This window comes from Anopheles merus, chromosome 2L (genome assembly GCF_017562075.2).
Source record: "Anopheles merus strain MAF chromosome 2L, AmerM5.1, whole genome shotgun sequence".
NCBI classification, from domain to species: domain Eukaryota; kingdom Metazoa; phylum Arthropoda; class Insecta; order Diptera; family Culicidae; genus Anopheles; species Anopheles merus.
Window position 1 is genome coordinate 1,457,136 of NC_054083.1, and position 72,089 is coordinate 1,529,224.

The 72,089-nt window shown below is 43.5% G+C and overlaps 2 long non-coding RNA genes across 2 annotated transcripts; one reads left to right on the forward strand and one right to left on the reverse strand.

Annotated features, from left to right (window-relative positions):
- The first annotated feature begins 22,720 nt into the window (after positions 1–22,720).
- On the forward strand, positions 22,721–23,354 carry LOC121593664. The gene is made up of 3 exons (XR_006004814.1): positions 22,721–22,849; positions 22,915–23,018; positions 23,105–23,354. It is a non-coding gene; the product is annotated as an uncharacterized LOC121593664 (long non-coding RNA).
- A 1,520-nt stretch (positions 23,355–24,874) lies between these two features.
- Positions 24,875–25,751, reverse strand: LOC121593545. Its single transcript, XR_006004800.1, has 3 exons — positions 25,637–25,751; positions 25,468–25,571; positions 24,875–25,381 (listed from the first exon to the last, which is right to left on the reverse strand). It is a non-coding gene; the product is annotated as an uncharacterized LOC121593545 (long non-coding RNA).
- Between the last annotated feature and the right edge of the window lie 46,338 nt (positions 25,752–72,089).

Genomic DNA, 72,089 nt, shown 5'->3' on the forward strand with positions numbered 1-72,089 from the left:
TAGCTATTCTAGCAAAATCTTTGATAAATCTCCTATAATATCCCATCATTCCTAAAAACCCACGCAATTCTTTTATGTTGGAAGGTTCTGGGTATCTGCTTATTGCTTCTATTTTTTGTATAATTCGGTTTAATGCCTTCTGAAGTTATAATATAACCTAAAAATTCGATTTTATCGTGTAGAAATTCTGATTTATCGATCTGTACTTTTAAATTAGCGTTGCTTAATAATTGTAAAATATTGTTTAAATTATTTAAATGTTCTTCAAAACTTTTACCAAATACAATTACATCGTCCATATACACATAGCATGTTTTGCCAATTTCACTACGAAGTACATCATCGATCACTCTCTGAAAAATTGCTGGGCCATTTTTCAGCCCAAAAGGCATTCGTAGGAACTCGTACTTACTATTATTAATTGAAAATGCTGTTTTTTCAATATCACATGGTCTCATGCGAATTTGGTAAAATCCTGATGCCATGTCCAATGTGGTGAAGTATTGATGCCCCTTAAGCTGATCAATTACGTAATTTATTTCTGGCATCGGATATCGATCGGCAATTATTTTCTGGTTAAGCTTTCGGTAGTTAACAACCATACGAAATTTTTTTTTCCCGATGCATCTATTTTTTTCGGGACTATCCACACAGGAGCTGTCCACGCGGAGTGAGACGGTCTTATAATACCGTTACTTTTAGGTTTTGATTTGATTATTGACCTCTTGTGTATACGTCGCTGGATATGGATATACTTTTTGATGTATTGGTACATCATCGTTAGTATTGATAGCACATTCTACTCTTGTTGAGCATGTTAGTTGTAGTTTCGGCCCGTGGAATACTGAATTGTTTGCATCCAGTATCTTTTTAAGCTTCGCTTGTTAGTTACAATTTAAATGTTCCAATCTAAATATTGGATTTAATGTAGTTTTAGAAGATGAGTAAGAAAAAAGTGGAATATGTAAGACCTGAGAATTTTTTTTAGTATTAATTTGTCTGTATCTAAATCTATTACAGCATGTAAACATTTAAGAATATCTGTACCAATTATTCCAAAAAAGAATGAATGAAAAGAATGTAAAAGAAATGTGCAAATTTGATCAATTTTCGGACTAAAAAATTAATATCTATCGCTGATGATGTAATAAATTTCCCACTAGCACTTGCAATATTTCTGTCACATAAATCATATGGTTTTCCTATTTTACAAGAATTCGCTAATTTTGGATCTATAAGGCTTACATTGGCTCCTGTATCAATTAGGAAAGGAAATTCTCCAATATTAGTTTTTAATTTAACAAATGGTAAAATAGGTTTTACCATTTGGGATCCCACTCTAAAAAATGGTTCTGATATAAAGAGCCGTCCAAATTGTGATCATGACCCGCTTCGTATTCACTTTGTTGGTGTTGGTAATCACTTTCTAAGCCTGTATTATTTATTTTTCTGTCCGTGTCGTCATGTACAGTATTCGCCTGTCGCTTAAAATCCTTCACTTGTGTAGATGGTACTCTGGGATATGTTTGTTGTGTGAAGCGTCTAGAGTGTGAACCGTTATTGTATCTGATACTGCCATCCACTTCCATCGGTGTTGGTGTCTGATAACGATTACTTTTTATTGTGTGTGTTGTATTCGGTACGCTGTGGGATGCTGTAGGTGGCACGAAGCTTGTGCTAGCTCTTGGATAGGGCATTGGATTGAAACTACCACGAGGCTTCGGAACCGGTTTTTGGTTGAAATCGGCTTGGCCGCGTGGTTCAAACATTGTAGCGAAACGTAAATCTGTGCTGTAATATTCCTGACACAACTGATAAGCTTTGCTTAAATTTGCTGGAGCAGATGTTTTTAGGATGAAAGACAATGGCTTATCTAGTCCCCGTATAAACGAATGCAGTGCTTTTTCGTTGAAAAATTGCGTATGTATTGGTGCATGTTCTCGATACTTTTCATTAGTTTGTACATGTGCAATTATAAGTGCTAACGTCTCTTTTACTCTCCCATAGTATGCAGTTAAACTTTTACCGTTACGTTTCCGCATGGTAGATAATTCGAAATCTAACGTGAACAAATCTCTTTTATCACCGTAATGTAAGAGTACTTCTTTTATTTCTTTCCAACTGGAGTGACTGTTGACAAATGCAGTTCGTGACTGTTTAGCTCTGTGTTGTTACGTGAAATAAGTTGTGTAAAATAGAGCTAAGTGCTCAAATTTTTAGATACGTGTGTAGATAAATGTTCGTGGATTCTCTCGGTGTCGGTGTGTTTTGCAAATGCAAAAGTGACATTGTTAAAAAAACAAAGGATTGGTGCGGTCAACAGCGTCTCGCCGTTGGTGGCAGTAACCGATCCTTGTTGTGTAGATAAGTGTTTGTACCGTTTTTATCCATGTATGTGTGACACCGGGAGATACGTAGAGTAGCATATTAGTATAGTAGTGTTTGTGTCGCTTTTGGCCGGCGTTTGAAACCAGGTAAGCGAAAAAAACACACTTTTATAAGACTTCGCCCGTATTTGTTTTTTACACGGCATGGAGTGTTTAAAATGCTCCGCCGTGGTGGGAACCAGCGATGACCCGATAAATTGTTCAGGGAGTTGTGGGTTTATTTTTCACCGTCGGTGTATTACACCCACACTCAACAAGCCTGCGGTCAAATTAATTAATGAGAACCGCAATGTCGTATATATGTGTGACATTTGTTTAGATCAAAGCGCGGGCTTGGTTCATATGGATACTGATGCAACTAAATCAAATGATTTGCTTGCACAAACACTGAGGGATTTGGAAGCCAATGTGAGCGTGTGGATTTCTAGCGCTTTAGAGAGAGGAATCGAGACTCTCAAAACTGAGCTTTGCGCGCAAGTGGAGCGTAAGTTGGAAACAACTTTACGCGAAACATTAAGCGCTATAGAAGCCTCGAAAATGTCGAAGGTGGCCTTGCGTGCAACTTCTGACACTCCGCAAACCAGCAAAACAGTGCAGGAAGTAAATTTAGAAACATGGGCTACAGTAACGAAAAAAGAAAAAGGACAAATAGTGGAGACAGCAATGTTCAAACTATTATTAATAGATTTGACGAGGGAAACAATAAAGTTACTCCCAAAATTAAGAAAATTAACGATGTGAAGGAGCCCATGGGAAAAAATAAAGAAAATAATAAAACTCTGGTTATTGTTCCTAAGGTGGTGCAGTCTTGCGATAAGACAAGAGCTGACCTTCGCGCCAGATTGGATCCGAGGAAGCAGCAATTGTCGGAATTCCGCAACGGCAGAGACGGTCAAGTATATGCACAATGTCCTGCTCTGGCGAATTTAGATATCATTAGAAAAGAAGTAGAAGACATTTTAAGAGACGATTATTCGACATCCTTACCTATGGCACGCGTTAAAATAATTGGAATGAGTGAAAAATATTCTTCTTCTGACTTAGTAGATCTTTTGAAATCTCAAAATGAGGGAATTCCCTGGAAACAGGTGAATGTAATTGGAATGTTTGAGAGTAAGATCTACAAGTACCAGAAACATAATGTGGTTTTAGAAATCGACCATGAAACTGATAAGTGTCTGGCAAAACTTGATAAAATCAATATTGGATTTGATCGGTGTAAAATTTCTAGATCCATTCACGTTATGCGCTGCTTTAAATGTGGTCAATTTAGCCATAAAAGCACTGACTGCCAAAATAAGGAAGCGTGTTCAAAGTGCAGTGGCGAGCACCGAACGTCGGAATGTACTTCGTCCATCCTCAAATGTGTAAATTGTGTTTTGGCTAACACATCCAGGAACCTGAAACTACAGGTACAACATGCGGCCAATGAATGCCCGCTGTTTAAAAAACAGGTAGAGAGACGAATGCAACTTTCTCAATAGCAGGGAGGGGTGGAATTAGGGCGATTCAGAGAGATTTTATATTTCAATGTTGCCGGTCTTTCATCTAACTATGCTATGTTTCGTGAGACAGTAGAAAAAGTTCAACCCTTGTTGGTCTTGATCTCTGAAACCCACGTAACCGAGAAGGAGGCATTCGAGCAATTTTATTTAAAAGGATATAGGGTAGTGTCGTGTTTATCTCATTCACGTCACACAGGAGGTGTTGCAGCTCATGCCAGAAGTGACGTTGTCCTTAAAGTGATTTTAAACGAGTCATTGGAAGGCAATTGGTTTCTCGGTGTAGCGGTTTCTCGGGGTATGACGGTAGGCAATTATAGCATATTGTATCACTCACCTAGTGCGAGTGATTCGAGGTTCGTAGATATTTTGGAAGAATGGTTAGACAGGTTTTTGGATCTTAGTAAGTTGAACATAATCGTCGGTGACTTTAATATTGACTGGTTAAATGTTGAAAAATCTGCGAAACTGAAAAGTTTAATGGATTCAGTAAACATGAACCAAAAAGTTAATGAATTCACACGAATTGCTAGGCAGAGCAGGACATTGATTGATCAGGTTTACAGTAGTATTGACTCAATCAAAGTCACTACTGATCCGTTATTGAAAATATCGGATCACGAAACACTTGTTTTGAACATAAACGATGTACGTTGTAAAACGATTCAACGGAAAGTTAAATGCTGGAATAGGTATTCAAAACATGCCCTTTGCAATAATGTGTCACAAGGTTTGCAGTGTGGTGCATCTGATTTTGATGAGGCTGCTGACTTGTTATGGAACACATTGAAACATGCAATGAGCACCTTGGTGGAAGAAAAGACAATTGTTTCTAGAGAAACTAGTAGGTGGTATACTTTGGATCTCGCACGTGCTAAACGGAAAAGAGACAAAGTGTATAAAAAATTTATTAGAACGAATAGAGATAATGATTGGTCTGAGTATACTAAACTTAGAAACAGTTATAGTAGGGATCTCAAAAATAGACGAAGCGATTTCTTTAGCAGTGAAATAAACAAGCACAAGAAAAATAGCAAACAGTTATGGAAAGTCCTCAAAAGCATGTTACAACCTGATGAATCATGCGTTTCAGTTGTAAAATTTAATGGTGTGATTGAGGCTGACGACTCCATCATTTGCAACAAGTTTAATTCGTTCTTTGTGAACAGTGTTTTAGATATTAATCAAAACATTGCTTCTGTCAGTGAACCTAGCTATTACGTAGATAGTGCTACTCCACGATGCCATTTCAGATTTCAGAAAATCACTCTTGAACAACTAAAAACCATTTGTTTCAACCTGACAAAAACGGCAGGTATAGGGAATGTAAGTTCAACAACCATACAGGATTGCTATCATGTGATCGGAGAGGACCTTCTTATGGTGATTAATCAATCACTAGAGAGGGGATGTTTTCCGAAATCATGGAAAGAATCATTGATTATACCTATTCCTAAAGTGAACGGAGCTGCCAATGCGGAAGATTTTCGCCCCATAAACATGTTGCATGTGCTCGAAAAGGTGCTGGAGACAGTAGTTAAGGAGCAATTGGTTCAGTTTCTGAACAGAAACGAGCTGTTGATCCGAGAGCAATCAGGATATCGGCAAGGACACTCTTGTGAGACTGCTTTGAATCTTGTACTAGCGAGGTGGAAGGTGTTGATGGATAAGAAGGAATCGATAGTTGCTGTTTTCTTGGATCTAAAACGGGCATTTGAAACAATATCTAGGCCATTGTTGCTTTCTACCTTAAGGCGTTTTGGTATTGTGGGGAGGGAGCTCAGTTGGTTCGAAAGTTATTTAAAAGAAAGAACTCAGAGAACTTTATTTGGTAGCTCTGTATCAGAGCCTATAGAAAACACCCTTGGTGTTCCGCAAGGTAGTGTTCTTGGACCAATTTTGTTTATCATGTACATCAATGACATGAAACAGGTTTTGAAGGCTTGTGAGATCAATCTTTTTGCCGACGATACTGTTTTGTTCATCTCGCACAAAGAAATCAAGCAAGCAGAGTCTCTGATGAATATCGATTTAAACGTTCTGGATGGATGGCTGAAGTAGAAAAAGCTGGCATTAAACATTAACAAGACTTGTTACATGGTGATGTCTGCGGGTGTATTGGAAGAACCTCCATCTATCGTAATAAATTCGGAACTAATCGAAAGAGTTAGACAGGCTAAATACCTGGGAGTTATCCTAGACGACAGGTTGAAGTTCCACGCTCACATTGACTGGGTCATCGCTAAAGTGGCAAAGAAGTGTGGAGTGATAAGTAGATTGGCGAAGGATCTCGATTTTTTTGGGAAAGTTCATCTCTACAAATCATTGATCTCGCCACACTTTGACTTCTGCTCATCCATTTTGTTTCTTGGCAACAAAGGTCAAATCAAAAGACTTCAAAGGTTGCAAAACCGGATTATGAGGTTAATTCTGGGGTGCGGTCGACGTACGCCGTCCGCGGTTATGCTGAATATTCTTCAATGGATGTCAGTAGAGCAGCGGATTGTGTACCAGACCATGACTTTTATATATAAAATGTTAAAGGGCCTGTTGCCTGGGTACCTGGGGGAGAGCATAGTTCGGGGGTCCGATATCCATCGGCACCACACACGCAGGGCAAATGAGCCAAGGGTACCTAACTTGCATTCCCTAAGTGCCAGAAACTCTTTGTTTTTCAAAGGGATTCAACGGTACAACAGTCTACCAGATGAGATTAAGAATGCGAGAAGCTTGCCGGATTTCAAACGTAAGTGCGTCATATATGTTGAACAAACTGTATAATGTGAAATATGTGTAGATGTCCCATGTCATTATTAAATGTGTAACTGCAGTTGTAATCACGATCTCTATGATGATGATAAGATTTTTCTTTATATACTATAATTAAAATTAGAAAAAATATAAGAAAGAGTCAACATAGGTTTGAGACACGCGCGCGTACAAGTGGATATTCGGGATCTATTTGGGGGAATTTACGGTTTGCACACGGTCTGGGAGGTCACAACAGGATTCACTGATTGATGATTGTAAGTGGCCAATTCCTGATACATTAGGTTCACCTGCTTCGGAAGGTAGTGCCCTAGAGCCAATCATTGGCACTAGTGGAACTGGCCATATGCATGTTGCAGTTGTGTTCTGATAAGTAGTGCGCCGGATCCATTAGTTGGTTCTTGGCGAGCTACGTAAGGGATACATTAGATTCTCCTGCTTCGGAAGGTAGTGCCCTGGAGCCTGCCATTGGTGCCAGAGACCCTGGGGCCAGCGGTTGGCACTAGTGGAACTGGCCATATGGAGTGTCCTGATAAGTGGTGCGCCAGATCCATTTATTGGTTCTTGGCGGGCTACGTAAAGGATGCTAGGGAATACCATTGTATTCGATGGAGTATGACCCGTTTTTTCTTGATGAAACTATGTTGGTCATCTTGGGTGTGTGTATGACTCGAACAGTTCCTCTGAGAGTTTTCCGATGCCACCACTTGATCGTACAAAATATTTTAATATACCTATCAGAGTAATATTATCGTAAAGATACTTCCGTCCTTCTCAAACCTATGTTGGGGAAAGAGGTGGGACTTATCATCATCATCATCACCAATCTGTGGAAATATTATTCGTATTTAATACTTCAGCTGCCTCACCGACAATCTTTCTTCTTATTGTTCTTTGAACTAAAGTACCTAGCAGCTGCGATATTTTACAACTCACACACAGAGTTAAAATTTCTTCCACATCTGCTATCCAGTTCATTAGCTCTGTCTGTCGACCATCGAATTCTCGAAGATCTTTTACAAAATCGGGAACTTTTCCAAGCTCATAAATGTTCGGCACATTTGTATCCGTAGTCATTTTTACTTCCTCAATTCAACAATTTTTTTTCTTGTCACAGTATGATGTCTTCGGGGGAAAGCTGGGCAGCTTGCAGAGGATGGTCCTTTTTTCCGTTCGGGTACTAGGGGCCTCAGCAATCAATCGGGCGAAATCCACAGTGTCCCAGTTCTCGCTTGGTGCAAATAATTAGTGGCTCCTTCAACCACTCGATGGAAGTGTTTAGCTTCACGTGTAGGATTTTGTTTATACTTTATATGCACTTATACTCTTCCCTCACACACATACAACCTATTCGGGCGCCAGTTAATATATTTTCGGATCAAATGATGCGAATGCTTTGAGTTCCAGATTCTAACTGTCTTTATTTATCCTAGTTTCATTCCACTCTAATCCTAACCTTATCTTGTATGTATGAGTGTACGGCTTATCTTATATGAATATGGTGCTTGGCTATAGCTATTGGCAAATATAGTGGTGTGTCACATACACGTAGGATGGTTAACTCGCGCAAAGCTCAGTTTTGAGAGTCTCGATTCCTCTCTTTAAACGCTAGAAATCCACACGCTCACATTGGCTTCCAAATCCCTCAGTGTTTGTGCAAGCAAATCACTTGATTTAGTTGCATCAGTATCCATATGAACCAAGCCCGCGCTTTGATCTAAACAAATGTCACACATATACACGACATTGCGGTTCTCATTAATTAGTTTGACCGCAGGCTTGTTGAGAGTGGGTGTAATACGCCGACGGTGAAAAATAAGCCCACAACTCCCTGAACAAATTATCGGGTCATCGCTGGTTCTTACCACGGCGGAGCATTTTAAACACTCCATGCCGTGTAAAAAACAAATACGGGCGAAGTCTTATAAAAGTGTGTTTTTTTCGCTTACCTGGTTTCAAACGCCGGCCAAAAGCGACACAAACACTACTATACTAATATGCCAAATAATACCTCCCGGTGTCACACATACATGGATAAAAAACGGTACAAACACTTATCTACACAACAAGGATCGGTCACTGCCACCAACGGCGAGACGCTGTTGACCGCACCAATCTTTTGTTTTTTTTTTCAACAAGGTCACTGTTACATTTGCAAAACACACTGACACCGGGAGAATCCAAGAACATTTATCTACACACGTAGCTACAAATTTGAGCACTTAGCTCTATTTTACACAGCAAATTTTCTCATCCTACTTCAGTAAAGTTTTTTACTGAAACGGTTCAGTAATAGAATATTTTACTGATTTTCAGCATGAATGTCATGTTTTTACTGACTTACAGCAAAATAATTTACTGAATTTATTTCAGTAATACGCATTTTACTGAAAATCAGTAAAATAAGTGTCAAATTAGTCGTTTCACTGGATATCAGTAAAACAAATTACTGAAAATGCAGCAATTCTTTCTGTCAAATCGACCTGTCAGTCAGAACATCAAAACAAAACAATGCGGTACCCACTAGCTCGTGATGTGCAAAAAGTTAATTTTGTAGGCGCTTACAGGCACCCTGGTAAAATTTCAGATGATATTTCGGCTTATGGGATTAAGTTAAAATAATTGGCAGCCGTGTTGGTGTGTAAAATGTTTGCTACAACCCACTGTACTTGCTGAAATTTCGTGGTGTCTGTGAGCGCTTACTGAACCAGCTACACTTCGGCGGCGGCAAAATACAGTATAAAAGTGTATAAAACAACACAAAACATGTATGAACATGAATTGAGGAACTGGCAATCTCTAAGCATAAATAAAAACTCAATTTAAAAGAAATATTTCGTCATTTTTTTATCGCAACCAACTACTGAAAAATCAGTAATATAAGAATGGCTTTACTGCGGTTTCAGTAAACGAGCTGTCATTTTGGTGAGCACCGGACATTACTGAATGATTCAGTAAACATTCTTTTTACTGAAAGGATTACTGAAACTTCAGTTAAAAAAATTTCAGTAAAATTTTACTGAAGTTCAGTAAAAAAAGTTTTCTGTGTACACAATTTATTTCACGTCACAACACAGAGCTAAACAGTCACGAACTGCACTTGTCAACAGTCACTCAACCGATGAACGTCACTTCTACGGGAACGGTGCAGGTTGTCGTTGCAGCAACAAGAGCAATGGCGGTCAGGACGCGCGAACTCAGATGCGATCCGAAAAACGAAATTTACGCGGGTAGTTTTGGTCAGCAGAGATAAACGCGCTATTTAACGATAATGGAACGGTGTTCTAAAATCCTGTGATTATACAGAAACCGGAAAATAGTGTGATAAACAACCGTTCACTCTATCATGTCGCAATCTCCCACCCCACCTGGCGCTTTGGATGAGGATGCGCTACAAGATAGCTGAACCAGCCGTTCTTCTGATAAGATAGCCGTAATCGATCATGCGGGAGGGGGGGATGGTGGGGGATGCGCGCTCGCGTGCGCGCGTTCGGGGGTGCGTGCTGGCGTGCGGACGGAAACCCCAAAACTATTTCATTCTGATTCGTACATTTTCATCCACTGCGGCTACAAAGTACATGCATTTTCGATCTCGCTTTCTGCGAGACAACACAACCATTGGATTGGCACCACCATCTTTGCGACCGGCTCTGCTGTTGGGGCTATTACAAAGACACACGATCTAAGTAAACGTGCATGTGATATGTAGCTCATTTCTTTCCAATTCAGCTAGCGGACGCATGTGAAAACAACATTTTGAATTGAATCCAGACAAAAGAGGATTCTGGATTTGTTTATTACGGTGCGCGTATGGTGCTGCACCTGTCCGTCCAGAATCTGGTGGCTTGTTGGCTTGTAGTCGTTATCATGACGCCGATTGACCAGCAATGCCTTCGTATGGGTTCGGATCGGTAGGTCCATGTTTTGGTCTATTGCATTCCATGCATTTGTCGCGTCACAGCAGTAGACCCGGCAGCAACAAAGCCAAGACAAACTATTCCCCGGGTGTGGACTGTTATGCTAAGTTTTCTTTCTTCGCTCCGTTCCAGTACCCCCTCCTCCCGGTCATCAGTTACCATTTACAGTTTGGTTGTGCAATTACAGGGTTTTCCATTCCAATTAACAACTGTCCACAGTCAACTAGCAATCCTCGATTTGAAAAACACGATTGTCTACCACTTACAAACAAGTCAAGCCGTTTTTGGTACACTGTCCATTTCAATTTCACAATTGTCGTCTTCGAAAACACACGTCAGATGCGGCACGGGTTGTTTTGGTTTTGGCTGGAACGTGTATCACTTGTGTATAAGAATTGAACCATGCTGTAAACGGGTCTTGATTGAATATGAGAATATGAAAAAGTTGAGCAATATGGACATGCTAAGCAGTTTTATCATTTGGTTTTAGTTATTCTTGAAGCGTTACAGTTTTTAAGTTATTTTTGGACGTTGTAATTTTTTTTTCATTTGCTACCAGTAAAAGCACTGATTAATGTACAAATTTTTGCATTGTATTAAAAATTAAAATATAGATAAAACTGCCTAACATGTCCATGTTGCTCAGCTTTCCCAACTTCAAGTGATACACGTTCCAGCCAAAACCAAAACAACCCGTGCCGCATCTGACGTGTGTTTTCGAAGACGACAATTGTGAAATTGAAATGGACAGTGTACCAAAAACGGCTTGACTTGTTTGTAAGTGGTAGACAATCGTGTTTTTCAAATCGAGGATTGCTAGTTGACTGTGGACAGTTGTTAATTGGAATGGAAAACCCTGTAAGCCGCAATTCTTCGTCTTTCCGCCTTTCATGAACACCTTCCTTTCTTCCGGAATCCACCTTCCATAACATTCCGGAAGAAAACACATTTGGCGACAGTTGTGCACACACACTCACACCCATGCGCAGACGGCTCAGCATATCTATGTAATCTACACCATACGAAAGCAAAAGCTTAGGGTAACAAAGTTATGCTTAATGCTTAGCACGTTCAGTTCGATGGCAGGCCCCAGGGACTGCCTGTGAACTTTCCAGTATACCGGTTTCACAATCAGCTTGCGTTCTAGATGCCGGCGGAACGGAATGTTTATGAAAATCAGCGCCGGACTGAACGTGTTAATGCGAATGAGGGTTCTGCGCGTTGCACAGCAAACCCTCCAGCGCCAGCTGGCGATTCCTTAGTCATTTTTACATTGCAGTGTTTGAACTCATTGCGCTTTTTTGGTTTGATTTGTGAAAGTGCAACTTCATCGCCATAATTTTTGTTAACGGCTTTTTAAGCCGTTAAGCTTGTAGCGACCAGACCGCCACCTGGCGTTAGAATAATCAAGTGATCGTGACATCCAGGGACCAAAACACGGATCTCCGGGGAGCGCACTCACCAGGCACACGAATGTGTCAAAGTGACGTGCGCCGCGTGTCCAGCGCTACACTTCCTGCTGTCAGCGAGCACATTCCTTCTCTTTCCATACCGACTTCGAAGACGAAAAGACCTCTTCCTTCGCTCCGCGATCGTAAAAATCCTCAACGCGAACCCATCTCGAATGAACGTGCGCCACCGAATATAGTGTAGAATAAAAATCCATTGTTACATACTCACGAAACCAAACGCGTTCGCTACATAAAATTAAGGAAAAGATAGATACGAACTAATTACCCCCCTAAAACTGGTGACCCCAACGTGATCGCGTGCGCGAGTGAGTGAGTGGTAATCCGACGAACACCGTGTTCAGCCGGGAAAAACGTGTTTCCATTGTGCCACGGTTCGGACCGACGGAAACGTTCCCCCCATCATCGAGGAGCTGCCGACCACGAAAAGGGCACCACGCACGATCGACCAGCGGAAAAAACCCTCCGCGCACACCCATTCAACCCGCGTGAGCACAAATCGACACCGAAAGAGCCGCCAGTGAGGAACACCGATTAGGAACATTTTTTCCCCGACGGAGCGACCGATCCCAACGGAAAAGTTCCTCTCGGTGCAGAGCGATCGCCGAACATTTTGCCGACTCACGCCGTGCCGTATCGCATACCCGCCGAACATAACCTCACACGTACAGCCGAGCGCGCTCCAGATCCACGTGGTTTCGACCGAACGACGGTAGACGCACCCACCGTACATCAACCGGGTCAAGAGTGTGTGTGTGTATGTGCGCAGGCCGACGCCAAGCGGATTACGTCAGCATTTTGCTCGAGCTACCCAGTCCGCAAAAAGCCGAAGTTTTGTATGGGATCGTCCTGTACTCATATGTACCCACTTACATACCCACTTGCAGTAGAAGTGGAAATGTGGTTTCACGCACACATAGACACCTTCCACCCGAACGATCGCGTTCACACATACTATCACGCTCTGATTTTTTCTGCACCTCATGCATACCAATGTGTTTGCTCCACCACCTTTTCGGATTGCTTATAGAAATGATGAGGCACACATGTTTACATTTGCTGTATGCACACATTCGCATGCGGTTTATTTTATACTTTTACTCTCCCTTCCAACACGTGTTTTGGCATACTCACACTGTGGAGACAGCAGAACGGTCTGCTCCTTCCAAATTTACCGTTCTTCCTCCTCTCGATCTTCTTTCTTCTTACCGCGTCCGATGTACCATCAGAGCTGCGCGCTGGCTTTAGTTTTTCCTCCTCTCGTTCTTCCTTTCTCCCACCGCGCCCGGGAGCTGCGCGCGTTTTGACAGGTTCTTAGCATAATCCAGTGCGTTGTTTTGTGGCTGAGTTGTGCTGGACGCTGTCAATAAAAATGAACCAATAATTAATGTATGTAGTACGTATTACTTTGGATAGTTTTTCGTTTATTATGAGAGCAACACTTACCTTAATATTTTAAAACTGGAAAACAATTTCTTTCCGTCAAAACTTTGAAGATTGTTGATGATGCCAACAGGTAGGCGTTGATGAATGGCACATGCACCTGTAACTTTGAAGCCGATAAGCATTAGTTGAATTAGTACATTGAAGCACATATGAGATCAAGAAACTTACCTCAACAAGTTAGCTAGGATAAATCATTCCACAATGGAATAAGAAGCAACACTGCGCAAAACGTAAACATGGAAAGTAGGGGACACAAGAAATCGCACATCACTCCCGCACATCCTTCCACAACGAAAGTTCTGGATAGACTGAGAATGCCTAACACCCGGATGAGTGCGATAGCAGAAAAAATCATGGTAGATCGAAAAAGATGGGTAGACACGGTGTAGCGCAATCTGCTGGTAAATGCATGTATGTGAGACCAACGAAAGACTTCAGACCCCGCTCTTCGCGTTTTTCGTCCATCGTTTTTCGTCACACGCACACACCTCTACACGCGCGGCGGATTGCTGTCCAAAATCTAGAGAGAGAAGACAGGGCATCTCGCTTTGGCACACAGAAAAATCTCTGAACAACTTCGGCTCTGCTACTTGGGTACTTTCGTGAATTTTTTCGACCGAGCACCGAGCACATCGTCATCGCACGCATCCATCGTTCCCCAACGGTCACCAGTACTCAGAGATCCTTTGAATAAGCGCTTGAATAAGAACTTACTCACATTACTCACTTGTCACTCATAGCGGCTGGTTGTGCTTTCTCACTCTGCTATTTCCAAGTTGATTTTTTACCGCGATTTTCTTGGTGATTAAGTGCTTGAACTGTTTTAGTTCGGTTAATTTGTACTCGCGCGTTCACGTATCACAAATTTGTGCGGCACCTGTGAATTGTACGGTTCAACATATAAACATTGCAATCCGTCTGCGGTTGTTGTGACCACTCACTGTTCAGTCGAACTTTGCGCTATTTTGCGATTGCGTCTGTGATCTGTAAGAAATGTGAAGGTGCTATTAGTAACGATCCAATTCCGTGGTTCGGTCTTTGTGAACTCTACTACCACGATAAGTGCAAGGGGCTTTCAACCCCGCTCTTGCGTGATTTTAAGAAGTCACAAAATTTATTCAGGGCTTGCGCGGATTGTGCTCAGCGTTTGCGGGCCGTTGACACTTTACGCTTCTCGCACGGCCTTTCTCGTGACGCTGCCTACCTGTTGGAATCGTAGCAGTCCGATTTCCGCGATACCTCACGTTCTGTGCAGGCAGCATCAGCTGGCTTGCGACTTGAACTTTCCGCTTCACTGGATTGTTTTAGAAACGAGATAGCTTTGATGAAACAGGAATCAGCATCGTCAATTCGTTCCGTGAAAGATTTCATCGACTCACTTACTGTTTCTCACTCAATGGAACGCAACTACTCACCGGCTCCACTACTCACAACGCTTGATGAAGTTAAGCATGGCATCAAGGAGCTTGATCTCATGCACCGTGAGCTTCTCACTTCCTTCAACTCACTAATGAACAAGCTCAACTCTCATCTTGCCACGCATACTACTACATCGAGTGCTCACCATTCTGCGATTCCTGCTACGCACTCAACGACCACGATTCCAGTTGCGGCCTCTAAGCTCACCCATCAAGCTGTTGGTGAAAATCCTTATAAACGTCGATTGATGGATCGCTCTCCCGACTCATCGCCTACCAATACCTTTACACGCACTATGCTTTCATCGGGTACAGGGTTGTCCTGCAATAATATTACGACCGTTCCTGAACGCCCACCCCGTACATGGGTCTTTATCTCCCGTATTGTTCCTGATACTCCGATTGATGCGATCCGTAAAATGGCCTGTTGTAACATAGGGACAGACGACATCTTGGTATATAGCCTTGTACGACGCGACCGGGATCTTTCTACGCTCTCGTACGTATCTTTTAAAATTGGTGTACCGGATTCGCACCGGGCTATTGCTTTGGCTGCTTCAACCTGGCCTCGCGGGATCTCTTTTAAGGAGTTCATCGACCTTAATCCCCGCTCCGTCAATGTTTGGCGACCCACTACTCCAGCATCCCTTGCACCTTCTGCGCCTATTACTCGTGAATCCGATCATCCTTCATCGCCACCTTCTATCTTCTTCACATGACACAACTGCGAAACTCCTGATTTCACTATTTCGCCCGTTCATGGTCCTATGAGCTTGCCTTATACGCAGTACTTTCAGCAAGCGTAAACCGGCTGATCCGGCTGGAGATTCTCTTGAACTACCGACTTTACCCGAATTGATGGAAGCTAACCCTGCATCTAATACACACAATCCGTCCGACTCTCTTCCGCCGTTAATAATTTGCAGCGAGAGCACTCCCGGCGCATCTCGCTCTCTCATCCCTTCGATCGATCGACTAAACATCTACTATCAAAACGTAAGAGGATTGCGCACAAAACTAGACGAGTTACGCCTCTCTCTATCCGAGCTTGATATGGATGTGTTGGTGTTAACTGAAACATGGCTCGATGGCTCAATTACGTCCTCTCTTATCTCGGAGGATGCGTATGTCATCTATCGCTGCGACCGAAATTCTCTCAACAGTAACCGTTGCCGTGGTGGTGGTGTAATCATTGCCTGCTCTTCCGTGCTGAACACGTCAACTTTATCACTGCCGTTCGACTCGCTGGAGTCTGTTTGGACAATTGTTAAGCTTCAAAACCTTGCAATCTATATCGGCGCCGTTTACATCCCACCCGATCTGCGTTCTTCCGAAGAAGTCCTTGACGATTTGCATGAGAGTGTTAGTTTCGTTGCTGGCAAACTTAAACCAAATGATCTTATGGTGTTACTTGGTGATTTTTATTTACCATCACTCTCCTGGCAACCGCCGGCATCGTGCGTTAATCACTTCATTCCTACTGGTGTATCTCGTGAAAATGTTTCTCTGCTTGATGGAATGTCGGTAAACGGTTTGCTGCAATTATCTGGCATAAAAAATATACGCGGAAGACAATTGGACCTTCCATTTGCCAATGCTCCCTTCTTGTAGCGCTGCTTCCCCGTCATAGCTTCACCTGTTCCACTCGTCGCGCTAGACAATCATCATCCTGCTCTTCAGACAAGTGTGCTCCTTACGCACTCTCGCCCTGCATCCTCTCAACGAATACCTACGGCTCGTATGTTCAATTTTACGAAGCTGGACTACCATAAGCTTCATCGTATTTTAGCCGGTACCGATTGGTCCTTTATTGATGCTGACTGTGACATAAATCAAGCTGTAGCAGCGTTTACTAAAGTAATCACTTCCGCCTTCCGCTCAACGCGCCTACCGTTCAAATAATACTTTACACAATCTTTGTGTATATAAATATGCGGCTAAGGCTTATCGTCTTCTTAATCGCCATCTGTATTGTCGCTACGTCCGGCGTCTTCAAATGCGCCTCATTATTGATCCTGAGTCATTCTTTCGTTTTGCGAACTCTCGGCGAGGGTCTGCTAGCCTTCCATCCACCCTGTTTCTTGATCTGTCCTCTGCTACGTCCAATCCTGATATATGTAACCTGTTTGCCAAACATTTCTCTAGTGTATTTGTCGATCCCAGTTCTTTTAAGGTTCCTTTGGACGTAGGCTTGTCTTACACGCCCTCTGATGTGATATCATGTAATTCAGTCGTTGTAAGTGCAAGCCTAGTAAAATTCGCTTTATCCAAACTTAAAATTTCGTTTTCACCAGGCCCCGATGGCATCCCTGCCTGTGTTTTAAATAAATGTGGCAATACCCTCACTCCTATTCTCACTCGTCTTTTTTCTCGCTCGCTTAGTGGGATTTTTCATTATTGTGATTCTTACATTTTATTTAAGACTTAATAGGAAACACGGTAAATAACACATAGGACGATACGCGAATACTGGTGTGTGGGTGTGCAAACGTCCGTTACCCTTGAGCGCTCGGTATCAACTCTCGTGCGGCTCCGGTCCTTGTTCGCCAGTACGGGAACACTCAGGCACTCAACACGATCGTGCTTAAATAGTCGACAGGCGAATGTCGACGTCGAGCAGCTGGCGCTGCTGAGGCTGCGTTCCCACAACATTCCTAGACAATGGAAACTAGCTTGGCTTGTTCCCATTTATAAGAAAGGTGACCGCACACTAGCATCAAACTATAGAGGCATTTCTATTATTTGTGCGTGTTCTGAAATGCTCGAGTCAATTGTCCATTTATCTGTAATGCCTTGCGTAAAAAAATATATTTCTACGGAATAACACGGCTTTATGCCTTATCGCTCAGTATCCACCAACCTAATGTGTTTTTTGTTTTCTCTATATCATAACCTGTCTAGTGATAAGCAAGTAGACACTTTCTATACCGATTTCAAAGCGGCATTTGACAGTATATCTCTATCATTACTTGTTGCTAAGCTTCGAAAACTAGGTTTCGGTGGCTCTATATTGCCGTGGTTCAACTCCTATCTTGAGAATCGTTCATATGCAGTTAAAATCTGTGGCTCTTTCTCTGAATGTTTTCTTAGTTCTTCGGGTATCTCACAAGGTAGTGTCCTTAGTCCCTTACTGTTCATTCTCTTCCTCAATGACTGTACTTCGATCCTTCCTCCTAACGGCTTCTTGCTATATGCGGATGACGTTAAAATTTTTCTTCCTGTATCTTCTACAGCTAATTGTCTAGTTCTTCAATCCTGGCTCTGTAAATTCTCTACATGGTGTGCTTCTAACGGTTTAGTCCTGTGTCCTGAAAAATGTTCTGTCTTGTCTTTCTTCCGATCCTCTACAAGTATAACTCATGCTTATAGTGTCTGTGATGACCCTATTCCCCATGCGTCCTTGTCTAAAGATCTTGGCGTCTTCTTTGACCCGAGTCTTTCTTTCAATGAGCACACGGACTATGTCATCAACAAGGCCAACAAAAGTCTTGGTTATATTTGTCGCATGTCCACTGAAATTCGTGATCCTTTTTGTCTTAAGTCCCTTTATTGTTGTTGGGTCCGTTCCGTACTAGAATATGCCTGTGTCATCTGGTCTCCTGTCCAACTATCTCTGCTCCAAAGGATTGAGAGGATCCAGAGACGTTTTACAAGGCTCGTATTTCGTAGGTTGCTGGGTCATCACTCTATTCCGCTTCCTTCGTATGACGATAGATGCACTCTATTAGGCCTTGCCAAGTTGGAGCACCGCCTCTCGGTCGCTCAGGCTTCTTTCGTTGCTGGCATATTGCTCAATACGATTGATACTCCTTCACTTCTGTCGCGCTTACATTTGTATGCACCTTGTCGCACCTTACGTTATCGTTTTCGTCTCCAGTTACCTATATGTCGTACACGTTTTGCTCGCAATGAGCCTTTTGTAAGAGCTATGTCGTCTTTTAACAGTACGTCAGATCTGTTCGATTTCAACCTATCCTATCCTGTCTACCGATCCCGTCTTCGCTCCTTTTCCGTACCTACTCCTTCGTGAATAATTGTATACTATAGTCAGTAAGCATTATTGCTGTAACCCGACGTGGCCGAGCAATTAATAAAATAAAAATAAAATAAAATAAAATAAAATAAAACTTGAATTGGCGAAATTATTCAAGTGATCCGTCGGGTCCCGAAGCCGAAGCAAACCCTAAGCCGAAGCAAAACCCGAACGGAGGTCTGCACGAACCTTCGTTTTAAAAGCCCCCTCCCCTTTTTCGCAGATTTTCTTTCTGAAATTACACTGTGCTCACATTTACATCAATACATTTCGATTTATTGGAAATATTAATATTAAACGAAAAAATATCAAAATCACATGCACTACAAACTCTGAACTTAATTCCAAATCAACGCACATTATTAAAAAAACACTTTTAACATTCACACAATTAATACACACAAATCACAAAATTGCCATAACATTTACTGCTCTTCCTCACTGTTGCTCCTGGTTCCTCTCGCTGCACTCTACGAGCCGCCATCTCCAATACCACGACACAGCCACAGGTCTTGTTATCTCCGTTCGCCGTGAAACACACATGAAATGGAAGAAAAATGATTTTAATTAGAAGAGGGGATGTTGGTTGATAATTTTAATCACTTTTACTTACCTCAAATTAAACAAAACTCCATTTTTGACGGGGCTTATCCGCTGACCACCAAGCGCTGAAACAGCACACAAGGACTAACCTCACTGGACTGAAAGTGAAGCCTACTGCGTTAATGTGTGTATGCACTTCTGCCAAGCCAACCGCGCCGTACTGCGTGTGAAGCCAAGTGCGTGTGTGTGTATATTTGCACCACTGGACATAGAACACAAATCTCACCGCACAGCAGAGCGTGTGTCGCCAAGTATATGCATGTGTGTATTTGCACCACTGAATTCTGAACATCCGCCGTGTATCACCAAGTGCGTGGCTGTGTGCAGTATCACCGTGGACAGCAGAAAACTACCTGCACTAGAACAGAGCGCTGGTGTGGCCAAATGTGTGCATGTGTGTACTTGCTCCACTGCAAGCCGGTATCGCACCAGATTTCGTGTGTCGCCATGTGTGCGCGTGTGTGTTATTGTCACAGCACACTCCCCAGATAGCAAAGCCGAAGGCCTTTGTATGGGAGCCATCGCGCTCATCAAGGCTCACTTTTTCGCGCGCATAAAGCAAAATGTGCGCGAAGGCGAAAAAACCCGAAAGCGCTTCGTGTGGCCCTCTCTCGTGTTTCTAGTTTTATTCCCTCTCGCATGTCATCACTCTCTCCCAGTTTTTCGGATTGAAATGAGAATTCACTCTCTTGATTTGGCTGCAGCGGTCTAGCTTCTTCACACTCTTTATTCTCTTCTTTTTGCAGTTCCCACAAGAGGAAACGACAGACAAAGAGAACGAAATTTTCAGGCGAGGGGTAGGTAGAAACACGCGGTGGGGGCCCGGCCCAAGATCGGATCCGAAGTCCGTTTTTGGGCTCGAAATTAAAAATGGCGGATGGAGCGCTACCACGGAGAGAATGCGCTCTCTTGCTTGCCTTTAAAATACACGAGGCGCTCTCGCTGTAAAGAACGCTCGCTCGCGCTGTTTCATCATACCCCTTCCTTCCCATTTCTTTCGGCTTGCACTGCGATGAGCTGTGCACCCCTCGCCTGAAAATTTCGTTCTCTTTGTCTGTCGGGGAGGCGCTCTCGCTGTAAAGAACGCTCGCTCGCGCTGTTTCATCATACCCCGTCCTTCCCGTTTCTTTCGGCTTGCGCTGCGCTGAGCTGGTACCCCCTCCCACTTGATTCCAGCGAATTGCGCTGCGCTGGACTGACACCCCCTCCCACTTGTTTCTTTCGTAGCACGCTGTGCGCTTCCCTTCATTCGGACTTGGTGCACCCGAATCAAAACAAAAACTTGTACACATTAAACTTGGTTTATATTTTATCACTTTTATTGCAAATAAAGGGGCATCTTCGCACATAGCTTCACACAATCTTGTCACAAAATCACACACATTATTTATATTTAAAAAATCGTCTTATTTAAAATAGCCGTCTAACTGCATGAATACCTTTGTTGCTGTTCAATGCAGTAAACAAATATTGAAATAAAGCAGCGCAAATCACACATTTAAGATAAATGGTGAAAGAAAAGCGCAGCTTCATTTCAATGTGCACAACACTTCAACACTTAGCGAATCTTCGATCGCCCGGGACTTAGGCTAACACGCGTGCGGCCTTTCACGGCGAACGCTTGAGCTGAACTGACGATTTCGTGTGGTGGCAAGAAAGGGAGCGCACAGAGGAACACTCGCTGCACTAGTGCGAGCGAGACACCGATAGCCGCATGCCGCTGCGAGAAAACCAAACTGAGCGCGCAGGCTGAAAGTGAACGCACACATTCACACATGTGTAATTGTGTGAGTGCAAAAACTGTGTGGAAACCAAAACACGCTCGCGCCTCCGCGTATTTCCGCGTATTTCCAACCGTCTCTCCATGCTTCTACATGCCCCTCGCCTTAAAGTCGCACACTTTTTCATTCTCATTGCTTGTAGGGGATTCACACATGTGTTCTCACATACTTACATACACACACACGGTGGTTGGAAGCCTGGCGCGGCTGTTTCCAATTCTGTCTTTTCTTCTTCCCTCTTCACACCGCGCTGGTGCCCGTGGTGGTGCGCGTGTTCAGCCTGCTTGGTTCAGGAAAGATTTCATCAGATTTGGCGCGCCTCAACCGCGGTGTTGTATGAAGACTGTTGATGAAAATACACAATTAATAGACACACTTGGTTAAAAAGATTACACTTGATTTAAAGATGTGACAAACTTACCTTTGTGCTTGAGGATCAATTAAGCCTTGAACGCCTGTGCACACAGTGTCGCAATTTGAAGAGGTTTGGAGAACAGCTAGCTAGTAGCTAGTATCTGAAACTTGTACAGTGCAATGTTTTAATTAGAATAAATGTCACATAGCACTAGACACTTAGAAAAGGACACTTACCGAAACAATTAGATGATAAAAATTCGTCCTCCGATAAAGCAAAAAGAACACCGCGGATGGTGCAGTACGGGAAAGTGGTTTACGCAGGAAAAATAGTTCACGCAGCACACAAACACACACTCTCATGTCCACGGTTCAGAGTACACTGAAGTCGCTCTTTGGCTTGGATGGAAAAGAGCAAACACTCAGATGAGTGCGATGGAAGAAAATGACTTGTGTTCAACAGGGATGGGTAGAATCAAACACACGAAGTGTGCAGGAGAATTCTCTTCGTGTGGCAAGAGAGAATTGACTAACACCCTGATGAGCGAGAACGCAACAAACGTTGTAGAATGTAGAAATGGGATAGGAATAGTGAGCGAAGGCAGTTTCTGGATATGAGGGGGTTGAAACTGGGAGAAAAAAGCTTTGGTTGCTACTTGGATCGTTCATCATTTTTGTCGTTCTTTCGTTTGAGCCACTCGATTTCGTTCCTCGCTGATTTTGGCAGCGCACGAGGGGGTTTCGGTTTCAACTTCCAACAGCAACAACCACACGATTTTCTGTGTGCCAAAGCGAGATGCCCTGTCTTCTCTCTCTAGATTTTGGACAGCAATCCGCCGCGCGTGTAGAAGTGTGTGCGTGTGACGAAAAACGATGGACGAAAAACGCGAGGAGCGGGATCTGAAGTCTTTCGTTGGTCACACATACATGCATTTACCAGCGGATTGCGCTACACCGTGTCTACCCATCTTTTTGGATCTATCATGATTTTTTCTGCTATCGCACTCATCCGGGTGTAAGGCATTCTCAGTCTGTCCAGAACTTTCGTTGTGGAAGGATGTGCGGGAGTGATGTGCGATTTCTTGTGTCCCCTACTTTCCTTGTTTACGTTTTGCGCAGTGTTGCTTCTTATTCCATTATGGAATGATTTATCCTAGCTAACTTGTTGAGGTAAGTTTCTTGATCTCATATGTGCTTCAATGTACTAATTCAACTAATGCTTATCGGCTTCAAAGTTACAGGTGCATGCGCCATTCATCAGCGCCTACGTGTTGGCATCATCAACAATCTTCAAAGTGGGTGACGGAAAGAAATTGTTTTCCAGTTTTAAAATATTAAGGTAAGTGTTGCTCTCATGATATACGCAAAACTATCCAAAGTAATACGTTCTACATACATTAATTATTGGTTCATTTTTATTGACAGCGTCCAGCACAAATCAACCACAAAACAACGCACTGGATTACGCTAAGAACCTGTCAAAACGCCAGCAGCCCCCGGGCGTGGTAGGAGAAAGGAAGAACGAGAGGAGGAAAAACTAAAGCCAGCGCTCAGCTCTGATGGTACCCCGGACGCGGTAAGGAGAAAAAAAATCGAGAGGAGGAAGAACGGTAAATTTGGAAGGGGGAGACCGTTCTGCCGTCTACACAGTGTGAGTATGCCAAAGCATGTGTTGGAACGGAGAGAAAATGTGTGGAATAAACTGCATGCGAATGTGTGCATACACCAAATGTAAATGTGTGCCTCATCATTTCTATAAGCAATCCGAAAAGGGGGTGGAGCAAACACATTGGTATGCATGAGGTGCAGAAAAAATCAGAGCGTGATAGTATGTGTGAACGCGATCGTTCGGGTGGAAGGTGTCTATGTGTGCGTGAAACCACATTTCCACTTCTACTGCAAGTGGGTACGTACCCAAGGACGCAAAAACCGACGGCGGCCTGTGTAAGCTGAGCTCCCTACAAAGCTCTCCACAAAGCTCTCGTTTGCAGTCTTGTCGAGAGCTTCGCCTCAGGCGCCCAAACCATCCGTCACGCACACATCTAAACGTTCTGGTTTCGTCAGCCACTCACGCATACCAATGTGTTTGCTCCACCCCCTTTTTCGGTTTACTTATAGAAATGATGAGGCTGTTCACATTTGCTTTATGCACACATTCGCATGCTGTTTATAAAATAATATCTCTCTCCCTTCCCACATGTGTTTCGGCATACTCCCGCTGTGTAGACGGCAGAACGCTTTCCCCGTTCCAAATTTACCGTTCATCCTCCTCTTGTTCTTCCTTCCTCCTACCGCGCTCGGGGTACCATCCGTGCTGCGCGTGTTCCACTGGCTTCAGTTTAGTGATGACGTCATGAACAGGAGCTGCGCGTTTTGAACCGGCTTCTGTTAAGTAATGACGCTGGCCTGCGCGCCTTTCGACATGTTCTTGGCGTAATCCAGTGCGTTGGTTTGTGGCAGTGTTGTGCTGAACGCTGTCCAAAAATGAACCAATAATTTATGTACGTAGTATGTATTACTATGGAGAGTTTTGCACATAGGATTAGATCAACACTTACCTTAATATTTTAAAACTGAAAAACGTTTTCTTTCCGTCGCTCATTTTGAACATTGTTGACGAGGCTAGCAGGTGATAAATAGCGCACACACCTGTAACTTTTTAGACGCCAAGGGTTAGTTGAATGTACCTGCACAAGCACACAGCAAGAAACTTACCTCAACAATTTGCTAGGATAAATCATTCCATAACTGAAGAAGAAGGAACACGGCACAAAACGTAAAGAGCAAAGTACGTCGCACAAGAAATCGCACATCACTTCAGTACATCCTTCCATAGGGAAAATTCTGGACAGACTGAGGATGCCTCACACTCGGATGAGAGCGATAGCAGAAAAATCATGGTGGATCGAGAGAGATGGGTAGACTCGGTCCAGCGATATCCGCTGGTAAATGCATGTGTGCGTGACGAACGAAAGACTTCAGACCCCGCTACCCACTTTTTCCTCCATCATTTTTCGTCACACGCACACACCTCTACACGGGCGGCGGTTTTCCGTCCAAAATCTAGAAATAGAAGACTGGACCTCTCGCTTTGGCACACAGAAAAATCTCTCAACAACTTCGGCTCTGCTACTTGGGTAAGTGGGTACATACCCAGTCCGCAAAAAGCCAAAGTTTTGTATGGGATCGTCTCGTACACATATGTACCCACTTACGTACCCACTTGCAGTAGAAGTGGAAATGTGGTTTCACGCACACATAGACACCTTCCACCCGAACGATCGCGTTCACACATACTATCACGCTCTGATTTTTTCTGCACCTCATGCATACCAATGTGTTTGCTCCACCACCTTTTCGGATTGCTTATAGAAATGATGAGGCACACATGTTTACATTTGGTGTATGCACACATTCGCATGCAGTTTATTCCACACATTTTCTCTCCGTTCCAACACGTGCTTTGGCATACTCACACTGTGTAGACGGCAGAACGGTCTCCCCCTTCCAAATTTACCGTTCTTCCTCCTCTCGATCTTTTTTCTCCTTACCGCGTCCGGGGTACCATCAGAGCTGAGCGCTGGCTTTATTTTTTCCTCCTCTCGTTCTTCCTTTTTCCTACCGCGCCCGGGGGCTGCGCGCGTTTTGACAGGTTCTTAGCGTAATCCAGTGCGTTGTTTTGTGGCTGAGTTGTGCTGAACGCTGTCAATAAAAATGAACCAATAATTAATGTAAGTAGTACGTATTACTTTGGATAGTTTTGCGTATATCATGAGAGCAACACTTACCTTAATATTTTAAAACTGGAAAACAATTTCTTTCCGTCACCCACTTTGAAGATTGTTGATGATGCCAACAGGTAGGCGTTGATGAATGGCGCATGCACCTGTAACTTTGAAGCCGATAAGCATTAGTTGAATTAGTACATTGAAGTACATATGAGATCAAGAAACTTACCTCAACAAGTTAGCTAGGATAAATCATTCCACAATGGAATAAGAAGCAACACTGCGCAAAACGTAAACATGGAAAGTAGGGGACACAAGAAATCGCACATCACTCCCGCACATCTTTCCACAACGAAAGTTCTGGACAGACTGAGAATGCCTAACACCCGGATGAGTGCGATAGCAGAACAATCATGGTAGAACGAGAGAGATGGGTAGACTCGGTTCAACGCAATCCAACGGTAGATGCATGTGTGTGTGACCAACAAAAGACTTCAGACCCCGCTCCTCGCGTTTTTCATTCATCATTTTTCGTCACACGCACACACCTCTACACGCGCGGCGGATTGCTGTCCAAAATCTAGAGAGAGAAGACAGGGCATCTCGCTTTGGCACACAGAAAAATCTCTGAACAACTTCGGCTCTGCTACTTGGGTATGTGTACGAGACGATCCCATACAAAACATCGGCTTTTTGCGGACTGGGGTTGGGACCGTTTCTGCTGTCCGCAGTGATACTGCACACAGCCACGCACTTGGCGATACACGCTGTTTGGTGCGGTGCGGTGGACGTTCAGAATTCAGTGGTGCAAATACACACATGCATATACTTGGCGACACATGCTCTGCTGTGCGGTGAGATTTGTGTTCTGTGTCCAGTGGTGCAAATATACACACACACGCACTTGGCTACACACGCATTACGGCGCGGTTGGCTTGGTAGAAGCGCATACACACATTAACCTTTAAGTTGGCAACCGGATACCCGGATATTTTTTTCAATTTCGAACTGCAATAACTGTTGATTCATTGCTTTTATTCACCTGAAATTTTCTGTAGCCTCCCAACTTTTAATTTATGAATTTTTGGTGTATAAGTTGTAATTTTAAACAGCCTGTAAGTATTTTATTTTGAATTTTTTAACTTTACCACGTAAGTTGGCAACCAGCATAGCCGGGTATTCCATACATTTTGTATGGAGAATGACGTTTCTCTTCTTCCTCTTTTCGTATTGTGCTTATTTTCGAGTCAATTTCAAGCGATTCCAAATTTCAATTTGACCGTTAGTTTTATCATAAAATGAAAAAAACTTCAAGCGATTCCAAATTTCAATTTGACCGTTAGTTTTATCATAAAATGAAAAAAACTTAATGAATAACTGAAATAGAAGAGAATATATGGTCGGTATTACTTTCTTCTTCTTCTTCTTCTTTGGCACAACAACCGTTGTCGATCAAGGCCTGCCTGTACCACTTGTGGGCTTGGCTTTCAGTGACTAATTGATTTCCCCCCATAGCAGGATAGTCAGTCCTACGTATGACGGCACGGTCCATTTGGGGTTTGAACCCATGACGAGCATGTTGTTAAGTCGTACGAGTTGACGACTGTACTACGAGTCCGGCTCATCTTGCTCGAATTGCTTACAGCATTAAAATATAGAAAGCATTGCTTACCTAAGAAAATCGTTTATTTTTTGCATCAAAACGTGTGGAATACCCGGGTATGCCGGTTGCCAACTTACGTGTGTAAATCTGGTTGCCAACTCTACGGTTAACGCAGTAGGCTTTACTTTCAGTCCAGTGAAGTTGGTCCTTGTGTGGTGTTTCAGCGTTTGGTGGTCAGCGGATAAACCCCGTGAAAAATGAAGATTTGTTTAATTTGAGGTAAGTAAAAGTGATTAAAATTATCAACCAATATCCTCCCTCCTAATTAATAACATTTTTCTTCCATTTCATGAGTGTTTCACGGCGAACGGAGACAACAAGACCTGTGGCTGTGTCGTTGTGTTCGAGATGGTGGCCCGTACAGTGCAGCGAGAAAAGAACCAGGAGCAACAGCGATGAGGAGCAGAAAGTGCTGTGCTGATTTTAATTTTTCTGTGCGAGTGTAAAAAGTGTTATGTGCGTTAATTTAGAATAAGGTGCAGTGATTATTGTGCATGTGTTGTGTTTTTTTGTATTAATGTTAGTAAAATATTCAATAAATCGAATCATGTTGGTATAATGGTTCGCACTGTATCATTTTGGAAAGAAATCCTGGCAAAAAAGGGGAGGGGGCTAATTAGACGAAGGTTCGTACCGAATTCCATTTGGATTCGCTTCGGATTCGGGTTGCTTCGGGTGCTGAGATATTTCACCAACTCAGTTTCAAAGTCAGCTTCTATCTCAGGGGATCTCTGAGTGCTGGTGACCGTTGGGTCCCTTCTCGCCGACACCATCGACTGAACGCAACCGAAGATCATCGTGCCTCGTTTCTCACACCACCGGCGTCATCGTCGAACGCAGCCAACGAGCGACTAATCCCAACACGTTCGACCGCGTGTGCGGATTTTTCTTCGTCGAAGGATCGACCTAGCCAACCTCAGCTGGACTTGCTTGCGCCCCCGCCACTAAGGTAAGATCCACCCTTTTTTAACTAACCTTAGTCGTAAGGATGTTTCACAGTCCGCCGGTCCGCGACGTATCGACTCCCGATGGCGTAACCCCGAGTGCCGATCCAGCCGCGAGTGGATCCAAGTCGCCTCACGTGCCAACACCGCCCGTCCCGAATACCCCGCGCGTACCAGAACCGTCCGCCATGGTCATGGCGACGCCATGACCATGCCGTTTGAATCTCAGATTGACACTTTGAATGCCATGCAGCTGAAACCACCGGAGATGGACACCACCGACATTCAAACCTTTTTCTTCGCATTGGAAAATTGGTTCGATGCGTGGAATATCACCGCGAACCAACATATTCGCCGTTTCAACATTTTAGAAACGCGCATACCGCTTCGTGTTCTTCCCGAGCTTCGCCCCCTGTTAGAGAACATTCGACAGTACGCTGTCGAACGCGGTCGACAGTCGCGGACCGGCGGACTGTGCAACATCCTTACGACTAAGGTTAGTTAAAAAGGGTGGATCTTACCTTACGCTACGGACCGTTACGTGGTAGCAAAGCGTGCAATAATTGAACATTTTGAAGAGTCGCAACGAAGCCGTCTGTTCGCCGAAATGAACCTCGTGGACCGAAAACCATTGCAGCTATTAGCGGAGATGCGCCGCGCCGCAAATGGAGCAATGACGGACTCTATGGTGGTAGATTTGTGGATCGGCCGTCTCCCGCCTTACGTCCAGTCCGCCGTTATTGCCACTAACCCGGTGTGAAATATATTCACGAAAAGGGGCTGGCTGTGATATTTGGAGGAAATTTGAATAGGAAAGTGTACACCTTTATCGCTGGTCGGTTTGCAACTGTATATTCGTTTGTCCTTTTTTTGTATATAATAATTCATGCAGTTCATAATACATGCAGATCGAGCAGTTTCTAACGTCGAGTAGTTTATAACCTAATCTTAGTTTCCTAACGCTTTGTTTCATGTACAATTCAAATTAAAGTTCGAAAATAAATATTCAAATTCCAACACCCGGATACCAACGATCGAGCTAAAGTAGTAGACTCTGTTATGGATTCGTTCGCGTTATACCACCGAACGGGCCCGTATCAAACCATCCACGAAGTACGCAGCGAGGACTTCGAACGTCTTTCGCGGCACGTAACGGAATTAGGTCGCTTGGACGCTTGGACGCCGTACTGAGCAAGCTCAACGAACGAGATCGCGCGCGACCACGCTCACGAACCCGGCAACGCCAACTGAACCAGGATGCGGTAACACCAAGCGGACACTGCTATTACCACACGCAGTACGGGCAAGCGGCGCGGAACTGTCGCGGCGCGGAACTCCTTCAACAGTCGCCGGCAGGGTAGTAACTCGGCCACTGTTTCCGATTGACGCTTAACCAGGGGCCAACCTCAACAGATACACGTACTTTCGACCCATAGCTATCGTCTCGTAATCACTGATCCAAAAACTAACATCAAATTCTTAATCGATACCGGTGCAGACGTTTCAGTAATCCCTCGACAATCTTTCCTTTGGAACTTCATCATCGCAGACGTGGGGACAGCGATTATTGGAGCCAATTTTCTCCAGCATTTCCATCTGCTCGTGGACTTGCGCAAAAAATGTCTTGTCGACGCCTTAACAAACGTACGTTCTATCGGAGTGCCGAGACAAAACCCGTCAGAACCGACCGTAAAAGTATGTGATTCCACCTCACCGATCGCTACTCTCCTAAAGGAATTTCCCGGGTTAACTGCACTATCCACTCCTGGCACCTTACTGCAGTCCGAAGTGACGCACCGAATCGAAATGACGGGGCAACCAACATTAGTAAGACCTCGCCGATTACCACCCGAAAAGTGAGCAGCTGTCCGCAAAGAGTTCGAATCACTCGTCCAGCTCGGAGTATGCCGCCCCTCGAATAGCAGCTGGGCCAGCCCGTTACATATGACAAAAAAGGCCGACGGCACCTGGCGCCCTTGTGGTGACTACCGTGCCCTAAACGCAAAAACCTTACCCGACCGTTATCTACTACCGTTTTTACAGGACTTCACGATGCATTTGCAAGGCAAGATCATATTTTCTAAGGACGACTTGCACAAAGCATACCACCAGATACCAATTCATCCGGATGATGTAGCGAAGACAGCCATCACGACACCCTTTGGATTTTACGAGTTCACTACCATGCCTTTCGGATTGAGGAACGCAGCGCAGACATTTCAACGCCTTATCCATGATGTCTTACGAGGGCTCGAGTTTGTTTTCCCTATATCGACGATATGATCGTGGCATCAACGTCCGAGGCAGAACACCACGAACACTTACGCCAACTTTTCGAACGACTGGAAAAGCACCAACTAGCCATCAATCCAGCCAAGTGCGAGTTCTACCGGAACGAGATTTCCTTTCTGGGCCATCTGGTCAACGCTTCTGGTATTCGTCCTCTCCCCTATCGAGTCCAAGCCATCAGCGAGCTGCCACAGCCGACGACGATTATGGAGTTGAAGAAGTTCCTCGCCATGGTAAACTACTACCGACGTTTTCTGCCGCACGCCCTGGAAACGCAAGGTATACTTCTCGAGATGACTCCAGGTAACAAAAAGAAGGACAGAACGCCATTAACATGGTCGCTAGAAGCTTCCGAAGCATTCGCACAATGCAAAGAGCAACTGAAATGCGCAACGTTATTGGCACATCCCGTGAAGAACGCCGAACTTTCTCTATGGACCGACGCTTCAGATTTCGCAGCCGGAGCCGTACTTCACCAACGCATCAATGAAGACCTGCAACAGCTAGGCTTCTTCTCGAAACGTCTCGAAAAGGCACAGCAAAAATACTCGACCTACGACCGAGAACTTACCGCCATCTATCTCGCCAGCTTCCACTTCCGATACCAGCTAGAGGGTCGGGAATTCTGTATTTATACAGACCACAAGCCTCTAACCCTCGCCTTCCGACAAACGCACGACAATGCCTCACCGACATCCGTCACATCGCCGAAAAAGACAACGTTACAGCCGATCTGCTCTCCCGTATAGAGACAGTGCATGCGACACCGACCATCGATTATGAGCGATTAGCAGAAGAGCAAGAGCGCGACCCTGAACTTTCCGACATTCTCAGTGGGAAAATTCAGACGGACTTGGTCCTGCTCTACGCCGACTGCCCCGGAGGTATCATCAGACCGTACATCACCAGATCGTTTCGAACACAACTTCTCCACGCCGTACATGATCTCAGTCATCCCAGAGCCCGCGCCACAGCTAGACTAATAACAGAGCGTTTCGTGTGGCTCAACGCAAGGAAGGAATCCCAGGACTTCGCTCGGAACTGCTTAGCCTGCCAGCGCGCTAAGGTAGGAAGGCACGTCAAAAGCCCCTTGATGCCGTACCCTGCAACAACAGCGAGGTTCAGTCGTATCAACGTAGACATCATTGGACCATTTCCCATCAGTAACGGTAACCGATACTGCCTTACGATAATCGACCGATTTACTCGCTGGCCAGAAGCAAAACCGATCCCAGATATCACCGCATCTATCGTCGTATCAGCACTTCTATTCCACTGGATCGCTCGATTCGGAGTTCCGGCGCACGTAACAACGGACCAAGGGAGACATCTCGAATCCTCCTTGTTCAAAGAGTTGACGAAAGCCCTAGGAACGAAACACATCCGTACGACAGCCTATCACCCGCGCGAATGGAATAATCGAGAGGTGGCACCGCACTCGTAAACCAGCAATCACCTGCAAAGACACCGCAAGATGGAGCGAACACCTACCGCTAATACTGCTTGGGCTACGAACCACGTTCAAAAATGACATCAACGCCTCGCCAGCCGAACTTGTGTATGGAACGACGTTGACCATCACTGCAGAATTCTTCATCGCGAAACCGCAAAATGCCCTCGCCGACCAATCCGACTTCGCCAAAACGTTAAGGGAGACAATGAGCAGCATTCGACCACAGAGCACCGCTTGGCATACCAACCGCACAACGTTCGTGCATTCCGATCTGAACAAGTGTACTCACGTGTTCATACGCGACGACACCGTCCGACCTGCACTTACTACACCTTACCACGGTCCATATAAGGTTCTTACACGCAATCCTAAGTCTTTTCCGATACTCCTACGTGGACAGCCAACGCTGGTTTCGGTCGACCGCTTAAAACCAGTGTATGGCGCAGACGAGGAAGCCACTTCGGCCCCGCAGTGCTCGTGGGAAGGGCTAGCGACAACCCTGCGGTCGCCAACAACCGACCACTCGGAAACTCTGCCGTTACCGGACGTCCAGGCAAATTCGGACCGCAGAGACGCCACCGCAGCCTCCAAACCGACGTCGCGCTAACAACCAGTGGGTAATCAGACGACACCCGCACCACCATCGCACCCGACGACATCGAGACAAACCGACCGAGCAACCGTCGACGCCCCACCACCATCCATCCTACGCCGCAACGACCAGATGATATCGACCGGCGTCACCAGGTCTCAGCGGAAGGTCATCATACCTCTACGTTACCGGTGACACCGCTCTAGGAGGGGAGTACTGTAGCGACCAGACCGCCATCTGGCGTTAGAATAATCAAGCGATCGTGACATCCAGGGACAAAAACACCCCGCTGTGCAAAGCGACGGAAGAAATCAAGGCGTTCGGAGAATTTTATCATGCCTTCTTTTTCTCTCCAACGGCAAATTTGTCAAGCAGCTCGTCGAGCTACCCGTCCCTGGCTCCGCCTCATACCCCTCGCCTGAGGGGGCTGTCGAAGGTTTGGATTTGTCGGTGCGTCAGACGGCCAATCGTTGTCAGCCGTCATCCGTGCATTTTCCCACCATAGCGCTATCTCTTTCTCGCGTGTGGTCAATGCTCATGAGGTGCTGTGGCGCTCAAAAAAACCGTTAACAAACATTGCGGCGATGAAGTTGCATTTTCATAAATCAAACCAAAAAAGCGCAATGAGTTCAAACACTGCAATGTAAAATTGACTACGGAATCGCTAGCTCACGCTGGAGGGTTTGCTGTGCAACGCGCAGAACCCTAATGCGCATTAAAATGTTCAGCCCGGCGCTGATTTTCATCAACTTTCCTTTTCGCCGGCATCTAGAACGCAAGCTGATTGTGAAACCGGTATATTGGAAAGTTCACTGGCAGTCCCTGGGGCCTGCCATCGAACTGAACGTGTTAAGCATTAAGCATAACTTTGTTACCCTACGATTTTACTTTCGTATGGTGTAGATTACACAGATATGCTGAGCCGTCTGCGCATGGGTGTGAGCGTGCGTGTGTGTGCAATACTTTCGCCAAATGTGTGTTCTTCCGGAGTGTTATGATCCATCGGTCAAAGAAAAGAAGGTGTTCATGACAGAGGCGGATTAGGGGAATCGGGGGCCCTAGGCGGAAAGACGAGTTGATGCCCGGTATAACCGGGAGGAGGGGGTACTGAGACACATCTCTTGGAAGATTAAACAGTATACTTAAATTGCCGGTGGATGGGGGGTGTGGCCATGGGACCCCTACGATCATCGGTCACAGGCCCTAAAATTATTGCCAGCATAAGGGGGATGGGGGGGCAAATGATTCTCCAGCCACGGGGCCCCAACGACCATCTTTCCGGGGGCCCTTGTCGCTAATACTCTGTCCACTTGGAAACATTCGGCGACAGGCTAGTCCGCCTACCGGTAGATCCGCCGCTAGTTCATGACGGTATTTTTTTTCTATTGTACAGTGCATCCTTCCCCCTGCCCGCAGCGTATGCATCGGGCAGGAGACAGTGTGGCAGTATGCAAGTTGCCCAGTGGATAGGAGCGATCTAGCGGCACCTCATTCCTCACATCTGCATGCCCGTCGTGGGTTCTAACCGCGTATGAACCGTCCGCCGTAGCAAGAGCTGACTATCCGGCTACGTGATACTCAAGTCCTGAAAAGGCCGGTGTGATCGCGTAGGCCATAATGACAATATTAATAATAGTAATAATAATAATAATAATAATCATAATAATAATAATAATAATAACTCCGCACATCTGCATGCCCGTCGTGGGTTCTAATCGCGTATGAACCGTCCGCCGTAGCAAGGGATTAGTCACCGGCTCCGACTACGAGGTACTCAAGTCCTGGATAGGCCGGCATGATCGTGTTGGCTATGATGCCAATAATGATAGTAATAATAATAAAAATAATAATAGTAATAATAATAATAATAATAATAATAAGAACTTAGCATAAAAGTCCACACCCGGGGAAGAATTTGTCTTGACTTAGTAGCTGTCGGGTGTCCCGCGGTGGCGCGACAAATCAACGGAATGCAATCGACCAAAACATGAACCTACCGATCCGAACTCATTCCAAGGCATTGCCGGCCAATCGGCGTCATGATAACGACTACAAACCAACAAGCCACCATATTCTGGATGGACAGGAGTAGCACCATACGCGCACCGTAATAAACAAATCCAGAATCCTCTTTCGTATGAATTCAATTCAAGTTTTGTTTCCACTTGCGTCCGCTAGCTGAATTGGAAAGAAATGTATTACATATCACGCGCACGTTTACTTTGATAGTGTGTCTTTTTAACACCCCCAACAGCAGAACCGATCGCAAAGATCGTGGTGCCAATCCGATAGTTGTGTTGTCTCTCAGGTAGCGAAATCAAAAATGCATGGACTTTGTAGCCGCAGCGGATGAAAATGTACGCATCAGAATCAAATAGTTTTGGGGTTTCCACACGCACGCACGCACACACACACACACACAGACACATACACACACACACACACACACACACACACACGCACGTACGCGTGCACGCACCCGCGAAAGCGCGAACGCAAGCACGCACCAACGAAAGCGCAAACGCAAGCACGCACTCCCCCCCCACCAGACCCCCCCCTCCCCGCACGATCGATTACGGCTACCGTATATGTAAAACGGCTGATTCAGCTTTCTTGTATCGCATCCTCACCAAAGCGATCCCCACCAAACCAAAGCGCCGGGCGGGGTGGGGATCGCGACATGATAGAGTGAACGGTCACTTTCCCCGCGCTGTGTGTGTTCGTGTGTGTGTCGACCCAAAAACTCGAGACAGATTTCGGCACATTACAAAAAAAATATTTTATTGTCATTATACATTGTGCTACATGATGCTTAGAAGGTGGTTGAAGCATCAAACATGTTCAAATTAAATATATTAGATTAGTGTTAGACATTCTCCTACGCTTGTTTTAAATAGGCTTCGTCACCCTCGATTGACAGGGGCATCGAATGGTCTCGTCAGCAGCGGCACGAAATAAAATAAACCATCAATACACCGATAACACTTTAAATCCCAATCCAGCTTCTACCGCATCGCCTCAAGGTCACACACAAATTAATAAATGCTAATACCCACCAATAACAATACACAACCGCAATGCACATATATGTATCAACGCATACACCACAACAGCCAATCAGCAGGCGGCGGAAGGCACGGGCAGAATCTCAAGTATGGCAAGGCATGGCGAGGGAGGGAGAAGAAGCGGACGTAACAAAGGGCGCCAATATTTTTGAATTTTTTGACCGTTTTTTTGCTCTGCCGCCAAAAATGTTTCGTCCATTTCGCCAACAGATGGCGCTAAACCTGCGAAGGCCTGCGCAGGAATCGCTGAAGTCCCGCGCGGGAATCGGGCCTGTTATGAGTTTATAGTATGCCGATATTTTGTATCACGAATAACTTTAATCATAGTAACCTATGATTCACTGTGGTTATAAGTTTTCTATCAAATAAATTCATTCTGTTCCTAACCATACAATACGCTGGTTGTTTGCACTACTGCCAATAGGTTATGGGCACAGAATAGTACGATATTTGAAGCAGTGTAATGTAATTCAATCAAGTGACAAGAAACCGAAGATGAATTCAAGTTCCACTGGATCCTCAAGCGCTGCAGGTAGTAGCATAGTTTCGTCGAATCTTCCTGGCATCGAACGTCTTACCGGTAGAGAAAATTGGGACACTTGGAAGTTTGCGGTACAAACCTTCCTTGAGCTCGAAGATCTCTGGTGCGTGGTAAAGCCGAAAAAGAATGACGACGGGAGCTACGTAGCCGTGGATGCAGGCAAGGATCGCAAGGCAAGAGCAAAAAAAATCCTTCTTCTTGATCCGTTGAATTATGTGCACGTCAAGGAAGCAACGACAGCAAGAGAAGTTTGGGCTAAGTTGGAGAGAGCTTTTGAAGATTCTGGTCTTACTAGAAGAGTTGGACTGCTCCAAAAGCTGATAAAAACGGATTTGTCGTCTTGCGAATCCATGTCCGAATACGTTAACCGCATAATTTCAACGTCGCATCAACTCCACGGAATAGGCTTTGCGATTTCCGAAGAGTGGATTGGAACGCTTCTATTGGCTGGTTTGTCTGAGCAATATCGTCCAATGATAATGGCTTTGGAAAATTCAGGTTTAGCCATTACTGGAGACGTTATCAAAACAAAACTTCTTCAAGAAGTGCCAGCCACATCCACTGAACCAGCGTTTGTTGCAAAAAGGAAAGTTCCTGAAAAAAAATTAAAGAACAGAATCCTCCGAAAGGGTCGAGATGTCGGAAATGTTCCAAGTACGGCCATATAGCAAAGGATTGCTACAGTTCGAAAAAGGAAAATACGTTTTGCACAGTGCTTTCTACTATCGGGACAGCCAACGGTGAAGATTGGTAATTTGACTCGGGAGCTAGTGTTCACATGACACGAAACGCGGAACTCCTACAAAATGTGAAGCCATCAAATGGTACTGTGGTAGCGGCTAACGGCGGTAATATGAAAATCACCGGAACGGGATCGTACATAGCGAAGCCTTCGTGTAGCAACGATGAGATTCCTGTTTGTGATGTTCAAGTATTACCAGACCTATCAGTGAATCTATTGTCCGTCAACCAGATCGTCAGGAAAGGATACATCGTCGTTTTTAACAACGATGGATGCAAAGTGATTGACAAAGGTTGCGATGTCGTAGCTACGGGCAGCCATGAAAACGATCTCTTCAAGCTTCAAGAACGCAAGCAAGGTAAGAAAAATGCTTTGGCGGTTTCATCTACAGGAAGCTTGGAGTTATGGCACCAACAGATGGGACACCTAAACATCAACGGTGTGCGCAGCCTCGCTAACGGATTGGCAGATGGAGTCAATATCGACGAAGAAAGCATGGCCGACTGTAAGGTGTGTCTGATGGGGAAACAGAGTCGCCACCCGTTCAGCATAGAAGGATCGCGTGCGGCTGAGATATTAGATTTAGTTCATTCTGATATCTGCGGGCCGATGGAGATTAAGTCACTAGGTGGAAACCGTTATTTTATTGTCTTTATTGACGATAAATCCCGCCGGATGTGGACATACTTTTTAAAAACTAAATCGGAATCTGAGGTTGCGCAAGTGTTCCAGTATTTTCACGCAATGGTGGAACGGCAATCTGGAAGAAAGCTTAAGGTCCTCCGAACAGATAACGGTAAAGAGTACGTAAATGCTACATTCAAAAAACATCTGAATAAGCACGGAATAGTTCATCAGGAATCCAATGCGTACATCCCGGAACAAAACGGTATGGCGGAACGAGCGAACAGATCGATCGTAGAACGTGCAATGTGCATGCTTTACATGGCTAAGCTTGCAAAACATTTTTGGGCGGAAGCTGTGGCAATGGCTGTATATTTGCTGAATCGTTCCCCAGCCAAAGGCAACGAAGTAACTCCGGAGGAAGCCTGGACAGGAAAGAAACCAAACCTTTCCCATATAAGGATATTTGGAACGCGTGCGATGGTCCTAGTACCAAAACAATATCGAAAAAAATGTGATCCGAAGTCAGAAGAGTGCATTTTCATCGGAATTGACGAACATACCAAAGGGTATCGATTGTTCAATTTGAGGTCCAGAAAAATTGTCATCATCCGGGAAGTGAAATTCATCGATGAAGGTGTCGTTATTCCTTTCGAAGAAAACTCGAACGTAAAAAAGATTATTCTTGTGGAACACGAAGAGACGATTTCTCTTGCACCGAGCATTCCTTCGACTGAAACACCGCCGAGTGAGGAAGATAGCGATAACGATGCCTTCAATGAATTTTCCAATGAGGTTGGAGATATTAGCGAAGATTCCGACGGAACATTGGTTGATTCTGATGATGCTGCTGATAATTCTGTAATCGACGTGACCCCCGTGCTCCCACCGCGACAAGATTCATATCCACCAAGGTCACCGGTGTTGAGGTACAGCGGTCGGGAGCACAGATTGCCAGGCAAGTACAATGATTTTGTTATTTCAACAAAAGGATTGCCTAGTTCCTTTCCTTCTCAGCATGAATCCAACAGTTGCCAAACTAGTGGTTCATGGATAGCGATCCGGAGCCAGGAAGGATTAAACAATGCTGCGGAAACAGAGGAAAGCAGTTCACGAGCAGCTAGAGAATTTAGTGGTATTGCCATGACCGAATCCAACGCCAGGAGGGAAGTTACAGATGACGATCCTGTTAGCCATCAGGATGCTTTGTCGCGTAACGACTCCGAACGATGGAAGGTAGCGATGGAAGAAGAGTACCAGGCGCTGATGGAAAACAACACGTGGAGTTTATCAGAGCTGCCAGAAGGAAGAAAAGCAATTAAGTGCAAATGGGTGTTCAAGACCAAGTATGATGCTGCTGGAAACATCGATCGCTACAAGGCACGGTTAGTGATCAAAGGATTTTCTCAGCGAAAGGGGGTGAACTACAACGAAACCTAATCGCCAGTGGTACGTCACAGTTCACTGAGATACCTTTTTGCGCTCGCTGCTAGACACAATCTTATGGTAGATCAGATGGATGCCATTACCGCTTTTCTCCAAGGTGATCTAGACCAGGAGATATATATGGAGCAACCCCCATGCTTTGAGCAGTATAATAAGCGAACAATGGTGTGCCGCCTAAACAAAGCTTTATACGGGCTAAAACAATCAAGCCGGGTGTGGAATGTGGAATTAGACACAGCGCTCAAGAAGCTAGGCTTGAAGCAATCGAAATACGACACGTGTGTCTACTTCAAGATTGACAAAGGCAATATTTTGTTTGTTGCAATCTATGTGGATGACTTGATGATTTTTTCAAATAACGTGGACATGGAAAATCAATTGAAGGTGCAGTTGAGCAATACGTTCAAAATGAAAGATCTCAGACCAGCAAAAAGTTGTTTAGGGATCCGCATTACGTATTCGGAAGATGGAATAGCGCTGGATCAGGAAGCCTATATTGAAACAGTCTTAGCCAGGTTCAACATGCAAGATTCGAAATCCACGTCCACTCCAATGAACACTGCCATCAAACTTAAGTCGAAAATGTCGCCTCAAACGGAAGAAGAGCTGGAACAAATGGCGAATATACCGTATCAAGAAGCTGTAGGATGCCTGATGTATCTTGCTCAATGTACCAGACCTGACATCCTGTTTGCTGTCAACCAGCTGAGTCGGTACAACACCAACCCCGGATCAAGTCACTGGCAGGCCGTCAAACATTTGATGCGGTATCTCAGAGGGACGTCTTCTATGAAGTTGAAGTATTTCTCATCTGGAGATAATAAGATCGATGGCTATTCAGATGCTGATTGGGCCACTGACACAGATGATCGTAAATCAACAAATTCAAAATCCAAGGAGGAGCGGTTTCTTGGAGTTGCAAACGACAAGCAACTGTGGCGTTATCCACATGTGAGGCAGAGTATATGGCATTATCTGCAGCTGTACAAGAAGCGTCCTGGTGGCAGGGACTCTTAACGCAGTTTGGTAAGCATGACCCAATCAAGTTGGTTTGTGATAATCAAAGTACAATATGTATAGCTAAAAATGGTGTATACACACCAAGAACCAAACATATTGACATTAGACATCATTTTATACGAAATGCGTTGGATCGAAAAATTGTGCAGCTCGATTATGTGAATACCGAAGATCAGGTTGCAGATGGATTAACGAAATCACTACAACGCATTAAATTAGAACGTAACCGGACATTGATGGGTATAACAAAATAATCGGCTTAAGGAGGATGCCGATATTTTGCATCACGAATAACTTTAATCATAGTAACCTATGATTCACTGTGGTTATAAGATTTCTATCAAATAAATTCATTCTGTTCCTAACCATACAATACGCTGGTTGTTTGCACCACTGCCAATAGGTTATGGGCCAAAATCTGCGCTGGCTAGCGCAGATTTTGGTACATTTCCTGCGCAGGAAACTGCTCGAATTTGTGCAGCGGGTAGTTTCGGCTGAAGTCTAGCGTATTTTTTTGCGTATTTTTTGACACAAAACGACGCAAAAAACTACGCTGAAAACCGCTCGAATTTGCGCAGCGGGACGGATATCCGTGGAACGCAGTCACCAGGCACACGAATGTGTCAAAGTGACGTGCGCCGCGTGTCTAGCGCTACACTTCCTGCTGTCAGCGAGCACATTCCTTCTCTTTCCACACCGACTTCGAAGACGAACAGACCTCTTCCTTCGCTCCGCGATCGTAAAAATCCTCAACGCGAACCCATCTCGAATGAACGTGCGCAACCGTTCCGAATATAGTGTAGAATAAAACACCATTGTTATATACTCACGAAACCAAACGCGTTTGCGACATAAAATTAAGGAAAAGATAGATCAGAACAAATAACATATGTTTATATGTTTATATGTTTATTGATTAATCCATCGGGATCTTGAAGATCCTACATGAATGTACTTAAATTAGTGCTTATAGACTATGTAAGGTACATAAATCGATCGGGGAGAACAGGTGCACAAGAATAGAAAATGTATTATGAGAAAAAAATTATTACGTAAGTTGTGTCCTGAGTCTATCTCTAAAAACATTCTGTGGCATTTTGAAATCAAATAAATCAAAGTTATTTATGAAAGTTCGACACATAGCTGACATAGGATCAGACTGGCCAAAACGAGTTCTATAACGAGAGACGGATATGAATTAACGTGTACGTAGATTCCTAGATGGCGCGTTAAATTATATCGTAGCTAATAGAGTAGGAGCATCAATGTGGTGGTTAAGTAGTCCTGATATAAAAAGGCATTTAGCTTACTCACGGCGCATTTTCAACGACTGAATCCCTAAAAGCAGACACCGGGAATTGTATGACGGTAACACATCGCCCTGTCGCCATGGTAAGAGTCTTACAGCATATCTAGTCGCTTTTCTTTGGATGGCCTCGATTCGATTACTCCATTGTTCGGTACAGGGTCACTAACAATACTGCCATATTCTAACACAGATCGAACGTAGGCACAGTAGATGGTTTTTATGGTCATAGGATTACGGAAACCTTGCGTTGATCGAATAATCCAACCCAGTAGTTGGTTCCCTCTAGACACTGTATTCTCTAGGTGATCGTTAAATGTTAAACGTGTGTCGAGAATGATCCCAAGGTCGTGGAATGTATCGGTGCGTTCAACGGATATGTTATCGATCTGGTAGTTAAATCGTGTGCAAGACCGAGAACGGTAAAAAGACAAAACACGACATTTTTCGATACATAACACCATTGCATTATCACGGCACCATATGCTAAACAGGTTGATGGCGCGTTGAAGATTGATGCAGTCATTGGTATCGTTGATAGGAGCGAACAGCTTAACGTCATCGGCAAATAGAAGAAAACGGTGTTTAGCTAGCAATTGCCCTACATCGTTTATATAAAGAATGAAGAACAGCGGGCCCAAATTGCTGCCTTGAGGCACCCCTGAGGTGCCAAGCACCACTCTAGATGTATGATCGTTTACCTTGATCTTGTATGAGCGTTCTGTGAGGTAGGAATGCAACCACTTAACTATTTGTTCCGAAAACCCTAATTTGTGCAATTTGGCGATTAAAATGTCGTGTGAGATGAGGTCGAAAGCAGCTTTGAGATCGGTGTAAATAGCATCCACTTGACCTCCGGAGTCGAGATTCCGTTTGCAGAAACTAACGAATTCAGTGAGGTTCGTTAATGTTGAACGTTTGGGTACGAACCCGTGTTGTTTATCCATAATGTAATTCGATGTAGCGGAGAGCATAGGGCTGTAGAGCAGAAGCTCAAAAGCTTTTGACACCGCACAAAGTGATGTGATACCGCGATAGTTTGAAGCACATGAGCGATCCCCTTTTTTAAATATTGGTACCATCCACGAGGTCTTCCATAAGCGTGGGAAAATACCGGAACTCAGTGACGTGTTGTATATGTTTGTTAATACTGGTGCTCGGGACTGATAGCATTTACTGATGATGAAACTCGGAATGCCATCGGGACCAGAAGCTGTAGATGGTTTAAGGCTTTTGAGGCACTTTTCTACTGTGCGTATATCAAACGTAGGAATGATGTAATCAATCATGTTTAGAAGTGTGTAAGATGTGGCCCTTGAGATCACCGTTTAATCTACAATTGGGGTGGAGAAGGCATCGGAAAATCGTTCAGCAAAAATGTTGCAAATATCTTCGGGTGACGTGCCCACGGAATCATTATATTTGATTGTGATTGGAACTACGTTTGAGCGTCGTCTGCTGTCGATGAAGCGCCAAAATTTTCGGGGATGTCGGAGAAGGTACCTTTCGATTGAAGATATATATTGCTTATATCTTGATCGGTTATACTGACGGTATGCATGTATAGCGTTGTTACGATTTTCCCTAGTGATATTACTGCTCAAAAAACGGTGTCGACTAATGGCTTTGTTTTTGGCTCGTTTGAGGATGATAAGCCTGTTATTACTCCATGCTGGAGAGCGTTTCTGGTGCATAATTGGCGTACAGGATTGTAGAGCATCTTTCATGAAAATCGTAAAGGCATGAACAGCGTCGTCAACAGATGGAAAGTTGGAGCAGTTAAAAGTAGAACCGAATTACCCCCCTAAAACCTCGACGTACTGCTTGACAAATTTGCCTTTGGTGGGAAAAAGATGGCATGAGAAAATTCTCCGAACGCCATGATATCTTCTGCCGCTTTGCACAGCGGGTAGTGTAATTTTGATTTTCACTAGCGCATTGGCGGCGGCTGGCCGAAGCATTTTGACAAACAATTTGGAGCTGATCCAGAAAATATGTTATTTTTCCATATTTTTGTACTTGATTAGGACGAGAAAAGTTTTGTAAAAGGTAGATGCACATGTCCTGCACGCATTACATCCATTTTCGCATCGAAAAACGATGAAAATCATACTTTATTTCGAGATTCGGCACAACCATTCCCTCGATGACCAAAAAAAGCTACTACCAGCAGCCGCCAGATGCGCTAGTGAAAATCGAAATTACACTAGCGAGTGCAGAAAATGTCCCCCGGCCCTTATATTGCACCAGCAGAAAGATTGGTGGTAATACTAAGGTACAGTATCGGACAGAAAGATAGGACCCTGGTTTTTTCAATACAGCATGCACCCGTTGGGCCAGGTTTATGTGTGGTTTGTATGTGTGTGTGCATGTGTGTGTGTGCATGTGTGTGTGTGCGTGCGTGCGTGCGTGCGTGCGTGTGTGTGTGTGTGTGTGTGTGTGTGTGTGTGTGTGTGTGTGTGTGTGTGTGTGTGTGTGTGTGTGTGTGTGTGTGTGTGTGTGTGTGTGTGTGTGTGTGTGTGTGTGTGTGTGTGTGTGTGTGCATGTGTGTGTGTATGTATGTTTGAATGTGTATTGGTGTGTGTGTTTGTTTCACAAGTATGTCGTTTCGGATAGATTTGTTAGTAGTTTTTTTGTGTTTTGGGTTAGGTTTTTGTTGTAATTAGCAGGCCCACCGCCCTCGCGAGCAGTGATCCCTATTCAAAAATGCAATAAGCTCAGTTCTTGATCTTATTGCCGTCGCCCACGATGACATTAATCATGCGTTGACGCATCGACATCACCAGATTCTGGATCGTTTTAGGTGGAATTTTGCTCCACACCTCTTGCATGTGATCGAAGAGTTGATCCAGATCTTCTGGTATGTTTTTACCCAGACTCTTCTTGAATATTTCCCAGAGGTTCTCAATGGGATTGAGATCCGGGCTAAGGGCAGGCCACTTTATTGTTTTGACATTGTTGTCAGCAAGCCAAGTTTGGACAGTCCCGGAAGTATGCTTAGAATCGTTGTCTTGCATAAACATCCAAGACCGAGGAAGGTTTTTCCTACCGTGTGATAGCAAATGAGTATCAAGAATATCTCGATACCCAAACCGATTTAAATTACTGTGGATTCGAACCAACGGACCCATCCCATAGTAGGAGAAGCATCCCCACACCATGAGACTACCACCGCCATGCTTGAAAGTTTTGAAGCAGTACTTCGGATCAAGAGCACAATTAACAGGGCGCCGAACCAACCTGCGTCCGTCCGACCCCTATCGATTGAATTTCGACTCGTCTGACCACAAAACCCTGCGCCAATCCTCTTCATCGAAGAACATGTGCTCAATTGCAAATAGCACCCGTGCGTTTTTATGCGCAGGTGTTAAATTTGGCACTTTGCGTGGCACTCGCGCGAGTAGCCCGGCACTGACCAATCTTCGCTGAACTGTTCTCGGCGTCACCGCCAATTTCAGTCTGCCTCGGATCTCTGGTGCTGAGCTAAACGGATGTTTCTTCGATATGTTTACGATCTTACGGTCTCCCTCCGCCGTGGTCTTCCGAGGACGTCCGGGTGACTTGCGCGTTCGCCACAAAAGTGCGCGATCGTTCCATCACGAACTCGATCGTTCTGCACTTAATGCCAGCAGCCGCCATTCGCTTAATGATATGGCGCTGATAATCGGTACAATGTTTACCTCGACCCATTGTAATAAAAATTGCTTGCTTAGACCGTCAAGAACACACTGGTTAAAAACTTGGACACGACTGATGCCGTGCACTGCCTGCGTTCTGCTTTTAAACGTGATGAATCACATCGTTGTCGAGCAGCAAAAAAGCGTATGGATAAAAACTATCTATGAGTAAGCGAGTGAGCATCTACCCATTCAAAACCAGAACAGAATACTGCCGCGCTCATGAAACAAAACGCCCATTGAAAAGAACACCTGCGCGGTTGCTCAATGCACACAAAAAGTTTCCCATGCGCACACAACGTTCAACGCAGAGATGCACGCAGGCCTTTCAATGGCGTGCATTGGCGAAACACCTGTGAGGGAATGCCGAGTTCATTGCTATTGTGCGCGTTTCCATTTCGCACCGCTGTCGCAATCACATTCATGAAACAGCACACCTGCGTTCTCGTCCGAAGAACATTCGCTGCTATCGATGCAAACTTTAGCTTTTATCCAAGTGTGAACGCACGCTGTTTCACATGATAACACACATAATCAGAACCCGCTGCGCAAAGCGACGGAAGAAATCATGGCGTTCGGAGAATTTTATCATGCCATCTTTTTCCCTCCAACGGCAAATTTGTCAAGCAGCTCGTCGAGCTACCCGTCCCTGGCTCCGCCTCGTACCCCTCGCCTGAGCACGCTGTCGAAGGTTTGGATGTGTTGGTGCGTCAGACAGCCAATCGCTGTCAGCCGTCGTCCGTGCTCATTCCTTCCATAGCGCTATCTCTTTCTCACTTGTGGTCAATGCTCATGAGTTGCTGTGGCGCTTAAAAAAGCTGTTAACAAACATTGCGGCAATGTAGTTGCATTTTCACAAATCAAACTAAAAAAGTGCAATGAGTTCAAACGCTGCAATGTAAAAATGACTAAGGAATCGCTAACTAACGCTGGAGGGTTTGCTGTGCAACGCGCTGAATCCTAATTCGCATTAACACGTTCATCCCGGCGCTGATTTTCATCAACTTTCCTTTCCACCAGCACCTAGAACGCAGGCTGGAAAGTTCACTGGCAGGAACTGGGGCCTGCCATCGATCTGAACGTGTTAAGCATTAAGCATAACTTTGTTACACTAAGCTTTTGCTTTCGTATGTTGTAGATTACACAGATATGCTGAGCCGTCTGCACAAGGGTATGAGCGTACGTTTGTGTGCAAAACTGTCGCCAAATGTGTTTTTTTCCGAAATGTTATGATCCATCGGTTAAAGAAAGGAAAGTGTTCATGTAAGGCGGAAAGACGAATTGAGGCCCCTGTCAATGGTAACTGATGACAGGGAGGAGGGGGTAGTGGCACACAGCTGTTGGGAGATTGAACAGTATACTTAAATTGCCGGCGGGAAGGGGGGTGGCCATGGGACCTCTACGATCATCGGTCACAGGCCCTAAAATTGTAGTCGCCATGGGGGGAGGTGAGGTGCAAATGGTTTTCTCCAGCCACGGAGCCCTAAAGACCATCTTTCCGGGGGCCCTTGTCGCTAATAATCTGTCCACTTGTAGACATACGGCATACTACAGACTAGAGATCTTCGCTGACCACCTAGTCCGCCTACCGTTAGGTCTGCCGCTGGTTCATGGCCGTGTTTTTTTATCGTGGAGGTGCATCCTTCCCCTTGCCTGCAGCGTATGCATCGAGCAGGAGACAGTGTGGCAGTATGCAAGTTGCACGCTGGATAGGAGCGGTCCCGCGGCACCGCCATCATTCCGCACATCTGCATGCCCGTCGTGGGTTCTAACCGCGTATGAACCGTCCGCCGTAGCAAGGGGTGACTATCCGGCTACGTGGTACTCAAGTCCTGAAAAGGCCGGCATGATCGCGTAGGCCATTACGCCAATAATAATAATAATTATAATAATAAGAAGAAGAAGAACTTAGCATAGCAGTCCACACTCGGGGAAGGTTTTTGTTTTGACTTTGGTGCTGCCGGGTCTACCGCTGTGGCGCGACAAATGCACGGAATGCACTTGACCAAAACATGAACCTACCGATCCGAACCCATTCCAAGGCAATGCCGGTCAATCGGCGTCATGATACCGACTCTAAGCCAACAACCCACCAGATTCGTGACGGACATGTGCAGCACCATACGCGCACCATAATAATAAACAAATCCAGAATCCTCTTTTGTATGAATTCAATTCAAAATGTTGTTTCCACTTGGGTCCGCTAGCTGAATTAGAAATGAATGTGCAACAAATCACACGCACGTTTGCTTAGATCGTGTGTCTTTTTAATACCCCCAACAGCATAGCCGATCGCAGAGATGCTGGTACCAATGGTTGTGTTGTATCTCAGATAGCGAGATCGAAAATGCATGGACTTTGTAGCCGCAGCGGATGGAAATGTAGAATCAAATAGTTTTGGGGTTTCCAAACGCACACACACACAAACTCGCGCGCGCAAACTCACACACAAACACGCACGCGCAAACTCACACACACACACACACACACACACACACACACACACACACACACACACACACACACACACACACACACACACACACACACACGCACGTACGCGCGCCCGCGAGCATGAAAGCGCGCACGCGAGCATGAAAGCGCGCACGCCAGCACGCACCCACGAAAGCGCGCTCGCGAGCACGCACCCCCGAAGTCGCGCAAGCACGCACTCCCCCCCCCCACTAAACCACCCCCCACCGGCATGATCGATTACGGCTACCTTATCGGTAGAACGGTTGGTTCAGCTTTCTTGTAGCATCCTCAACCCTAGCGCCGGGCGGGGAGGGGGATCGCGACATGATAGAGTGAACGATCACTTTCCCCGCGCTGTGTGTGTGTGTCGTGGCCCGAAAACTCGAGACAGATTTCGGCATATTTAAAAAAATATTTTATTGCCACTATACACTGTGCTACATGATGCTTAGAAGGTCGTTGAAGCATCAAACATGTTCAAATTAAAAAATATTAGATTAGTGTTAGACGTTCTCCTACGCTTGTTTTAAATAGGCTTCTTCACCCTCAATTGGCAGGGGCATCGAATGGTCTCATCAGCAGCGGCACGAAATAAAATAAACCATCAATACACCAATAACACTTCGAATCCCAATACAGCTTCTCCCACAGCGTCTCAAGGTCACACACAAATAATGAATGCTAACACCCACCAATAACAATACACAACCGCAATGCACATATATGACCCAACGCATACACCACAACAACCAATCAGCTGGCGGCGGAAGGCACGGGCAGAAGCGCCGCAAGTACAAGTAAGGCAAGGCATGGTGAGGGATGGAGAAGCAGCGGACAAAAAAATGGGCGCCAATATTTTTAAATTTTTTGACCGGTTTTTTTGCTCCGCCGCCATAAATAGTTCGTCCATTTCGCCAACAGATGGCGCTAAACTTGCTCGACCCAGCGCAGGAATCGCTGAAGTCCAGCGCGGGAGACCAGCCAAAACCTGCGCTGGCCAGCGCAGATTTTGTTACATTTCCTGCGCTGGAAACTGCTCGAATTTGCGCAGCGGGAATGCGTTCAACGCAATATTAAACCATGTCAAGCTACGTTTCTTCAGACAAAAACCTGCGCACTCGCACGCACACACACACACACACACACACACACACACACACACACACACACACACACACACACACAAACACAAGTAAAGTGGTCAAACAAGTGCACGGTGCGATGAAAACCAGGGTCCTATCTTTCTGTCCGATACTGTACCTGCTTTAAAAACTAATTGTAATCTTTAATCATTTGAAAATCGGCAGTAGATGGCCAAAAATGTGATTAGTCAAAAAATAACAAAAAAAGGATCAATATCGCTTCTTGAAGACCCCATCCTCCCACGCCGTAAAAAATATTGCGAATATTCCGGGGATGATAAAAAAGTCGTAACGACTAAAAAAATATCGAATCAAACGTAGAGTCAGTAATTATTAAAATGCTTTATGGACAAGTCATGTCATGTCAGATAGATTGATAACTGATTCCTTATGATAAAGCATTTTGACAATCGTTGAACTCGTAAACAGCAACAGTGTGGAATCGTCCTTCTCGTTAAAACAACAGGGGTTTTAAATGTTCGCTTTTGCTTTCAAATACGATCGAAAATATCGCTCAAATAGTTTGAAGAGAAATCAACTGATTTGTGTGAAATTAAGAAGAACGAATGAAACAACTTAAAAAATGTATCGCGTGAAAATGTATGAAGCTATTTTACTATATTTAAAACATTGTATTGCATGTATTGCGTTGGCGAAAGTCACATGCTCTCCCCATCGCAAAGTCGCATGCAAAAGTTTAAATAAAATTATTGTAACCAGGCTTTAGTGTATCTCATCAATATACAATTTCGTATGCGATTTCCTTCATTCCGAAAATCTTATTGTCGTGTTGAAACAATGTTAAAATTACATAACAGTTGACGGTTAAAAATTGACAAAATTATGGGTTTATTAAGGGGTTATCTTATCCCGCTTCAACAAAATGTTATTTTCACTTTGAATAGTAGTATCCCATGAGACAATAGAAAACCTCTATCAGTCACCTCACCTGTAGCATATCTGCTATACAGAACTTATTATAATACACACTATCAGCTATAGACACATTGTAACACACTCCGTAAAGTCAAATCACATTATTGCAACACAGTCATTATATTGCATCAGCAAATCAATCCACTCCATAGCAAAATACCTAGACCATACCGTTCATAGAAAAAACCATTGAGACACATTTTATCGAAAACAACCGAATCGCGCAGCATAAGCAATTCAAGCGTTACTGCAGCAAAGCAGACGCATAGCAACTTATTGCTAAAAGCGCAGTGTAGGCAAAGAGCAACGAACGCACTCGTTCTTTGGCTAGAACAGTTGAAACTTTCCAGAACCTTTGTAAAAACACTAAAAGTGCAGCATAGGCACAAATTGATAGACACCTCACTTCCGATACAATGTATAAATTGCACCTCATATCAATAACCTTTAATTAGGACAAAAACACATTCCAAAACCAAATGTACGAAACTTATTGAGTATAAATAAAACCAATTCCGACCGTGGCAAGTCAGATTCGTTCGGACTGCCAAGATAGGACGTTACACTTCCTAATACTTCGCCTTCCAACTTATTTCAAGAGTTTAGTTATGTCCCCCTACCCAAGGTAAGGCTTCTAAACTCCAACGTTTCCAGTAAGGGAAACCTCCTAAAGGTTTCTATGATCGCCTGGACGATCAAGTGCTGAAAAGTCCGTTCGATCGATGTATTATTCCACCTCGGCTCATGTCAGTAAAAACTGACCTACCGCGACGCTGTTCGATGTACAGTATGTACCGTACAGGCCACTATCACATTACATGGCGACCGTGACCATAATCTGCAATCGACGGGCAGAAGTTAAAGTAAAAACAAGAAAAATGTGATACGTATAACGGTAACGTAAAGCGCAAGTTAACTCGCCGAAAGTCATATGAGCAGTGTCGCGTATACGCATGAACAAAAGTGTGAAATGTGCATTTTTTTTACGGAAATTTAATCAGTGAAGATAGCACAAGTGACCTACATGTAAACAATAACGGTGTATGAACTGCCAGAAACAAGTGCAGTACAGAAAGAAAAATAAAAACATTTAGTGCAGTGTAGTGCAAAATGAATTGATGTACAAACATTCCCCGTACACACTGTTGTGAGAACCTATCCCAATGTGTAAAAACATATGAACTGCCATGCGATAGATTTACCAATAAAGCACATATTTATAAAATGGGTAACGACGCATCAAACCCCAAAGCTAATGTTAATGGTGATAATGATCTTGCCATTATTCAAACACAAAATGTTCACTCAGAGCAACATGAAACCCATGAGTTAAAACTGAACATTGTGCTGATACTTCTTGCTATCATACTCATGCAAAAAGTAATTAAAACCGTTTTCAAAATATTGAAAACTCTAGCAAAACGTGATGCAATCAATAACATGCAACTTCCTATATAATATAACTCATTTTGGTAATCTATACGATTCGTGGAGCAAGTGATATGGAATAATAAAAAGCAGTGCAAAACAAGTTTTGGCCAGCGAGATTGAAAGGAACAGCCGTTCCCAACGTGGAAGACGAAAAGACGAGACGAGCTCACTGCCCAATATGGATTGGCAGACACGAATGGACAAAGGGTCCCAATCCCGACAAGACATCGAACGACGACTGATGACATCATAGAAATTCATATCAAACACCAAGCACGGATTAAAACACCAAGCACCGGTAACGAGCGTAGCATCATCATGAGCAGCAACAACAAAAATACATGCTATGTATTTAAAAAAAAGGTACCGTAAATTTAAAATTTTACTGATGAGACTGCATAAATGTGCAAAAATAGCAACAAAAAAAACAGGTCAGGAATTTACTTTAATTATCTATAGACTATAACAATACTAACAATAACGAAACTGAATGATGCAAAAACTATTAGAAAATATATTAAAAAAATCAGATATAATTTATGATCAGGCGAAACAGCTGAACAACTACAGGCTCTGTGCATTAACAACATTAAGGGCAAATACTTAGGAAATTTACGACATTATCAGAGAACCAATTTGAAATGGCTCAAATTATGGAATTGATTAAAATCACCACTTCTCTCATATCAAAATATGACGGTAATGAGAAAGATTTGAAAGAGGTGGTGTCAAATTTAAACGTACTAAAGAAAATAGTAAATCCAGAAAATAAAGAAACAATAATAGAACTGGTATTAGGACGTCTTACAGGAAAAGCGCGAAGTGTCGTAGGGAAAACCCCAACCTCAATTGAAGAAATAGTTAGCAAATTACAAAACAGGTGCAGCATAAAGGTAACACCAGAGATCATAGTATTGAAAATGGATAGTACTAAACAGACGGGAACCATAGAAGATTTTGGAAGCGTTATTGAAAAACTAACCCAACAACTAGAAGAAGCATACATTGCAGAAGAGATAGCACCAGAAGTAGCCAGAAAAAAAGCAACTAAATCAGGAATCAGTGCATTGAGTTATGGACTCAAAGATTTTGAGACCAAAATTATAATGAGATCGAGTAAATTCGAAACCTTGCATGAAGCAATAGAGCGAGCAGTAGAGTTGGAGCTAGAAGACAGAATGAAAAAGGGAAAGAATGATCATATAAAGATCCTATATTCAAACGCTACCAGGAACAATAGAGGGTATGGAAACAACTACCAGGGAAGTAACAATTTCAACGAATTCCCAAATAATAACAGATTTCATACACAAAACCCACCCAGGTTCCCACCCGTTAAATATGGACAGAACAACAATAGAAGCAACAATAGGCATTTTCAACATAAAGATACCCTAATTAATTATCAAATTTACCCAAATTTTAATCAATCAATAACAACTCAAACGCCATCCGACAACTACAGTTATAGAAATAATAACAATTACAGTTTCTATAAACGCCACTCTCAGTTAAACAATTGTAGCAGTAACAATCAAGTTAACCAAGGATATAATAATCGCGAATACAACTATAACAACAGTAGTCAAAACAATTCCAAAAAAATCAAATGCTTTTATATAAAAACAGAACAAACCAATCATACACAGTTGAATAATAATATTAAACAACATAAAAGTCGTACTTACAATCTAAAATACGAAAACTATATAAATACGAATCAAATGAACGATCAAACTCATAAAGATTATAAAAATATTAAAAGCAAAACGAACTATAGTAACAGAAAATTTGAAGATAAATTAAAAAGAAGAAATGCATTAAATAATGAAACAATTAATGGTATGATAGGGTCAAGAGACTCTGAAAGAATATTTAAGGAGAATAATTACTTAACAAAAGAATGTGAAAATGATACTAACCATGATTATAAACATGAAAACAAACAACATATGCAAATGATTACAACAAGTAATGACAACGAGAAAAATATTGTTCAAGAACAAGTAACAGATAGTTTATCACTGCTAGATAAAACGGAAATAAATAATCAGATTCCTTGTAACGAAAATCATGCAACCGAGCTAAAACATATTATGAGAAGAAAACGTAGCATCAAATCAAAGAAGAAGTATATAAAAGAACTAAACAATGAATTATATTGCCAGGATAAAACGGCTAGAAAAATGAATTATTCCACATTATGTGATGTAAATGTGAAAGAACCAAGAAGAACTATTGCTTACCAAAAATATCTAAAAGAGCTCCTGGTAAAATTTCATAATGTTATCTACAGGCTAAAAGTAATAACATCTATAAAAGCAGAAAACTCTATAAACGAGCTAAAAAAACTATTTATAGAAAAATCAAAATATTTCATAAGAAAATTAAATATTCTCAATCCATTACCTCTAGATATTAGATCTATTTACATAAAATATTACCCACCTTAAGAAATAAGAAATGATTTTATAAGTAAATCAAAAAAATATATATAGCAACAACTCAGTTTAATTAAATGAAAAAGAATAACTTCAAACAATTTCATTATTTTCGTTATTCTCCTAAAGGGAGGAGGTGTAGCATATCTGCTATACAGAACTTATTATAATACACACTATCAGCTATAGACACATTGTAACACACTCCGTAAAGTCAAATCACATTATTGCAACACAGTCATTATATTGCATCAGCAAATCAATCCACTCCATAGCAACATACCTAGACCATACCGTTCATAGAAAAAACCATTGAGACACATTTTATCGAAAACAAACGAATCGCGCAGCATAAGCAATTCAAGCGTTACTGCAGCAAAGCAGACGCATAGCAACTTATTGCTAAAAGCGCAGTGTAGGCAAAGAGCAACGAACGCACTCGTTCTTTGGCTAGAACAGTTGAAACTTTCCAGAACCTTTGTAAAAACACTAAAAGTGCAGCATAGGCACAAATTGATAGACACCTCACTTCCGATACAATGTATAAATTGCACCTCATATCAATAACCTTTAATTAGGACAAAAACACATTCCAAAACCAAATGTACGAAACTTATTGAGTATAAATAAAACCAATTCCGACCGTGGCAAGTCAGATTCGTTCGGACTGCCAAGATAGGACGTTACACTTCCTAATACTTCGCCTTCCAACTTATTTCAAGAGTTTAGTTATGTCCCCCTACCCAAGGTAAGGCTTCTAAACTCCAACGTTTCCAGTAAGGGAAACCTCCTAAAGGTTTCTATGATCGCCTGGACGATCAAGTGCTGAAAAGTCCGTTCGATCGATGTATTATTCCACCTCGGCTCATGTCAGTAAAAACTGACCTACCGCGACGCTGTTCGATGTACAGTATGTACCGTACAGGCCACTATCACATTACACACCTTAACACCTCTATCAATCGAATTCTAATCATGATGGCCAAAAAAGGGAACCAACCAACTTAGAAGCGTGCGCGATCAACGAATAACACCCCGTAGCGTCTTAAATTGACTTAGTACAGAAGTTTGTCGTCACATAAGAACGTTACGGCGTTTTGGTCACCAACATCTTGGCACTATTCGGCAACCATCAAAGCATCAAAAGAAAGCCCAGGTTCATTTTTGAGGTTCCAAAAGATGCAAAAAATGAAGACAGAGGGACAAGTGTCTACATCACTGCGTTATCTGGACCGGGAGATCGATACAACCTGCCAAACAGTGGCGGATTTAGGGTGTTGGGGGCCCTAAGCGTTAAAAGGATTGGAGGCCCCCGCTTGGTGTCGACCGGGGGGGTGTGCATATGGTTGCATTAGGTTTTGAATCAAACACACTTTAATGGTTTGCACGGGGGGGGGGGGGGTGTTCAGAATGCTTGGCCTGGGCAGAATCCTGGGCCCCAATAGTTTATGAGTCCCTTCATCCATGGGGCCCCTAACTAGCACAGAAGATCTTGCTGAGACTACTGTACACATTGTTCTATATGCTAGAATTACCATACACGGGGCCCCTACATTGACGGGGCCCCCCGCGGCCGCTCAGTCCGCGCACCGTTAAATCCGCCACTGCTGCCAAACAGTGAAATAGTTCTTGAGAAACATGAACATATATATATCAGGAATCAAAAATCGCGTCCACTGGCTTCGCAGCGGCAAACAATGACGCCAAAACTCACTGCTTTCATTTTAGGTTAATTTTAGCAAAATTTGGATATGACAACTTAGTCCGCAAACTGGTACAACATCCGTATCATGTGTTCCATCGATTTTTTCTGGATCAATATGATGGAAAAGCTTTTCTCTAAAAATATTGTCGAGAAAACTTAGGATGCCTTCGACCATCATGGTGAAAATTCGGGATAACTGATGAAAGGCAACTCACAAATACTGAGATAAATTTGTGCAAGTAAGCTTAAATAATTACCTTTCAAATGATGTACATGTAAAGAAATTGTCTCTCCTAGTTTTTTTCTACAGGTAGCCGAAAAAAGGCATTTTTTCATGTTTCTCACACCAGTCACAAAAGCAGTTCACTGAACTTTGTAGGGAGATAACATCGGATGCTTCACACATTGGAAGGAATAGCTTAAGATCGTCCACGTACAATAAACATTCCGAGTTGCTAACAACCGAAGTAACGTCATTGAAAAAAAGTGAAAAGAGTAGTGGTCCCAGGTTGATACCCTGTGGAACGCCAGAAGAGCTCTCAAACACGGTAGAAAAGAAGCAATCAACTTATACGCGGTAGCTACGTGCCGTTAGGTAGGATCTAAACCAGTCCACCATGCAAGCACAGAACCCAAGACGTTCTAGTTTAGCTAGCAATAAGCGATGGTTGACACGATCGAATGCAGCTTTCAGGTCCGTGTAAACAACGTCGAGCTTTGCACGACAATCTCAAGAACTTTGGCACCAGCGGGCAGTGTGGCGTGTTGACGATACTATTTAATGAATGATTTATTTTCTTTGTAAGGAAAACAACTTTATTTTACATTAGATTTTCAGTGTTTTGAGCATTATATCTCAATGCCGTGAGTAAAATTGCGAGAACTGCTCTTTTACGTTCATTTGCGCTACAAGCGGAAGTAAATTTAGCGGTTCTATCAAACTACAATGGAGCGCCGTTTATCCGGTTACTTTTTATCCGGCTGTCCGTTTATCCGTGCTGTATAGAAATGACAGTTCAATACAAAGGTGAAATTGCGTTATGAGGAAGAAATTTGAAAAAACGGTTATCAGAGCACATTGTCAAAACAAAAACACTATAATTCATGGCAAATTTCAAATATTCATTGGAAAAACAAAAAGTTCATAAAAAATGATTTATTTAAAAAAAAAAAAGATTATTTTTTAAAACTAATCAGGAGTTTGTGATAAAATGTATTCTTTGACTCATTATAAACGACGCTCTTCTGCATTCAGAAAATAATAGTTAGTAGATTTATTCTTTTCGCTTTTCCGCATTTCAATGTCTCGCAATAGCTGCTGTTTTTTGCGTTCCAAGTCTAATAATGCTTGTAAAGCATTCTTCTTCTTCTTCTTTGGCACAACAACTGTTGTCGGTAAAGGCCTGCCTGTACCCACTAGTGAAGTGAGCTTGGCTTTCAGTGACTTATTGTTACCATGTTACCATACGTATAGGGGCACGGGCTATTCGGGGCTTGAACCCATGATTAGGGCTTGAACCCAAGCATTATCAGCAGGCTTTTCCTTGGAACGCTTTCTTGTTGGAGCAATAGCCACATCGTTGTTGTTCGACACAAGTCCATCTCCGTCAGTATGATCTGTGTCTACCTGGACATCATCATCGTCAAGATACTCCGCTTCGAATGTGTCTGTAGAAATACAATGAAAATGAATTAAGTTTGGTAAATAGACTCACCAAATAGATAACCAATAATTACCTTCACATGTTTGTAAATTTCCTATTCTTGGACGAGATTCCTGTACTTCTCGTCCTACTACTGTACTACTGTACTACTGTACTTTAGGAAGGACATTTGGTTGAAATACTTCCAACTGTTACCATGATGGCTGGTTCATTGCGCTATATTTTTTGTGGAATGTGTCGCGTAAATTGCGCCATTTGTTCTTCTCTATGATACCTTGTTAAAAAGAACAAACATAAATTAGTGTATAACAAAAAAAAAATTAAGCATTTTTTAGGTTTCTTTCGGATGGTATGAGCTTCAGAGCGTTAGCATTCAATTTTCGCATGGCACAAAAATACGGTCTCAATGATAGTTCATGAAACTTGTAACGCCATATGGGAGCATCTCAAGGATGAGTATATGTCGTACCCAACAACACAATTATGGGAGAATGTTGGAACACAATTCAAAGAAAAATGAAATTTTCCGAACTGTATTGGTACAATAGAAGAGAAGCATATAAAGATAAAAGCGCCTACCAATACAGGATCACAATATTTCAACTACAAACATTTTTCTCCGTATACTTACAAGCGGTAGCAGATGCAGATTTCAAATTTAATGCAATTGATATAGGAGAATTAGGAAGATACAGTAATGCAGGTGTTTTCAAATCATCGTCGTTATTTCAGTTAATTAATTCAAACAAACTGAATATTCCACCTCCAAAACCACTTCCCGGTACCGAAGAAAATATGCCACATGTGTTTTTAGGAGATCAAGGCTATCCCCTTAAGCCATATTTAACAAACAATAAATAAACAATAGGATAAACGTACCTATAGTGGTGCTAGTACCAACAGTGGTGGTATTGCACTAAAATGCGTCTCATACGATAAATTAACAGTAGTTAAGTTATTTACGATAGTGTGAAATGTTCTCTAGCCTTTTACAAAGGATTTAAAAATGAAATGGGGCCATTCCGTTTCTTAGTGACCGAAAAACTCATTATTTTGTGAAAGGTATCAACATTTTTCCAAAATTCTTAGGATTTTATAACGATACTCATATATTTGTTAACATTCTAAATGACCACATAACAACGCAATCATTAGTTTTTTAACATAATTGTTATCAAATGATTTTGTTTTATTTTAATTCATTGACTTTTGATCATATTTACGAATTGTTGAGTGTTTTTTTACGATAGTGCCATTATAGGTACACCAAACAGGCATGTTCTTAAAGTGGTTCTAGTTCTAAAATCAATAAAAACAGGTAATTTTAGATTTTTTTCGACGACATTCTTGATATGTCGTACTGTTTTCATTAAAATAAGCAACAAAAATGAGTTTTCTGTAAGTAATTTACCAAACAAAGACCAAATTTCGCTTATTTTGCTGAGTGAAAATCGACTTCAAATCAAATCAAGCAAACTCTTCTGGGTATGGGTTGACGACAGGTGTTATTCAGTACTTTAGTAAATATTTTCATCAACCAAATTCATTCATTTTTTACGATCAAATTACGAAAGATATCATTATTATCGCAGTAATCCTTGCTATTCACACGAAAACAGCTTCAAAACTAGGTTATATGGATGTTATACACTGTTTTGAGGCATCCTCGTTTACCACCACTATAGGAACACAATACGACGACTATAGGAACCATACCACCATTATAGGTACAACGAAGCAGTCACAAAAATATGTATTTTTTTGTAAATTTGATGTGTTTCATGGTAAAAATGGTTGTGATTGCGAAGATAAAACATATTCCAACTGTTATGTGTTAAAATATTCAGAAATTGTCCTTCCTGACACTTTAAATAACTTTTAGCCGGTCTCGTAGTACAGTCATCAACTCGTACGACTTAACAACATGCCCGTCATGGGTTCAAGCCCCAAATCGACCGTGCCGCCATACGTAGGACTGACTATCCTGCTAAGGGGGGATCAATAAGTCACTGAAAGCCAAACCCATAAGTAGTGTGGTACAGGCAGGCCTTGACCGGCAACGGTTGTTGAGCCAAAAGAAGAGAAGAAGACACTTTAAATTCATTAAAATACATCTGTACCACCACAAATTGCACCACTATTGGTACATTTACCCTACCTTAACTGCAGATCAAGCAGGGTAAGGCGTTGTGTGGAATGGGCGTTTGGAATAGGGATGGGTCAAGTAGCACTTTTCACTGTGTGGTGCTGTGGTACTACGCACAGTCTACTGTGCAGTGTGTGCGTGGTACCACACTTAATGTGTGGTCGCACAGTAACTGTGTTCCCGCAAAGTTTTTGTGCGCGCACACATCTACTGTGCGACCGCACAGTTCTGTGTTTTGCTACTAGTTTGCTTTTATTAGACAAATACTTTAAAACTAACTCATTAAAAATTGTACACATATAAAACGATACGCGATAGAATCACGTCCTGCTACGACGGCACCCGAAATGGAAAAGAGCCAATCTCCCTCGCTTTGCCGCCGCGCGAAGTACCGACGAACCCTTCGGATGCGTCGGATGCTGTCGGTTCCCAGACAACACCGAGTACCTGTGGCTGCGCCCAGCGTAAGACCGCGCTTCCACAACATCTCAACCTGTTAATTGAGCTCATAGGCTCCAAGCCGACGGGGGAGTCTTCTAACGCGAGAAGACCTACGTGGCACGCCTATCTGTTGCTGGTTAGTACCTTCTGTAGGATGAAGTTCCGCAGTGTGTTGGGATGTCTCAAGCACAGACTGATCAGCAGAATGGGTTGCCGGTACATGATGTCCACTCTCGGGCTGACTGGATGCCTTCCATTCCGCCAACAGCACGTCAAGGGGTAGCTGAACTGCTGGTGATGAACAGTTACCAACTCGTCGTCTCAGCTGATTCACGTGACGCTTTAACAACCGTCCATCCTCGCCAACGATCTCAAACATTACACGCCCGCAGCTGCGGACGATCTCCCCTGGGATCCACTTCCACGAGTTGTTGCTAAAATATTTTGCCCTAACTGTGTCGCAGCGATGAAATCTGCGAACTGATGAAATTGACGATGATGGGGAAGATTCTTCGTACGATGAAGGAGGTCGCAATAGCTCCAATGCAGTTCTTATCGAGCGAACGAACATTTCCTCCGCTGTACTTCTCTGATGTTCGATTTGAGTACTTGGTGTAGAATGATACGTCATCAGGAAAAGCACCAGGTCCTCATCTAGCTTAATCTACTCCGTTCTGATCTTCCTCAAAGAACGTTTAAGAGTATTGACGAATCGCTCCGCCTGTTCGTTCGACTGTGGGTGTAAGGGAACCGTAGTAATATGCTCAATCCCGTTGTGCTGAAAAAAAATCCTTGAACGGACCGCTAACGAACTGTGTGCTATTGTTGCTGAGTAAAGTTGCAGGCATACCGAAACGAGCAAACAAGTTCCTTAGAATGGCAATCGTGGCTGTTGTGGTGGTGCTCGTTGTTTTGATGATCTCCGGCCATTTGGAATACGCGTCGACTACAACCAGGAAATAAACGCCCTCCCAAGGGCCCGCGTAGTCAATGTGAACTCGGTTCCAAACTGCCGAAGGCTTTGGCTTCGCCATTGATGTTGCCCTTTGGTGTGATTTTGCCACTGCTGGACATGCCTCGCACGAGGCCACGTAGCGTGCTATGTCGTCATCCAACTTAGGCCAATATACGTAGCTACGTGCAATCGCTTTCATCCTCTGCATTCCCGGATGTCCTCGGCGTAGTTGATTTAAACAGCGATTGGGCAGCTTCTCCGGGATGACCACACTCTCTCCAAATAAATGCAGCCATCCATGTGTTCAGCGATTCCCTTCTATCGTAGAGTCGTGCAAGCTATAAAGCAGTCGTGCAAGCTATATTTATAGCTTATGACAATAAGCTATAAAGAACCTGTCTTTTTTATTCCGATAACGGTAGAAAAAGGGCGATGGCGTACTTCACACCTGTACTTATACCCTTCGCACTATAACCGTCTTCGCTTCGGCTTAGTGTCGCAATCGCGCTAGTCGACCTGCGAGTCGATGTTGGCCCATGCAGCAGAAAGCGTTAGGGCATTATTACACTATAATATTCTCCCCATCAGTGATAGACTCTCGTTTCACTCCTGTTCCCGCGATGCATTCTGTACCTCTTTATCCTATCCCTCACAATCCTTTGCTGAGATTACAGTCCTTTCATCGTTTTCGCTTCTCAATCCAAAACCGCGAGTTTAACTGCCGGACGCTTAAAAATTCCATTTGCGATTTGTACTGTAGCTCGTCGTACTTGTCCGTCCCCAGAAATTTTTAATGCCAACACATGTCCTTTTGGCCAGCTGTTGCGTGGCAAGTTGGCGTCCACGATAAGGACGATGTCCCCTAACTTTATTGGCCGGACTAGCTGAAAGCACTTCGAGCGGCGCGTTAAAGTAGGTAGATAGTCTGCGACCCATCTCTTCCAGAAGACGTCAGCGTTACGTTGCGTCGTAGCGTAGCGTAGCGTAACGTAGCGTCCTCCCCATTGATGATACCGCTGCTGGTGAATCTTCAAAAGGGGCGAGGGGCTTCGTACCGTCAGAGCTGTCCAGAAGAAGGTGGTTCGGCGTTATGGGCATATCCATCTCATCGTTGAGGGGAACGTATGTTAACGGCCTTGAGTTAACAATCATCTCCACTTCGGCTAACGTAGATCGCAGCACTTCATCCGATGGGAGCCGTGGAAGGTTGAACTCGTTCAAGACTCGTTTAACGGATCGCACAAGCCGTTCCCAATATCCTTAAACGGGCAATAATCCCAATAAAAGGTCTGCAGTGACGGAATTGCAACCCCATATGCAAGCGGAGTAATTAAACGCTACACTGTTCTTTGGGAAGAACGGAACTGACTTTATTCATTAAATTCGGCGTAGCCGTTCTACGCCGCTATCTTACACTAGCGATGCCTAATCCTAATTTTCCTAATCCTAGTTTCCTTATGCCCTATGTCCTTATGATGAATACCCCCACCCTTATTTTAATGTGACTTCTATGCCCACGCACTTTACGCGCGCATCCTAATTACTAACACTACTTAAACTACTAATCGCACTAGCTGTCCCAATCTATACAGTGGGCGTGGCCTTCCTATCTAATCCTATGCTTTAGTTCATCCTACTTCCGAATTCATCCTAGTTCTAGTCTTAATCCTAATTAATTCATTTCTATTTTTAGAATTTCGCCTAGTTCATTTCTGTCGGCGACATCCTCCCCCCCGTAAACGCTCGTAGAGGGTTACAACAAAAAAGGAGCCGACTGAACTTACTTTTCTTCTTTTTCGTTACGTACGTCTAGCTTAGCAACTTTTGAGGCAGGTCTTTTTACCATCGTGGTTCCTACACGCATTACTACCGCTCTCACTTGCCCATCTTTTGCCGTATCAACATCTACTACTCTTCCCTTCATCCCTACCGCTAACCTGTTCGTTCGGAAATGTCACAATATCTCCTATTTTTAGTGGTTCTGCTTTATTTAACCATTTCCCGCGCGATATCAATTGAGGTAGGTATTCCTTCACCCATCTCAACCAATAATTTTGAGCCGCTAGTCTGGATTTTTTCCAAATAGATCTCGATGCCTCGACTTAAACAATGTCTAAAAGAGAAGGTGCGGCCTCTCCGGAATAACCGATTAGGAAGTGACTTGGTGTTAGAGGTTCATCATCCTCGTGTTCAATAGGGATGTGCGTTAGCGGTCTATTGTTAATGATAAATTCTATCTCTATCAACAACGATCTCAACGCTACTTCGGGCAAGGAATCTTTTGTTTGCCAATAAATTCCTTCCGTAGCACACCTTTGCTGAATTTGTGCCATTTCTCTACAAGCACCAACAAAATTAGTACCATTGTCGCAATATATATTGGCAATTTTTCCCCTTCGATGCTGCATATTTTTTAAATTCATAATAAATGTGTTAGAACTTAGATATATTGTTGTGTTGCTCTCATAATATTGTTTTCATCTATAATTGGGCATAGATTTTTTATGTTTCTATTTTTCGATATTGGCAATTTCATGCTAAGGGCTGTTACCTCCCCTTCAAATCCTTCCCATTGTACTTTCCTAATCAATAGATATTCAGCCATGTCTAAAATGGGCTTATCTATTATTTTTGGACTTTCTTTATTTTTTGATTTAAGTCGTTTTAAATATGTTAGCCCTATTGCCAATGCTTTCATCAATCTTTTCCAGCTGGAGCACCAATTGACATTTATGATTTCCCAGTCTATTTTTTCCGTTGTGCTAATTGCGTTAAGGTAAATCGATTGCATTTCTTCTACCGTTTCTGACTCGAGATCGAGTTTTGGAATTTCCTTTCCATTGTGCGGCTGAAGTTTTACTTAATATTTCTCCTACTCTTGCAGCTACGAATTGTGTGTACCTTTTTGGTTCTGCAGCAGCTATCCATGCCATTACTGTTTTAGAATCAGTCCAGTAGAACGTGTCGTTAATATGTACCCTGAGCTCTTTTAAAATTGTATCGGCCAATCTTACTCCGAGAACAGCACCTTGCAGCTCCAAACAGAGAATTGATAAAGGCTTTATCGGCGCAACGCGAGATTTCGCTGCTATAGGAGAGACTTCAATGCCATTTGAACGAATTGTTCTCATATACACGATGGCTGCAAAAGCTTTGTCGGACGCATCGACAAAAACGTGAATTTCCCGCCGAGTTATGTGATTTGTTTTGGAATAACATCTTTTAATATTGATTTTTTCGACTATTTTCATGCTCTTAACCCAAGCGTTCCATTGATTAAATATAACAATTGGAAGTTTGTCATCCCAATTATGCCCTAATCTCCACATTTCCTGCATTATTAATTTGGCTTCTATAAGGTGGTTTGCTAATAATCCTAATGGATCGTAAAATTTCATTATTACTGACAAAACTTCATGCTTTGTTGTAAATTCATTGGCCATATTAAGAAATTTAAGTATATATTAAAAACAATCGCCTTCTGTATCCCACCATTGGCCTAATATTTTTGGGAATGTTTGATCTTTTTCAGTGATTATTAATAAACTGCTTTCACTGACACGATCTGTTGCCAAGTTATTTAATAAGCTTTTAGAATTTGATATAAAATTTCTAATATAAAAGTTTGCTTCGTCGTGAATGGTGATTACTTCGCTTACTCTTTCTAGAGCTGTTTCTTCTGTATCAAAACTATCAAGGTAATCATCGACGTAGTGATTTTGAATAATTGCTGTGACAGCTTCGGGGGGGATATTTATAAATTACCTAGCATTTTCATTTTTCACATATTGAGCGCACGCTGGTGAGCAGGTAGCCCCAAATATCATTACATTCATTTTTAATGTTTTTGGAATACTAGGGTAAATGTACCTATAGTGGTGCTAGTACCAATAGTGGTGGTATTTCACTAAAATGCGTCTCATACGATAAATTAACAGTAGTTAAGTTATCTACGATAGTGTGAAATGTTCTCTAGCCTTTTACAAAGGATTTAAAAATGAAATGGGGTCATTCCGTTTCTTAGTGACCGAAAAATCCATTATTTTGTGAAATGTGTCAACATTTTTCCAAAATCCTTAGGATTTCATAACGATACTCATATTTTTGTTAACATTCTAAATGACCACATAACAACGCAATCATTAGTTTTTTTAACATAATTGTTATCAAATGATATTATTTTATTCAAATTCATTGGCTTTTAACCATATTTATGCATTTTTAAGTGTTTTTTACCATAGTGTCATTATAGGTACACCAAACAGGCATGTTCTTAAAGTGGTTCTAGTTCTAAAATCAATAAAAACAGGACGTTTTAGATTTTTTCGAGAATATTTTTGGCATTTCGTACTGTTTTCATTAAAATAAGCAACAAAAATGAGTTTTCTGTAAGTAATTTACCTAACAAAGGCCAAAATTCGCTTATTCTACTGAGTGAAAATCGACTTCAAATCAAGCAAACTCTTCTGGGTATGGGTTGAGGACAGGTGTGATGCAGTACTTTAGTCAAGAGTTTCATCGATCAAATTTATACATTTTTTACGATCAAATTACGCAAGAAACCAATATTTTGGCAGTAATCCTTGCTATTCATACGAAATCAGGTTCGAAACTAAGTTTCATTGATATTATACACGGTTTTTAAGGCATCTTTGTTTACCACCACTATAGGAACACAATACGACGACTATAGGAACCATACCACCATTATAGGTACAACGAAGCAGTCACAAAAATATGTATTTTTTCGTAAATTTGATGTATTTCATGGTAAAAATGATTGTGATTGCGAAGATAAAACATATTTCAATTGCTATGTGTTAAAATATTCAGAAATTGTCCTTCGTGACACTTTAAATCCATTAAAACACATCGGTACCACTACAAATTGCACCACTATTGGTACATTTACCCTAGTAGGACTTTCTCTATACAAGAAAAGCTGTGTGGATTGATCTTGCTGTCTTATTTTAACCTGGTGGAACATTTATTTTATGTCCCCTGAAACCCTTATACTTCCTTCGCGAAAACGAACAAGAATCCCAAAAAGAGATGCAACTGCATCAGCCTTGGGAATTTTTTAGCCAAGTTTTTTTTTCTGTGTATTGTGTTTAAATTTCATTGTATTCACCAAATAGCACCCACCCCAAATTTGTCTCATTAGCTATGGGTTCTCCTGGTTTGCCTGCGCGACTTTGTCGTGCATATATCAAATGTGCGTGAGGTAGCCCAAGTAATACCGTTGGCCTACCATTTTCAAAACTCGCTAACGTTATATCTTCGAGATGTTTGTATCGTGTTTTAATTTGTTCTGCGTTGACTGATTGAGCTGGCAGACGCATTTCTTGCACTGTTCGTAACCCGTTTAGATCTAGGAATTTTCTTCGACATTTTTAATTTTAACACTTATCACTTCACTTTAGGGATCCTCTTGACGTACCCCGTTTGTCCACGACAATGATAAAGGTAGCTTAGGACCCGTGGCCTTTAGCGCATCCTTCGTTTGCTTGAGAATCAAGCTAGCCGATGAACCCGTATCGATGAATGCGAATGTATTCAATTGTTTCGCTTTATGTTTTAGTGTAATGGGCAATATTTGAAATAGGCATTGTTGGAAAACGTTTGCTTCCCGTGTAAAAAGTTAGAGAATTAAATTCTTTAGGCTACTTTAACGCAGTGCCAAAAAATTAGTGTTTTTTTTATTATCTCTCTTATAATCGTTTGTACACTTGTTCGCTTTTGTCGTTAAGGGCCGATTCCGCGGTTTTTCTCCTATTTTATGTGTTTTGAACCGGATCAAAACATCGCCTGGTCTGATAGATGTTGGAACCTTACAAATGTTCCAACAGGCATTGTTTGTGATTATGGACATTTAATCTTTATACAGTTTGCGTATTTGGTCGAAAATTATGAAGCAGAGTATGATGTTGTTTGTGGCAATTATGTTCTCTGCACTGTGGTGGAAGGTAACAAGTTCGCGATTCATGATTTGTTTGGCTACAGCAATTTGCACATATCCTACCTTGCTTTATTACATTCCAACGCTCATTTACATGCATGTATTGGAATCTTCGACAATCAATTAATTTATGACCAAGGCCACAAAAGAAACATTTTGCTCTTTGCCTTTGGACAGGCTCTTGAATTACGCGTTGTTGGGGCTGTGCATATGAGCAAGACGGTTGGTCTGCTTCCTTTGATCCTTTCGCTTTTAATAAGATTGCCAATTGCTCCTGGGGTCTGAGCCATGTCGCAAGGTCGCCTAAAGTTCTAACCCTTTTTTCACTTAAAGTGTATTGATACCATTTTCGCATTAGTTCTACTGGTAGTTTTCCCACTAAGTTTTCTATGAGCATAGTATCTTGCAAATAATCTGCTCGACCCAACGTGGTCATACTTCCTATCATATTGTCGATTGCGTGCATAAAGGTATGAAAAGTTTTAGGGTTATCCATATTTGGGTTATCTATGCTCATGAGGTCTTTAATGAGCGTTTGGTAAATTATATTTGGGTTGCCATATATTTGGGTTGGCGCTCCATGATAGATTCTATGTTAGCTTCATCGAAAAGCATTCCGCTGACACTTTCAGCTGCCTCCCCTTTCAAACTTTTCTGTAAGGCTCTTAGAATTTCTAAGGCTGAAAAATCTTCCTCGCGTTTAAATTTATCAAACACAGTTTTAAATTGCGTCCAGGTTCTGAAGTTGCCATCAAATTCTGGCAAGTCCATTGTCTGGGGCCTAGGAGGACTTGCGGTTCGTTCCTTTAAAACTTGCACCATGCTCCTGATAAACTCCATTAAATCCGGGCTCAGTTCGGCTTTCGGTATATTTGCGATAGGATTTGTTGTGACATTTTCCTCCTCCTCCTGAGCTGAAATCTTCCATCTCTTGGGCTTGACGCAATAATTCCGCGTTTTCTTTTTTTAACGGTTCAACTTCTTCCCTTTCGTACGCTCGTTTTTTCTCTAGTTCTTCTTTCTTCCTTTTAACCCGCACTAATTCCTCGTTCTCCCTTTTAAGTTCCGCAATTACATTATATAATTCGGACGGGTCTACGTCGGACCCCTTAGTAGACTTAGATCTAGTTAAAACGTTTGTAGTACTCACAACCTTTTTCACCGTTTTGCTGGTCTGCATCTCGTCGCTCTGCTGTTGCTGTTGTTGTGACTGCTGCAGCTGCATCCTTTGCTGCTGCTGCAGTTGTATATGTTGCTGTTGTTGCGCGGGCTGCTGTTGTTGCGGCTGTTGCTGCGGCTGCTGTTGTGGCAGCTGCGGGGGCAGCGGGGGCTGGGGCTGCGACTGCGGCTGCGGCTGTTGTTGAGGCATGCTGATACTAATCGCGCCTTGCTGTTTCACTGCTTCACTTTTTTTTCAATCACTCTCCGTCACTGCTTCACTGCTGCACTGCTTCACTGCTTCACTGCTACACTGCGGCTTAAGTTTTTTTAAATTTTTTTTATATTTTTTAATTTTTTTTTATTCTTATTTTTTTTAATCACTCTCCGGCACTTCGCTGCTCACCGGTTCCTGGTTCTGTTTAAATCGTTGGACACACACTGCTCCGTCAAACTTTTCATCAATTTTCCTCCTCTGCTCGCACATCACTAGCACTTTCCGTATCTTCGATACAAAGCTTTGGTCCTTTAAGTTAGCGCTGCAATTCCAATTTTCCTATCGCACAACACCCTCTTCTCGGTCGAGCCCTTTTTTTAAGTTTTGGTCCTTTTCTCTGCAACACTTCACTTTGTTTTGCTGACACCTCACACGTTTCCTTATTCACTGCGCTTTCACACACTTCTGCTGCTGCTGCTTCTCCTAGCGTCCTAGCTCAGTCCGAGCTTTTAAGCGAGGGATTTCGCCTCCTCCGGCCACTGCACTTTCACACACTTCTGCTGCTGCTGCTTCTCCTAACGTCCTAGCTCAGTTCGAGCTTTTAAGCGAGGGATTTCGCACCTCCGGCCACCTTCGTCGTTGCTCAGTCCGAGCTTTTAAGCGAGGAATTTCGCCCCCTCCGGCCGCCTTCGTCGTTGCTCAGTCCGAGCTTTCAAGCGAGAGATTTCGCCCCGTCCGTCTTGGCCTGCCATGGCTTGGGCTTTCGAGGGGACAGTCCGTCCGTCCTGGCCTGCCCTGGCTTGGGCTTTCGAGGGGACAGTCCGTCCGTCCTGGCCTGCCCTGGCTTGGGCTTTCGTGGGGACAGTCCGTCCTGGCCTGCCCAGGCTTGGGCTTTCGAGGGGATCGTCCTTCCGTCCTGACCTGCCCTGGCTTGGGATTACGAGGGAATCGTCCTTCCTGGCTGTACCCCGACCGGGTTTTCGAGGGAATCGTCCTTCCTGGCTGTACCCCGACCGGATTTTCGAGGGAATCGTCCTTCCTGGCCTGCCCTGGCTTGGGCTTTCGAATACCGTCCTTCCTGGATCCGCTACTCTGAGTTCCTGTGTAGGTTTACTTCCTCTCTGGAGCTACCATATCCTTAACCGGGCAATAATCCCAATAAAAGGTCTGCAGTGACGGAATTGCAACCCCATATGCAAGCGGAGTAATTAAACGCTACACTGTTCTTTGGGAAGAACGGAACTGACTTTATTCATTAAATTCGGCGTAGCCGTTCTACGCCGCTATCTTACACTAGCGATGCCTAATCCTAATTTTCCTAATCCTAGTTTCCTTATGCCCTATGTCCTTATGATGAATACCCCCACCCTTATTTTAATGTGACTTCTATGCCCACGCACTTTACGCGCGCATCCTAATTACTAACACTACTTAAACTACTAATCGCACTAGCTGTCCTAATCTATACAGTGGGCGTGGCCTTCCTATCTAATCCTATGCTTTAGTTCATCCTACTTCCGAATTCATCCTAGTTCTAGTCTTAATCCTAATTAATTCATTTCTATTTTTAGAATTTCGCCTAGTTCATTTCTGTCGGCGACACCCAACATCCGCCAAAGTGAGGAGCAACGGGAGGATCAAACGTCCACCTAAAAGTTGAACTGGAGAACTGAAGTATTAGTTCATCTACGTTTACCTTCGATAAATCCTCCTTCAGCTCCCTTGATGCTCCGACGAAATTTGTTCCACGATCACTGATGATTTCCCTTGGTGAACCACGTTTCGCCACGAATCGACGTATCGCCAGGATGCAAGAGGACGTGTTAAGCGAATGCGCTACCTCTAGGTGAATGGCACGGGTGGTTAAGCACGTGAAGATAGCTCCCCATCGCTTTTCCGTCCGACGTCCCACTAACACGTACTTCTTCTTTTCTGGCTCAACAACCGATGTCGGTCAAGGCCTGCCTGTACCCACTTGTGAGCTTGGCTTTCAGTGACTAATTGATTCCCCCCCATAGCAGGATAGTCAGTCCTACGTATGGCGGCGCGGTCTATTTGGGGTTTGAACCCATGACGGGCATGTTGTTAAGCATGTTACTAACACGTACATTGGTCCGAAATAATCCAGGCCCGTATACGTAAAGGCCCGTTGTGCGACCACTGTACGACATTTCGGTATGCTTCCCATCATCGGTGGATTCGGCGCAGCTTTGGAGTTTTTGCAATGCTGACAAGAATTCCTAACCCTGTTGTACTCCGCCAGCACTCGCGGGATGTAGTATCTTGCGCGAACCTCGTTGACGACCGTGGTGGTTACAGTGACGATATTTCACATGATATGCGTGCAGGATTAGTCCGGTAACGTGATGTCGTCTTGGCAAGATAATAGGCCAGCGTAACGCTTCGTCTGCTAGTGAGCATTTATCCAAACGCCCTCGCATCCTAATTAAACCATGCTCGTCCAGTTCTGGTGACAATTTATAAAGGGAGCTATCTTTCTTCAGCGGTCTCCGTAGCCCTTCTTCTAGTTCAGTTCGTTGGTTGAGCGACTTCATTTCGTCTGGGAACGCTTCTAGTTGAACTTGCATGATTATGAAGCATTCAGATGCAGCAAGCTCTTCCTGCGACAACGGCCCCCGTGTAGGCGGTAATCCAGATATCCGGTGTCGAGCGTTGTTGATGAATCGTACCACATACCCTAACGATTGTACGAGTCTTGTCCACCTGGAAAATCTAGCAAACGTTATTGTAGGTTGTGTGACAACGTGATGAAGTACACAACGCTGTAGTTCTTCCGATATGCCTGTCGATACGGGATTTTCTGCTGGCCACTCGTCCTAGGATTTCCATATGAAGCTAGGTCCACGAAACCATCTACTAGATAGACTCATATCGGGGATTTTCTGTCACTTCGTTCCTTCGTCTGCAACGTTTGCTTTGGTGGAAAGCCATCTCCATTCGTTGACGTCCGTCTTTTCCAGAAGCTCGCTCACCCGAAAAGCTACAAACGGGTTGTTTTTCCGATGCTCTGATTTTAGCCAGCTTATCACATTTCTCGAGTCCGTCCAGAACACCCTTTGCCCGATCTTTAGCCGATGTGAAGCTGCAATGCTCGTGGCTAGTCGGGCACCAATCACAGCGGCTTGAAGCTCTAGCCGAGGAATCGACAGGAACTTCAGCGGAGCGACGCGCGTTTTCGATCCGATCAAGGCGCACTCGATCACGCTGTCCTCCTCGAAACGGAAATATGCCACAGCTGCCATCCCGTATTCACTGGCATCGCAGAAAACATGCAATTGTATGTTTGGAGTTGCGGCGGACGTTGTCAGGCGATAGCAGCGTGGAACCATGGCGGACTGAATTGTTGGTAAAACGTGGATCCATTTTCGCCATCTCTCCGCACAACCTGCATTGATCGGTTGATCCCAACTGTAGCCTGAGCGCAAGATCTCCTGCAGTAAAATCTTTATAAACATTAAGAAGTTTCCAATGAGGCCAAGAGGATCATATATTAGTACACTTCGCGATTCGTTGGGATTCTCGCACCGGACAAGAGGCTTTCATCATGTTTAATGTTGAGGCGGAATGTAAAAGCGTCCTTAGTGGTTTCCCACCACATGCCTAAAACCTTTTCTGCAGAGGATAACTCTAGATCCATGCCTTTACTATCTTCGTTGTTAACTCCCCACCGTAGCTGCTCTAAAACTTCCTTCGAATTCGAAACCCAGTTCCTAATCCCGAACCCTCCCTGTGCATGGATGTACCGAACATCCTTAGCCAGCTGTGCTGCTTCTTCACTTGTCTCTACGCTGGCAAGCATGTCGTCCACGTAATGCTCGTGCTTTATGCTCTCAGTTGCTCGCGGGAACTGCTGGCTAAACCTGTCAGCATTAATATTTTTAACATAATGAGCAGTACCTGGTGAGCACGTTGCGCCGAACGTCATGACTGTTACTGCATACGTGGAGGTTTCTGCATGCTGCGTTTCGTCTTCACCCCAGAAGAATAGTTGGCTGCGCTGGTCTTAAATTTTCATATTCACTTGAAAAAACATCTCACGGATGTCGCCTGCCACAGCTACACGATACTCTCGTAATTTATACAGGACGCCAACCAATCCTGAGAGCTGGTCCGGTCCTGAGAGTAGAAAAGAGTTAAGGCTGGTGCCATGTACTTTTGCAGCTGCATCGAACACCATGCGGAGTTTACCCGGCTTGTTCGCATTAAAGACCGGAAATATTGGCAAGTACCAGTCCCGTGGCCCATGTTCTGCTATCTCGTTTTCTTTTAAGCGTCGAATGTATCTCTTTCTCTCATAGTCTCTCATTTTTTTCCGTAATGGCTTCTGCTAATGCCGTGTCCTTTCGCATTTTCTTTTTCAGGCACTCATAACGACGGAGAGCCATTTGTTTGTTACAAGGCAACCGAACATTGTCGTATTTCCAAAGAAGCCCTGTCCTATATCTCCCGGACTCATGTTTAGTCTCTTTTGATAGTATTTGAATTGCCCTGGTATCGTCAGCGGACATCAGCTTATGAGACTGACCTTCGATCCCCAGAGACTCTATAGCAAAGTGTCTCTTTACGGCTTTGACCAGAGCATCGTCGCCGGATTCTTCGTAATCACATATGTGAAAACAGTGTTTGCTG